Source organism: Marmota monax, unplaced genomic scaffold (genome assembly GCF_021218885.2).
Source record: "Marmota monax isolate L192 unplaced genomic scaffold, Marmota_monax_Labrador192_F-V1.1 WCK01_AAM20220418_F8-fsc00046, whole genome shotgun sequence".
Classification (NCBI taxonomy): domain Eukaryota; kingdom Metazoa; phylum Chordata; class Mammalia; order Rodentia; family Sciuridae; genus Marmota; species Marmota monax.
The window spans coordinates 4676715-4748803 of record NW_026692486.1 but is presented as its reverse complement, the minus strand read 5'-3'; positions in this window follow the sequence as shown (position 1 = coordinate 4748803).

Genomic DNA, 72089 nt, shown 5'->3' with positions numbered 1-72089 from the left:
CTTATAAACTAATCCTTAACTTCCTGCTTAATTTTTCACCATTAAGAGCTTTGCTCAAGTCCATCTGTCTGGTCACATTTTCATAGTTTACCACTCGGAAATTCAGTGTGTAAGTATTCAACTCTAACTTCTTTGGGTCTTCATGCTCTTGCAGGGACTCCCAGGTCCATATAAAGTTAAATAAAGTGCATACACTTTTTTATGTTCATCTGTCATATGTAAATTTAATATGTGGGCCCAGCTAGAGACTTATGAGGGTAAAGGATAAACTTTTCCTTCCCTTTACTTAAAACGAGAATTAAAATTTCTTATAATAGGCTAACCTCAGACTAGAATGAGTGATGTGCTAAAGAAATGAGATAACATGATTTTTAAAAACATAACTGGTTTAAATCCATGAAAAAATATGTTTTGTGAAAGAAAATTAGAAATATCATTTGTTGCTTTTGTCATAATTTAACTTGTAATTATGTAGTCATATTTTTCCCTTAGCCAACAGTGTTTTTATATGTTGAAATCAGGTGTTTTAATTTTAATTTTCAGTAATTATATAACACAATGTAATCATTGTCTTAATTACTTTTATAAACTTGAGGGAGTTTGGTTGTAGTTTCGTGATATTGTACAACTGAACCTTTTTCTTATTTGTGAGAACGAAAAAAATCATTGTAGACTATGATAGATGCTTATCTGCCTTTCTTATTTGCTGTTTGGAACTCCTCCTAATATTAGTTCAAGGATATGAATGAGACTCATCCCATTACCCAGCATCATAAATGGATACCATATTAAAGTATTAATATCTGATATATCACATTGAATTGTGCTCTGAGGAGGTACAATGTGAAATTTCCAGGACTCAAGCAGACAAAGGAAATTTGTCTGTTATTGGTTAGATTTCAAAGACAACAAAAGATAGCCTCTCTGGTGCTTCTAAAGAAAATTTGATTGATAAAGACTAACCCAGAGGAGAGTAAAACTAGGAACTGAAATATAAAAGATTCCCAGTGATGTCATTTGAGTCTTTGGAAACAAATGTTTCCTAGATGCTTTTTAATAAGTGCTCAATACATTCCCTGACCAACCTAATATCTACTTAATTTTTGTGACTTGCCAATGAGTTTTGAATGCTAAAATATACTAAGTTTAAATAATAGCATATGTAAGGAAGAATATTACAATATATTATATGTCTACAAAAAATAAAATTTAAAAACTGTTGAATAAATTAAACACAGAATTCATGATCAACCATGGTTTTAAATATGTCAAAAACTTTTAAAATGGTAAAGGTAAAATAGAAACAAATATACATGATAACACAAGCTTGGAGGAAATGAAGTTTTGCAAATTAAGTATCCTAAGATGTGAAATTATAGAGGTTGAGTCTACAGATGGCAAATCTCATGTTTTAAGGAGTCCATCTTTCTCATATGGTGAATTCTTAATTGTTAGGTACTGGGTGGGACTCAGACCATATATTTATTTAGAATAGAACTTTAGAATAAGGAACATAAGAAAATAAAAGGCTATTTAAATCAGTTGTATACTTCTTATGACCTTATATAATAAGAGATAGTCTGATTTGAGCAAAACACTGAAGAAAGAAAAACAGGCTTAGAAAATTTGTCTTTTCCTCTATGGTTAACAATCCAGAATACCTCATAATACATTTTAAAGTGTACATTTTAGAGCTGAAATATTCCCATTCTAAGCCCCAGAGTAAAGGAAGAAAGCTGAAAACAAAACAGGAGACAAGATAAGCTCCAAAAGGGAGCTATAGTTCAGCCATGGATACCTTCCAATCATCTTCTAATTTACATGAAATGACTATAACTGATAAAAACTAAGTTCACACTTGAAAGAGAAGAAAGTAATTTACTGAGACTCACTTTGGGGCAGAGGTATATTTATCTAATAGTTTTAGAGGTGAAGACTCAGATACCATTACAATACTGTCAAGGGACATGAGCATAGTATTTTCAATGGCTAAGAGCAAGAGACAAACATCTTGTCTGAGATACAGATACAAAGCCTTTTGGATCCTTGATTTTGCTAATTTTCTCATGGAATAAAGACAAATCCATGGGAAGTCAACACAGTTATAAGGGTTGTTATCTTTATAGCCTAACTCATATGAAACGAATCTCAAATGTGATTTTATAAGAAACTAAAAGCAGTGAAACCTTTCAAAATTGCTTAATCTGCAACAGACAGATGGACAAGGAGACTCTCCATTGAAAAGAAGGGGGTCCTTGCTATATCAACATAAAGGACATTGTCCCTGGCATGGAGAGTGAAGACTATACATTCTTTTTCCATCTGCATTGTCTAAATATATTTCCATTGAAGAAATTCTCCTTATTCACCATGCTTTGAGTGTGATAGGATAGACTTCCCCTGATGAATCACTTCTGACTCTGTACAAAAATATACGCTTCTTAGTTAACAGCTTTAAACTAGGAGTGAATGTACTAATTGCATGAAATATTAGGTTATAACATACTAGGGAGAGTTTGAAATATTTCTATAGCACTTTGTGGTAGAATTATGCCAGGCTAGGAAAAGATGTAAATGCTAGAAAGTCAGGCATTAGTGGATATCCTCAATTTTCTTTTCTTGTCTGTCCTGAATATCTGCAGGTAAACCCCAAAAGTAAGTATATGTTCTTCCTGACATACATAAAATATAGGGCTGAACACATGACCAAAGCCTAATAGGAAAACTCTACACCCTAAGAAAGCAATCCATGACTTCACCTAAGTCAACAAGTTATCTCTGTCATTTGTGGAAGGTATTTACAAAAGATGCTCTCTTGCAAATTATGTCCAACTGAAACTTCTAACTGTACTAATGATTTAGGCTAAATATTATTTAAACTCGGAGAAAAGTCAAAAAAGGAGACTAAAGAAAGGGAGGAAAAAATTCAGCGTCATAAACAACAACAGCCTATTTGAGTCTTTACATTCTCTGTGTCTTAGGACGACTTCTTCCCTGAACCTTTCAGAGAAAATAAACTTCATTTGTTTTGCTTAAACTTGTTTAATTTGATACATTTCATTTGTCACCCAGTTAGTGTAAATAGAATGTAGCAGTCAAGTATTTGAAAGGTACACATAAATAAAAAGGTTGAGAAACTAAAAAGGTTATAAAGCCATAGGGACTACTAGACTGTGTTTAACAATACAACATGTGACTGGCTACAGACAATGTCAGTACTCTATTATACTGGTTATAATAATACAGAGTACAATTTTACTTTTATTTATTTATTTTGTACCAGGGATTGAACCTAGACACACTTAACCACTGAGCCACATCTTGGCTTTTTTTTTTTTTTTTTTAATTTAGAGACAGGGTCTTGCTGAGTTGCTCAGAATCTTGCTAAGTTGCTGAGGCTGACTTTGGTGGTTTTTTTGGTTTTTTTTTGTTTGTTTGTTTTTGGTACTGGGGATTGAACTCAGGGGAACTTGGCCACTGAGCCACATCCCCGGTCCTATTTTGTATTTTATTTAGAGACAGGGTCTAAGTTGCTTAATACCTCACTTTTGCGGAGGCTGGCTTTGAACTCTCCATCCTCCTGCTTCAGCCTCCTGAGGCACTGGGATTACAGGGGTGTGCCACCATACCTGGCCAATTTTACTAATCTTTCTGATCTTTAGAGTAATATGTACATTTTAATACAAAGTCTTCTAAATTTGAAATTCTAGCACTAAGCATTATATATAGTCCATGAATTTTGGAAAGAATCACTTCAATGTGCAAATAACATTTCATATCTTTTCACATTAGAAAAACTGGAGGGCACATTTAAAAATTAGTTTTTACCCCAAATTGTTTGCCCCCAAACATCCATTTGGTGTCTGAGTTTTTAGTATTAGAAAAGTAAGATGTTCTGTCAATATTCTTAAACCCAATTCTGCTTATCTTTTAAATCAGTGAAAACAAGTTCCATGACTCTAGTGGCTAAGCATGTGATATGACAGAGCCAGGAGAAGGTAGTGGTTACTATGATGAATTACAGTTTATCCTGGCCCCCAAAGCAATTTATGTCATTAAGATAATAGAACAAGAAGCAAAACAAATTTGAGTGTACAGTTTGATTGCTAAACTACCAGTTTGAGACATTTGCCATTTATTTTCAAGAAGAAAAAAAGTGTATTTCACTTATCTATTTAAAACGCCTTCTAGCTTTCCAGAATATATTTTAGTATCCCACTAATTTAAAATTCAACAAGGTAAGATTACCTCTGTATGTAAATACATCTATCTTTAAGAGGTAGACAATGTGGATGAAACTGGAGACCATTTTGCTTTGTCAAATAAGAAAGACACAGAAAGATGATTACCACATGGTCTCACTCATTCATCAACTATTACAAAGTTTATCTTTTAGAAGTTGAGAATTGATTGGTTACTAGAGGATGGGGAGGACATAAGAAAGAGTGGGATGGAGAAAAATTGATAATGAGTATTGTTACAGTTAGGGAAGAGTGGATGGTTCTGGCATGATCTTGTATATTAGGGTGACTACAGGTAACAAAAAGGTATTGTATATTTCAAAAAAAAATAGAAGAATGGGTGTTAAAAGTTTTTACCACAAAGAAATGATAAATGTTTGAGGATTTTTGTTATGGCATCCCTAGAAGACTGACAGAATGGAAACCTCTCACTGTCTACCCCATCCAGTTTTAATGGATAAAAGATTCCCCCTTCTCCCTTTCCTTCCAACAGTTGAACAAGCATCTGTTGGGCCAGGGCTCATTCCTTTCTTTTCATAGCCATCAAGAGAAAGATGAAAGTAGTAAGATTGTGACTGCACCCTGGAGGAATTAGAAATTGATCATTTCTATAAGGATTGTTTTATGAGTTGATATGATTTTTATTGGGAATAATGATAAAAGGAATGATTTTAAAAATCCCAGAAAAAAATGAGAATAAACAAAAGGGGCATAGGGTTGCTGGAATTGAGAACAGAAGACAGAGTTCTAGTTAGGAATTGATAAATTAGATATTTCTTGAAATTACTATATGGGTTATATAGAATAACCCTAAATTAATAGGCAGTGAAGTAGCATTCCAGTGTGGAGAGAAAAATTATTTACCTTTAGTAGTAGAAAAGTAATGATGTGGTAACCAATACCACAACTACTAATAGGTATATATACTCTGTTTATCAACCTAAAATGATTATCTATACTCTGTAAAGAACTGATTGGGATTTAATTTGGTTTCACCTTTTTTGTATAATGAAATCTGTTGGACCACTATCCAGGTAAGATAAGGGATTGTTTCCTATTGTCATCTTATCAATGCCTGGTAGATAATATTGATGTACATATTCATGTGGTAACTATGTGAAGTAAGATTTATACTTTACATTCATATTTAGTACATTAAAAATAAATGATAATTCATTTATTTATGTCTAAATGGTTTTTCTCCAAAAAAAACTAAGTAAATAAATAATTATTTTTGAATTGCCTGAAGATAATTGGTAAGGAAAAACTGAACTCTAAATAGATAAATTAGCTATGAGAAAAAGAACAAGTGGAGTAGAAGAAGCACAGGTAAACTTGTCAAAATTCTTGACTTAGAAAAGAAAAACAAGAATTATAAAATTACAAAAAAATAGCAACATGCTTCTCTGTATTATGAAATGTACCTACTAAAAACTAAATGAAACAAATAAAATAAGAAGAACTAAAATGGGAAAACATTTCCCCAAATAGGACCTATCAAACTTTGATATGCTTTATTTTAAAGCTCATGAAAGTAAGTTAACATTGAAACTATGGGCAACTACTTGTAGCAAATTCACAAAAGCAAACACACTTGCTGAAAATCAATCGGCAAGTATTAAAAGTAATCTTATAGAGTTCATTTATGGACTCTTCCTACAATAGTGTTTTGTCCTAGTGTAAAGGATCATTCTCTGTGTGCATATCTATATATTCATTGACCCGGAAGTTAGCGTTTTAAACACTTTACAGTCACTTCAAAGACTGTGAACTCCTTTTAAATCTTAAAGATTTATCATGAAGAGGCAGGACCAGAGATTGGGTCAAGAGCAGGGTCAAGGCAGAACTTGCTAGGGCTCCCCTGGCAGCCCTAAGAGGGGAACAGGCTCCGCCTGGCCAGAGCCCAGGGGTAACGCAGCCTTGGGAGGTGACATGCTCCCCATGACCATGCAACAGAACCGTGTTCTTCACGTATACCAGTCAAGCACCATGTCCCACTGAGGCCTTGTCAGTCGCATTATCAAACAGCTGCCTAATCAGCAGTGGTCCTATAAAGAGGACCAGTTTGGGGATGATGGCAAGACCCTGTCCAGTGTGGTTTCACTAGTCTTACTCACAGGTCAGTAGGAAGGAAGACCACAGTGGAGGGGTGGGGGAAAGGGGGACTGGCTTTCCAGGCAGGTGATGCCTTTGTGGCTGCATTTCTTGATTTTCCAAATATGATGCATTTTTAGGGAGCAGCACCAATGTATAAACTATTCAGTGAGGGCCCCGGGTGCTACACAGAGACCCATTCCAGAGGAGAGATTTGGATAAAGAAGAAAAAAGAAGAGAGAAAAAAAGAAAGATAGAAAGAAAGAAAGAAAAAGGAGAAGGAGAAGAGGAAGAGGAAGAGGAATTATTATTATTATTATTATTATTTAGTATTCTGCACAATTCCTGTAACCTATTTATTGATCTTCCTTATTTTCCCAGATGGATGTCATATCTTTTTTTTTTTTAAGAGAGAGGGAGAGAGGAGAGAGAGAGAGAAAGAGAGAGAGAGAGAGAGAGAGAGAGAGAGAGAGAGAGAGAATTTTTTTTTAATATTTATTTTTCAGTTTTCGGTGGACACAACATCTTTTTTATTTTATGTGGTGCTGAGGATCGAACCCAGCGCTCCCTGCATGCCAAGCGAGCCATTACTGCTTGAGTCACAACCCCAGCCCTGTCATATCCTCTTAAATGAACTCTTGAAATAATTTATGAAAGAAAGGTCTTCCTTTCTTCTCTCTGCTGATTACTTGGTAAAACCTTCCCTGCCTCAATGTCCTGAGACCACATTGCCTATTCTGAAGACAAAGCAAGTCTCAGAAAGGGGCCTAAAATTTTGATGTCCTAATTATGGTCTGGATACCTCCAATTTTCTCTTTGCAATTCACTTTTTTTAAATAGTCAAACATTTTTGCATTCTGAATCTTAGTTTATTCCACCAAATATTAAGCTAGTTTAATTGCAATGGAGACAGAAGAGAATGCAAAGGAAATTTGTCATTTGGAGAAAAGAATTCACAGAGTAAATAATAGAAGGGCGAATTCTTTAATTCTCATCATTCCCATTAAGTTATATCTACTGTTAGTTGTACTTATTTTATTTATGAGATTATTAATGCTTCAGGAATTTTAATAATTCTCAGATTACAGAAATAATTATTCCTTGTCTACTCACAGTAAAAAGAGAATATGTACAAAGTTTCTCCCATATTTCTAAAAATAATAATCTTTCCACACATTATGAAGTATTAGGAGTCCTTTGTAGGCACCAGATGTTCTGATTGCAAGTTGAGCTAAGGAAAAGTACAAAGGCAGAAATTAGTATTATTATGTAATAAATTGATTTATTCATTAAAAGGCAAATATTTATTAAATTTTCCATTATTGCTAAATATTCTTAAGCTTATTAAGGTACTTCAATTATATCACAGACAGATAAGTTTGCACATAAAGAAGTAAATAGAATAAAATATATGTGCTTAAATCAAGGAGCAAGATATTTAGTTTTCAAAGGGCATAAAAGAAGAAATGGACAGTTTTACTTCATGGAATGGATCAAAATGGACTTCAAAGGAAAATAATTTTAAAGGTAAAATTTGATAAGGAATAAGTATTGTTGAACCAAAATAAACAGTCTCAATCAGCCTTTGTATGTGAATAAAGCTGGCATAATACATAGAGAACCTTAACCTAGCTTGATGTGTAAGCAAATTGTATCCTAAGCAACTGAGTCCAAAATTCCAACTATGGCCAAAAGATTGTTTCTGTATACCACTCCCTTTTCTATGGCAATCAGTGTAACCTTTAACCTGTGGTGGCTAGAGCATTTTCAACTGTCTTTGGTCATGAATCTCACTGTTTCTAGGACCTTTGTTTCCCCCTCTAGTAAGTTTGTAATTGTAAGTAGTCTCAATTTTTTTTAAACAGTGTTGTGCAAATAGATTAGGAAAGAAATGACATTTGGGGAAAGGGTGAAGTTTAAGAAAAGTGTCACAATGATGAAAAAGAATGAAATATTTAAAACTTCTAAGTCAATAACTGTGGCTACGGAAACTGAGCTGGTAAATCAGCTCTGGATCAGAGGAATTTTGGTTTACCAATTCTTGGATGGAAGGATAGTTGAAATATGTACAGTCCATTGTTGTTTTCATCAGGCATTGCAGAGGTGTATAGGGTCCTCAAGAAGTAAATAGTAAGTGGACTCTTCTGGGAATTCAGAGACATACTTGATATGAAGCTTTTTCTTTTAGAGTAGCTTATTTGGTACTATGATATCATCAGATGAAGCAGTGTGGCATTCAAATGAGTGTCAGGAACTTAATGATTACAGACACATATCAGATGTCATGGGAATGTTACTCTTTCCCACTATTTTGAGTAGGCTTCCTGCCCATTTTTCTTCTACCCATTGTGCAGAAAAAATACCTTTTAGATGATTTACCTTTGTGTTTCTTGATCTTTGCCCCACACTATCAGCCCACACACCATGCCTTGATCATTAGATAACATTCTTTTCCCCTTCTTTGAGATTATTTTAGGTTTGAATTAATGTGCAATTACATATACTTGGAAATAGTATTCACCCAGACTTCATTCAGTGTAAATGAAGTCATTGTAAAGCACTTGGGGGTAGAAAAATGGAATTTATTGAGGAATTTCTCACAAATTTGCATCTATCACATAAGGCAAAAAGCTTCATTCAGTTTGATCCTTGTCTGCAGCATATAGTGGTCTTTAGCCAACCTCTCAGTAGTGGCACTATCTGCTTGATTTTAATGTCCTTCGTGGCATCATCTTGTTTTCTGTTGACCTCAAGCTCCCAGATGCATCATCCTGAGTCTATCTGCCTTGAAATCACTCCATGAAAAAAATAGTTCATCTTGGGAATTTGCTAGTCTTTGCAAAAATGTATTGCCTTCAATTGGTGAGATATGGGAAAGCATCTAGTTCAGCACTCCTGTTTATGTGATTCTGTAATTCTTAAAACAGGAGGAGATAAGGGTGTTAAATATTCCTGTTCAGAAAATATTTGCATTTTCACCTAACATCGAAAGGTATCTCTAACTTAAAAGTAGAGAGAAAAGGTGGCTGACTCCTGCAGCAAGAGGGAAAGAGAGAGATAGAGGGAACCCAAACAGTGAAATAATTAGTATTAACTGGTTGATCCAGTCCCTCCAAATGAGTTCTTTTTAGAAAAGCTTTTTCATTTAAATTAATCTAACAGTGGAAAGTCTAAACATCAACAAAATTTGGTAGGATCAATAATTTGTGGCTTTACAAAAATTCACAAGAAGAGAATGTTATCTAAAGATCAATTTCATTTCATCACATTGCTCTTGAAACTAACTTGAATGATTCTGTGACTCATTTATTAATTTCATCTGCATCATGCACTGAGACTTACTAAGCATCTAATAGTATGCATGGATCAGAGTAGATAACCAATATGAGTATTGATGCATTATTTTAGATGCTGGAGATACAGTAATGGACAAGATTATTCCTGAAAAGAATAAAGACATACTCACTAAAAAACTACATCCCAGTGGACTAACAAGTAAGCAGGAAACAATAATAAGATGCAATTAACTCATAAAAGGAAAGTAAACCTGGGAAGAGCTGTAGGAACATGAAAGGGGGATGTTTCATGTTCAAGCCTTAGAGATCAGAAAAAGCACATTATTGTTGAGCCTTGTCCCTGTCATTTATCAGGAATACAAATTGGGACAAATCACTTACCTTCTCTTTGTGCCAATTTACTCATCTAAAAAGTGGGGAAAATAATGATGTCTACAGCTAAATTTAAGATTTAGGAAAAATAGTTAGAAGGGTTCTTGGCATATAGTCAGCTCTCAATAAATGTGAGGGGTTTTTTTTGTTGTTGTTTTTTTAAAAATACCAGGGATTGAGCCCAAGGGCACTTAATCACTGAGCCACATCTCCAGCCCTTTTGTAATATTTTATTTAAAGACAGAATTTTGCTGAATTGCTCAGTGCCTTGCTAAGTTGCTGAGGCTAGCTTTGAACTCATGATCGTCTTGCCTCAACCTCTTGAGCTACTAGGTTTACAAGCATGTGCCATTGTGCCTGGCAACGTGAGCTCTTTTTATGGTGTTCCTCTCCAACTACCTCAGAGAGAGAAGAGAAGTGTGTGTAAGCTGGATCCAGATTGCAAAGTCTTTATGTACCTTGCTTAGGAGTGTAAATTTTACTTTAAGACTATTAAAATGGAGAATTTTTTAAAAATGGTTTTATTAGGGAAGTAACATGATTCTCTCGTAAGGCATTATTTCTTGCCTAGCTACACATGATACCTCATGTGCTAGTATTCTTGATTTGAGGGCTGTCTATTTATTTATTTTTTGTACATTTGTATAAAAGCCAGTAAGAAACATGATTCTTGGGACAAAATTACATTTAACTCAATTGAAAAAATGACCCTTATTCTCAGTTTAGATTACTATAATATTGCAAACAAAGACATCATTTTGACAAACATAAAACATCATTTTGGAAAACATATATGACTCAATCATATTCTATGTCACTAAAAGAAAAAAAAAAAACTTGCAAAGGGACCCAATTCTTAGGTCCTGGCAAGCATGACCACAACACATGGTTCTTTTGTATCCTGTAATATATTTCAGGCTCTTTCTTTTTCTTGTGTGTATAGTGAATTTTAAGGAAAAATGTGGGATAGAAGCCTGAAAATCTGTTTCTCACCTCTCACATATCCATCCTGGTGGGAGCTTTGCATGTTCTCCTAATTTTGAAAACTCACAAACAGCTAACTGAACATAACCTAAGTACCAAATACAGCATCTGAGATTGTCTTCAAGTGTCAAAGTCACACTGCTTCTTCCATATATGCTCATTTTGTTCTGATCTCTCTTGCCAGCTTGTGACTTTCCTGTCTTTGGTCCAGCACTACCCCTCCTCCCTCCACATTTCTTCCTAACTCAGCCCTCCTGCTGTAGTTTTCCCTTGCATTTTGGAGTGCGTTATTTCTTTTGTGTCCGTTTATATAAAGTCGGTTGAAGGAACGTGAATGCATCCTGTAAGAGCCAGGCTCTAAATGTCTTTAATTTTTCTTTATTCCATTTTGTTATCAACATCAGTGCATTATGTACCTCTATGCTAAGATATAATTTTTCATCTTTGAAAAAAGAGGCTTATTTTATTTTTCAAGATAACTGGTGGCTTTTTTAAAATGAAAAAGACAGATTAAATGGAGGCAATCATACAGCTGGGTTTACAAGCAAGAGTTACATTCAGAAACTGCAAATCACCACAGAACTTTTTTCTTTCTATCTGATATTTTCCTTGACTCAATTCCAAATACATACCAAATAATGGATTAACTATTTCCAGGGTAAATGTGGATAAAAATAATTATATCACATATAGCAGTCATTTAGGGGTGATGGGAATGCAAAATGCCACCATTCTAAACACTGATTTTCAGTGTACCTTCCAAGGAGCACCTTCTGATACCTTTATATGTATTTAATACTTGTGAATTTTCATGAACTAAGGTTATGGTATTAATTAGAATTGCACTTAGGGACTAATGATATTTACATTTCAAAAAATATGTTCAGAAAATATTTGTTGTTGCTCACTCTGTGCTAAACATAGTTTTAAATTTTCCACTAGACAGTTGTTAGAAGAATTTTGTGGACAAAATGCTATGTGAAATAAAAGAATAGTGGCTTTCAGCAAACGAATTTCTCATTTCTCTTTATGCATAATTTACTTGATTTGTACACAGTTTTCTTTATATATTTATATTATGAATAAGGGAGTTTACAGTTTTCACTTAACTTTTCCATCTAAACAAACAAGCACTCACTCATACCACATTTAAAAACCATAATGCAGATGCTGTAATTTTCCAAAGTTAAATATGTTTTTGCTTTTAAAATTTCCAGCAAAAAGAAATTATGGTATAATATTCTATACCATCAATTAACAATTATTTATATATTTACCCATTTAGAATTTCTTTTTTGCATATTTATCAATGACACACATCTGAGATTTTCTTTCCCTAAAATGACACTTCTTTATTTTCATCTTTGGATAATATGTTTTTCTGAAGCATGGATTTCAGATATCACCATTAAATTTGACATTCCATTTTTTTTTTTTTTTTTTTAGCTTTCATGTTTCTATCAGTAAGTGAGCTTTCCATCCCACTGTTGATCTTTTGAAAGAACCGTCTTTTAAGATTTTCTCTTTGGAATAGTTTGACTATAAAGTACTTAATAAACTTTGCTTTTTTGTATTTTATTACAAACTATACATTTGTAGGTTCTCTAGTCTTTAATCTGTGGTTAAATATTTTTCATCAGTTTGAAATATTCTTAACTACTATCTCTTCAGATATTTCTTCTTTTTTCTCCTTCTCCTTCTTTCCGTTTGGGACTCCAACTAAACATATATTGTGTCTTTCTCCACCCTATTGTACATATCTCTTGTTTATCTGGCTATTTTCTCAATTACTTGTTCTGTTTATTCTTCAGTTTGAATATTTTAAAAATTCTTCTGCGTTCCAATTAATTAATGAATTTTTCTGGAGTGTTCAGTCTTCTCTTAAAGCCAAAATAATTTCTTTAATTTTTTCTAGTTCTAGAATTTCTATTTGATTTTTTTCATAGATTCTAATTCTCTTGTGAGTTGCCATATTTTCATCTGTAATTTTTCATTTTTTATAGGGTGTATTTCTTATAGTTATTTAAGCTCTATGCTTGAATATTTTATATGGGAAACTTTATAGTCTTTTCTAGCATGAGCAATTCTCCTTCTCTCTCTCTCTCTCTCTCTCTCTCTCTCTCTCTCCCCTTTCTTCCAATAAATGAATTATGGCCATTACATTAAAATCATTAAAAATCTAATTTTTTCTCATATATGTCTTTTAATTGATATAGCAATAGGAGGTGGAATATATTTTACAATTTTACTAATAGTTTATTACCTGCCTTTAGGGTGAATCAGTTGGGGATTTTAAAATAAGGATCTGAGCATTCACTATTTTTCTTTTATAGAATTTTGTAATTCTAATCATTATCACCTACTTGACTACTGCAAAGTTGCCACACATTTTGTTAAAATTTTCAAAAAATATCACTTTTTTATTTTAGCCTCCAATCCCCTTTGCTGTTTCTAATTTCAAACAATATGCTCAGAAAGAAACCAGCCCCATGACTGATGCTTCTCAAGTCTTGATGTCACTCTAGTCTTCTGATGCTAGCAAATACTCAGCTGGTTTCTCTGTTCCTAATAGTGATATTCTCATAAGAGCAATATTGTATCTTCAGAGTACTATTGTCTGCATTCAAAATCAACCATGGTTCCTTGTGAAAAACAGTCATGGAGAGTTAGCTCAGCCTATCTGCAGAACTGGGATTTCACTATTTCCTTGTGTTCCTGCCACTCTCGGCTGCCTTTTCCTACCCCATTGCCCACCCTAGTTCTTCATACCTAGAGCATTAGTATGTTACAAATTCCATGTGTCACAAAAATAGAATTATTATTCATTTTTAAATACAAGTTTTATGGAATAAAATTTGTGGTTTAGCCAACTACTTTCATTCTGTATTTTGACTGTAACATTTGATTGTATTATAGCTCCCTTTGTGCTGAAAAGTCAGCTTTAGTTTCACCTGTTTTGAGGTAATATATGTTGTTTTTCTTCTCTGGCATGTATTAAGACTTTTTTTTAATAGTATCACTAAATTTTACTTTACTACATATACATGTATTTTCTTTGTATTTATTATATATCACAATTTCCAAATGTATCTTGAATATGTAGTTTGGAATCTTTCATCAATTTTGGAAAATTACTTTTAATATTTTTTTCAGATTGCTTGTGCTCCATGTATGCATTCTTTTCTTTCTTTTTGATTTTCCACTTTATACCTGATCTCTCTTGTATTTTTATGTTTCTTATTCTTCATCTTTGTCCTACATTTTGAATATTTTCTTTCAATTTATATTTAACTTCACTAAAGGTACCTCAAGCTACATCTCTGTTTAGTTAGACCTAATCTTCTATTTCAAATGTCTATTAAGTTTTTAAAGATAATTTTAGATTCACTTGTAGTTAAAAGAAATTATACAAAGAGATCAGATATATCAAAACTGTAGTACAAATCCCAGCCAAGGTATTTACATTAAAACCAAAAAAAATATAGAATATTCAAATGGTCATGAGAATATCTCATGCTGGTATTTTATAACCACACCCACTTTTCCCCACCTTCCACTTTGCTTCAGTCTGGCTGCAGCAAAATAACCCGGGGGGGGGGGGCGAGGTGACGAACAACTTGTGTGCATTGATACAGCAGGATTGGGAGCCCTTTATTGTAGGACAGGAGGGGAATATATACATTACACACAGCTTATCTTAATTAACATAAACTAGATACAGCAGTCAACCAATAAGGAATCTCCACACTTAATGGCTCCCTGGAGTTACTTCACAAACCACTCCCTCTGCAAAATGCCAGGCGCCATCTTGACTTGTTTACAGACTCTAACACCACTTACTTCTTAACCCCTGATAACCAATACTCTGTTATCATCAGTAATCTATTTTCATTCTCTATAATTTTGTCATTTCTGAAAAGGAATCATACAGTATGGGTAATGACTTACTTCATCCAATATAAATCTCTTGAGAGTCATCCAGATTGTTAAAAAAATTGTTCCTTTTATCACAAAGTATTACATATGGTTATATATTAGTGTTTGTTTAACCTTTCACCAACTGAAGGACATCTGAATTCTTTCCAGTTTCGAGTAATTATAAATAGTAGTGCTATAGCCATTTATGTATAAGCTTGTGGGTGAATATAAGATTTCATCTTGCCAGGAATAACATTTGTTAGGTTGAATGATAGTTGCATTATTTTACTGAGCATATACATTTTTTTTCAGAGTAGCTGAACCATTTAACGTATAACTAGTGTCAATTATGAGTCAATTATTTCATCTGTACCCTCAGTAACAATTGATGTTGCACTCACAATTTTTAAATTTCAGCCATTTTGATACAGTGCATTTTGATAAATATATATCAATATATCATTGTTGATTAAACTTATTTCTACTTATTATCTAATGATGCTAAAGATCTTTTTGTGCACTTAATTTCCATTTGATACGCTCTTCAATGAAATGTTTCATCATGTCTTTATTCCTTTTCCTTAAAGAAAATTTTAACCTTGACTTGGAAAAGTTCTTTATATGTTCAGTACTACTTTTTTTTTGTCAGATGTGTGGTTTTCACATAGTTTCTCCCTATCTTCAACTAACATTTTATTATCTTAACAATGGCATTCATTTTTTAAAAACTTAAAGCCCAGTTTATCAATTTTTCTATTTACTGACTTTATTTTTGGTGTCAAGTCTAAGAATACACTGTCTAGTTTTATATTCCAGAGATTTCCCTCAAGTGTTTTACTAAAAGTTCTGTAGTTTTATGTTTCACATTTGATTTTGTGGTTTATTTGCTTACATTGTTTATGAAGATAGAGACATGTTGAAATTTATTTCTCCATCATCCGTCTATAGATTTCCAATCACTGAAGTATAATTGATTGAAATGATGTGTTTCCTCCACTAAGTTACCATGGCAAATTTCTCAACAATTAATTGGGAAAATTTTTATGGGTCTATTATTTGATTTGGTATTATAGCCCATTTAATTACTTTTTGTCTTTATGCATCTCTAAAACTACATATTTTTGACTATAGCTAGATAATTCTTAGTTTCAGGTAGACTGGCTTTCCAGCTTTATTATTTGTTTTCCAAATTTTACTAGCTGTTCAGTTTCTTTTCTTCTGTATACACACAAGACATATAGATGTTGGATGTTAAATATATTTACATATATATGTGTTAAATACATATAAATATTAAATGTTTCTTACATTACTTTACCAATAGTATTAAAATTGTATATGAATTTTGGAAAAATCATTCATTTTATGTTGAGGTCTCCCATCCATAAGCACAATAAATCACCCTTTATTCAGCTCTTCTTTATTTTATTAGTTTTCTAAGTTTTTTTAGTTTTTAGATTACACGTCCTGTACATGTTTTGTTATATTTCTAACTAAATATTTTCTTTCTTTTGTTATTTTTTCTCATTAAATGTTTCTTTATTTTCTTCTTTCTTTTTTTTCTTCCTCCCTTTCTTTTCTTTTTAAAAGTGATTGCAAAGGATACTGGATTTTGGTTTTCATATCTATATATTCATTGCTGTGATGCTTCTGAATTTATGTATGTATTACTACAAAAAGGATCTTTGTACTTTTCTTGCCATTTGCAATGTAAATATAATTTCCCCTGTAAAAGGAAACACTTCACTTCTTTCTTTCCAATTTGTGCATTTTTTATTTCCTTTTTCTTACCTTACTGTAATGGCAGTAAATTCCAGCATCCTATTCTGTTAAATAAGAATTATGAATAAATATATTATTTCCTAATTACAAATCATAGAGACAGATCATTCAAATTTCATAATTAAATGTTACTATTTTAATTTTTTGCACATTTTCTTTTGTCACAGTGAAGTTCCTGTCTATTCCTATTCTGAAATTTTGTAACTAATGTTTTTTCTGCAATTTATATAATTATTATTTTCTTATTTAGTTTAATATGATAGATTATACTAATGAATTGAATTCAGAATTTGAGCCAACCTTACATGCCTGTAATAAATTTGACTTAGTTATGATGTTTAATTCATTTTATGTATTACCGAACTCTATGGATATTTTATTAAGAATTTTTGTGTTTATATTTACACAGATATTTTTCTGTAATTTTTTTGTTGTATTTTTGTTGTCTTATTTTAACATCAGTGTAATAGTATTGTCAAGAAATTAATTGGAAAGTGTACCCTTTTTATTGTGTTGAAGAAATTTATAAAATTGGTGTCAATTCTTCAATTTTTTAGTAGAAACCATTTTAATAAAACTATTTTAGATGATGATTTATTTGGGGGGAATCAATTTTGGAAAATTTAATTTACTTAATATTTATAGAATTTTCAAGTTCTCTGCATTATATTTGGGAATTCTGGTAATTTTGCTTGCTTTAGTCAGCTTTTTCATCATTGTGAAGAAAATACCTAAAAAAATGTCATAGAGGAGGAAAAGGTGTCAGAGATCTCAGTCCATATTGACCAATTTCACTGCTCTCCTTACAATGTGAGGTAGAGCATCATGGGAAATGGCCCTGCAGAGGAAAACTGCTCAGCTCATAGTTGGGTCAGGAAGCAGAGGGGGGATGGAAGGGGCTTCTAGGACACACTTCCAGTGACCCACCTTCTAGAGCCATACCCCATCTGCTTACAGTTAACACCAATCATTTCATTCAAATGAGGATGGACTGGTTAGGTTACAACTCTCATAATAATTTTACCTCAATATTCTTACATTAATAAGAACTTTCTGGGGATACCACATATTCTAACCATAATAGTGCTGTTCAAGGAATTGGTCCATTTAATCTAGTTCTCAAAAATTTGTGTTTAGAATGAGACGCTCATAATATTTCTTTATTATGATATCTGTTGTACCTGTAGTGGTACCCTTCATTTCATTTCTGATATTGGCAATTTGTATTTTCTGTATTGTTAATCTTGGTAAAAGTTTATCAGATTTATTGATTTATCCCAAAGACAAACTTTTTGTTTTACTTAGTTGTCTGTTTTCAATTTCATTGCTGTCTGCTCTCATCTTTATTATTTATCTTCGGCTTTCAGTGGTTATTCTGTAGTATTTTTACTAAGTTTTCAGGATAGAAAGTAAAGTTATTGCTTTGAATCATGGCTGCTTTTTGAATATATGCATCTATGGCTATACTTTTTTTAAAATAGTGCTCTTTCCTTGTGTACTACAAATTTTGATGTTTCATTTTTAGTTACACTTTATATAATGTAATTTTTTTCTTTATTTCCTTGATAATTCCTATTTGACAAACAGGTTGTTTGTAGTAAGTATATTGTTTAATTCCTAGGTTTGGGGATTCGTCCCACTATCTTTCTCATTTTGATTTCCAAATTGATTCAATTGTTTCAGAGAGCAATCCATGTCATTTTAAGTAGTTTCCATTTATTGAGGAATTATTATGCCATTCCAAGGGTAGATATGGACACATGAGAAGAATGTGTAACCCTATAGTGTTGGATGTTGTGTTCTTTCAATGTCAGTTGGGTCCTTTTGGTTGGTAGTTGATGGTGTTGCTAAGTTTCTATATATTCTTCTGATTTTCTGTCCAGTTATTTTATTAATTTGGAGAAAGTTGAGTGTTCCCAACTATAATTGAGGGTTTGCATCTTTCTTCTTTTTTCACTTTTGTTTTTACATATTTTACAATTTTGTTGTTTGGTACATAAACATTTAAAATTTCTGTATAGCTGGGTATATTACCCTTTACTCCTTATATAATATACTTCATTCTGTGGTAATTTCACTGTGAGATTTACTTTATCAATATTAATATACATACTCTTCAAATGTATAAGTAATGGTTTCATGATATATCTTTTTCCCACTGATACCTACCTGACACAAAAAAAGATATATCACAGAGACACATTAAATCTAAGCTATTTTAAAATGTTGAATGAGAATTGTTTGACTAGATAACTTACAATTCATATAGTACTACTTATTCACTTATTTATTAAATTGGTTTATCATTTTGTGCGATATACTAAAACAGGCAAGCAAAGAGACAAATGGAAAGGTTCAAAATGTCACCTTACATTGTATATTAAAACATGTTTCCAAAATCATAACCAGTAACTAATATGAGATTATTTGATATTTTGTATAAATATAGTATTTTAAATTAAAAACACTTCTACAGCTTTTAGATTTGCTAATTGAAGTGATAAATTTCATCAATTCTCTTTTTATATAAATATGATTAAAATTCTGATAAGTTTTAGAATATAGAAAGAAAATTCTTACAAAGAATATAGAAAGGAAGTGATTCCTTATTGTTAATTAAAGCCATAAATAGTTCTGCAAATAGATCCTGTCTGATACAATGGAGTTGTTATTTTATAAATACGTAATTTTGTCTGTTAATTCTTCAAATTTTGCATATTTACTTTCTAGTTATCACTATAATAATATATTATCCTTCAACTAGTATTTGATTCAGTCTCTTTCCTGAGAAGATTTTATCTACTTGGTGAAAGTAAGAGTGAAGTATTATAACTTGCACACAAATTAATATTTTTCTTTATATTTTATCTCTGTAGATTTAACACCAATATTCACATTATAAGCAACAGCTAGAATGCTAACTAGTAAATAACAACTCCTTGTGCATGCATTAATGGACACACAAAGAAATATATTTTTGATTAGATGAATTGATATTTTAAGAAATTTAAATGAATCATTTTTGTTATAATAGAGGAATATATATAAGTGAAGTTACTGCCTTTGTTTTACAAAATTAATGTAAGCTTTCACAGATACTTAATGCATTATTCATTTAATAGCGTGATTATGTAATTAACATATTTATTTGATTATTTAGTATTGATGCTTAATGCTTTCTTGTTGTGTTTGGTTGTTTTTTTTTTAAAAAAAAAGAATTTGAATCAGCTTCAATACAGTCTGCAGCAATTCTGTTAAGCATTCCTTTCAGGGCCTGCCAAGAAGAAAAGCACTTTAAGGGAACAGAAGAATCACTATTATCAGGCACCTGTGATGAGTCAATCACTGCAGATAAACACTGAATTTATGTTTGTTCATCTTGGCAGCTAAGGCACAAAGGAAAAATGTGGTTCTCCCAAGGTTGCCTGCAGACGCAAACATTTTCTTGGCTCAAAACTGAATGGAGACTTTAACATGTGGTTTCTTATGTTAGCAACATCGAAGAACATAATGGATGATGTCTTCACACATTTTTATGAAAAATGGACATTGTTCACCTACAAAAGCTCCAAAAGCTACACTTTTAACAATAAAAGTAATTCAGTGAAGACTTTTCTTTGGGGCCCTGAGATAATGAATTCTGAGTATGTTGCTACCTGAAAATCTAACTTAAAAACACAGAGTGCTTAAAGAATCTGCAGGAAGAGATAATTAACCTGTCCATAGACAACCTCTCTCAAATATCAGATGCCTCAGATGAACCTTGTTGAAGAACTGTACTGTTGTCAATTTATAGATTCTAAATTTCTAATATTTGTCTTGTTAATTAAAGTTGGACTTCATTTTTTATGTTTTGATTTATGGCCAAAAAACTGTTAGAAATAATGTTGCACTATGAACAACAACAACAAATTTCATATAAACCAGAAAGATACAAATATAATGTTTTTAACATAATAAGTGTCTTACCAAATCAATTCCAAATAATAGCTGGATAACATAATAACATTGTAGTTACCTGTAAAGTCAGATTTAAAGATAGGTGGTTAGTGTAGTTAGGTAAATTTGCTCTAATATTGAATCTAATAAAAAAAAAAATGGAGTCCATCTGAGCTCGGGAAAACAGAACAGCACCTGGGAGACTGAAATGTTGTTTCCAAGGCCAGGCCCATCCCAAAGAATGCTGTTGCTGAGGCTGCCTTTGAACTTGCAATCCTCCTGTCTCAGCAGTTGAGAAAAAAAACTTAATGAAACAGCTCCCAACAAGACAGGGAGATGCTAATCAAATCACCCTAGGCCTTTCCACCCCATATCACTCCCCACCACCATCTCCCACTGCCCACCAGTCTTCCACCTTTTGGTGCTATACTTCAGCTTTCAGGGAAGCAAGGACTCCTCAGGGTAATAGGTGGTGTTGAGTGTGTGGGAGACTCCCAGCTGAAGTTAAGTTTCCATCTAGCAGGAACATCAAGTAATTCCTTACTCCTCCCCCTCCTCTCCAAAGGGCACCAAATTCAAAAGTTTTCCCCATCAGTCCTGGCGGGACACCCCACAGTGTCTGCTCAACATTCCTGAGTCACCCTGCCAATCAGCACTCTCCACATCTGCGCCTCCACAACCCTCCTTAAGCCAAAGCTTGCAAGCTCATGCTCTCTGCCCTCCTCCTCTCCTCTCTCTCCTCTCTGCCTCTCCTTTTCTTTCCCTTCAGGCAGCCCCCATTAAAATCTCTGGTTGAATCTCTGGGTGAGTCACTTGCCTTTCAAGTGGTATCACCTGTATAATTTTCTTATTTGTATTCTACCTCGTGTATTCATAAACTAAATTTCAATTTCTTGAAGAAAAAAGATTTTTTACTCTTTTGCCTCTTCTACAGCAATAGAGAAAAGTTATCATGATAGGATTCAATAAATGCCTTCTGGAGTTAAAGTTTTAACCTGAACAACTAGCCCTTGTCAGAATGGCACATCTACAGTTTCCTATTATAAAACCACCCTCATTGTACCCGATAAAACTAAAATCCCCTATGTAACCAACAACCATTTTCACATCCAGTAAATGAGACCCTACTTAGCCCATGAATGAATAAATGGCTTCTCTGAATCTGTTGAGGTCTGCATCGTCATGTTGTGCTTACACAAAGTGTAGCAGAAACATGTAATAATGTGATTTAAGCTATTTTAGAAGCTCAAAGGAAGTAGTGTTGTGTGTATTGTTGAGATTTGAAGAATAAGTAGTGGTTATCCAAGAAAGGAGATAATGAATTAGAATATTCTACGAAGGGCACAATACATGAAAAACATGTATACTCAAAGAACCATATAGTATATTTTAGTTAAGAGATTGAAAATAAATGATGCTTAGCAATTGAGGGACAAAATGAGTGTGACAAGTCCTCAGAGCAGGATCCCCAAGGGCCTCCAGGATAGGTTTAGGATTTCAGAACATGTTGGTAGCTGAAACACAGACTGTTAGTGTCTTAGTACCATTCCCCTCTATTCTTCTCTTTCAGGGGCGGAATTATCTTTCCCCCAAAATCTCTGCAGAAAGAATCTGTATCAGATCCACCAATGAGCAGCAATTATGTAAGTTTTGAAGGTAAAAGACAAATAGAAGCCATTATTATTTTTTCTTCTAGCACATATGGATGTTGTCAGAGATCAGAAATCATTATGACTCTGTGGAATTTATTTCTATCATCCATTTAGATTTGGGGGTTGGGTGGGTAACTATGATCATTACTGGCAATTTACAGCACTTCTTTTTCAGGGGAAGGGGGTACCAGCAATTGAACTCAGGGGCACTTGGCTTCTGAGCCACATCCCCAGCCCTATTTTGTATTTTATTTAGAGACAGGGTCTCACTGAGTTGCATAGCATCTTGCTGTTGCTGAGGCTGCCTTTGAATTTTCAATCCTCCTGTCTCAGCCTCCAGAGCTGCTGGGATTACAGGCGCGTGCCACTGCACCTGGCTAATTTATGGCACTTTTAAAACTCCTTGACACCTGCAATCTTAGTGGATTTTTAAATTATATATAGTCTTTCTGCCTCTAATTCTGTAGCATTGCTTAATTATGTAATTTCCTGGATTAAATTACTTTCTCTTTTACAAACCAAATCATGATTGATACAGGATTTGATTTAAATGGCTGGAAAGAAAGAGCAGAATGGTAGGTGAGTAAGACTCTCTGGTGATTGTCTCCCCATAGATATCTCAAATTGAACAGCTATTCATGCATCAAAGTACTTTCCCAAGAACTTTGGAAACCAGGTGAGAAACCACAGTGGTGGATTTAATTTAAGAAAAAGAAGAAACATTGAAAAAGGCAGAAAGCAAAGAGTTGCCTACACCACCCTTCCCCTAACTCCAAACAGTGGGTCATGGAGAGTGTCCTTTTGCAGAAAGGGGAGGAAATGAAGTCTAGGCTTTAGACTTGAAATCTAGTACCAGATCTAATGCAGGGAACTTAGTTGGCAAAAACCCATGTCCCTTTCTACTTTGCAAATAGCTGTGGGTTGTGTTGTTGAAACTGCATTATCCAGGTAGCCAAGAGATTTACTCTACTACATTTCTTTTAACCTTGGTATTCAGAATTGGGAGAAAGTAGAGCACAAATCTTGTACAAGAGTTTGTCTTGAAGTTAATTTCCAGTGAGACCCAGCACCAGCTAGAAGTCAAAGCCCCCCAGAAGCAGACAGAACTTTCAGATAGAGCCTCTTGACCTGATCTAGCATCAGGTGGAGACCTACATACCAGTGGGAAAGACTCAAATTTCAACCTACATCATTGCCAGCCTTGAAAATGGTCTAAGGGAACATTATCATCTGCCTGAAACTATAGAGGTCCCTTCAATTCTGAGCTCAGGGGCAATCCAACACTTTGTCAGTCTAGGTGGCCAAGAACTTTATCACCAGTCCCTCAAACACAAGCACTACAGCTATTCACAAGTCAAGTGTTCACAGATAGGACTCTAGAGCATCTCTAGCAACAAGAAAAGTCTTGTATTCCAGTGACATAGACTCATATTTTGGTCTGCATTACCATAATTTGTAGCATCAACCTCAGTGCCCCTTGAGACAGGTCCCTGGCATTATAAGGCCCAGATGTGATGCTGCTCAACATCTGCCTAAAAAGCCAAGAGTCTGCCTTTACCTACATGGCCCTCAACTTGTGCAGAATATTGTGGAGTTAAACATCAGCCACTGGTGGTAGAAATGCCTAGTTTTGCCCTAGTATTTAATGCTGGGCAAGTCAAACTTAACACTGGGAAGATTCTAATGTTCCTAATCCTTAGGCTTGGCTTTGAAATAGCCTCACACCCAGGTGAATATGCATGGTCTCTATATATGGCCTCAGTTCATCAGATTTATATTCTAAGCAGCATAACCTTTGGCTGGTTGCAGTGATTTTCAGCCACAAATCCATATTAGCAATAGATAGCCCATAGAATCATGAGCCATGGTTCTCCCAGTACTGTGCTTGTTTTAGTGAGCTTGGACTCAGTGTGATATGATGGCCACAGATGTAACATGGGAGTCTGAGGCTGGTCTATTCATGGTGATTCTGCTCTGAGCTAGGAAAAATTCTTCAGTGTTGGACCACAGGCCACTGAGTGTGAACAAGGTATCTGGGTCTTCCCTGAGCCATGGGAGAGGCCTTTGGGAAAGGTAATCCTTTTCAGGCATCCTCCTGATTCATTCATAAAAAACACACCAAAGGTGAATTTGAACAAACCTGGGCTACAGTCACTCTTTTGTGCTGAAATAATGAAAACACAAACTTTATACTCCAGTTAAACATGGACTTGGATGCCATTAGTGTTAAAAAAGTGGAAGTAACATCAGTCTCAGAAAAATGAGAAGTACACTTAGAATTTCAGAAGGATAAACACAAATGAAGCCAGATTAGGAAGATTGGAATGAATCTAGTGCCCTCATCATTTAAAGCCCTGTTGATATTGTACACTAACAAGCATCCAGAGTTTGCAAGAAACCATGACCTCACATAACTATCAAATTAAGGTGCCAGAAACTAATCAGATAGCAAATATTATGGGAGAGCTCTCAAATGGACCATCTAAAACATATATAGTAACAAAACTAAATGAGCTTAAATATAACAAAGAGAAAATTCAATACTCTAACAGAGATACTTAACAAAGAGATCAAAGAAATTGTTTAAAAATCAAGGAATTTCAAATTAGTGGATTTGAAAAATACTCTAAGTGAAATTTAAAAAAGAAATGATGAACACATCAATACTAGTATCAATCAAACAGAGGAGAATGAGTGAGCTTGAAGACCAGATATTTGGAAACACATAAAGAAGAAAAAAGAATGAAGAGACATGAAGAAAGTTTATAGGAACTTTGAACAGTATGAAAAGAGCAAATATTAAGGTTGTTGGAGTTCAAGAAGGTTTGGAAGATACCAAAGGTTTAGAAAGTTTATTTGAAAAAAAAAAAAAAAAAGACAATAACAGAATAATTCCCATATCTGGAGAAGGGTGAAAATATTCAGGTACAAGAAGATCAAAGTTCACTAGTCATATTTAACTCAATTAAATCTACCCCATGTTATATTATAATCAAACTCTCAAAGGAAAAATAGAGAGAAAATTCTCAAGGCAGTGAAAGAAAAGAAACAAATAACACATAAAGGCACCCCATTTTTACCTAAGGCCTTCTTAGCAAAAACCTTACAGATAAGGAAAGAGTGGCATGAGCTATTAATAGTACTCAGTGTAAATACAAACAAAAAATATATAATGTATAAATCAAAAACAAAAATGAAGAAACCATACACATTACTAGAGTAAATCACTTAATCACTAAGTCAGACTATAAGAGAGTAAGGAGAGGGAAAAAAGTACTGTAATAAAACTACAAAATAAGTTATAAAATGATTGTAGTAAGGACCTACCTATAATGATTACCTTGAATATAAATGGAGTAAATTCTCTAAAGACACATAGTGACTGAATGCATATAAAACATATGTCGTTATGTGTTGCATGTAAGAAACATCATCTATAAGAACACACATACAATGACTGGAAAAACATAGATTAATACATTTCATGTAATGGAATCCAAAAGAAAGCAGGATTAGTTAAACTTAGATAACAAAAGTAGACTTTATCAACAGCAGTGAAAAGAGACAATGAATATAATTTTATAATGATAAAGAGGTCAATGTTGCACGAGGACATCATAATTCTAACTATATAGGGGCCTAATACCAGAGTACACAAATAACATTAGTATACCTACAGGGAAAGGTAGACTCCAATACAAAAATAGAATTAGAATTTGATATGCATATTCAGCCATAGAAACATCATGCAGACAAAATTTCAACAAATAGTGGAATAAATTGGACTTCAGTCCAAATGAACTAAGTAGATATCTAGAGAATATTTCAGCTGACAGCTGCAAAATACGTATTATTCCTATAAGCACATGGAACATTCTCCAGCATATGTCACATGATAGGTCATAAAATAAGTCTCAACAAACCAAAAAAAAATTAAACAGAACATCTTTGACCACAGTGCAATAAAACTAGAAATCAATAACAGAAAACACTTTGGAAACTATACCAATATATGGGCATTAAACAACTCAACTTTGAACAAACAATGAATCAAAGAGGAAATCAAAAAGGATATAAAAAATTTTTGAAAAAAATAAAAATGAAGACCCAACATATCCCCTATGGTATATAGCAAAAGTAGCAAAAGCATAGAAATATCAAATAATCTGTCTATCACTGCAACTCAGGGAACTAGGAAAACAAGAGGAAACCAAATTCCAAATTAGTGGAAGGAAAAAAATAATAAATCAGACTAGAAGTAAATGAAATAGAGACTAAAAAATAGAGAAGATCAATGAAACAAAGAGATGACTGTTCAAAGAAATAGACAAAATTGATAAAATTGTTCACTAGACTATCTGAGGAAGAGATGTCTCAAATAAATAAAATCAGAGATAAAAAGGGAGACATTAAAACTGACACCACAAAAATATAAAGGATCATTCATTGCACATTATTCTGAACAACTATATGTCAATGTATTTGATAACCTATGAGAAATGGACAAATTATTGGACACATACATCTTACCGAGATTGAATTATGAAGTTATATAAAACCTGAATACACATACAGCAATTAATGAGATTGATACATGACAAAGTGTTTCAATAAAGAATGCCAAGGACCAGATAGCTTCATTGCTGAATTCTACCAAATGTTCCAAAAAAGAACTTATAGGGATTATCCTTGTTATATTAAAAAAAAAAGACAAATAGAAAAGGAAAGAATATTTCATATTCTACAAGACCAGTATTACTTCAATACCCAAATTATACAAGGACTCACACACATACTCACTGGAACCCAAACACAGACACACACAAACCCCCCACACACACACATACAAACACACACACACACACACAAAAAAAAAAAAAAAAACAACTAATGATTCATATCTTTGATGAACGAAGAGGCAAGCATTTCTCAAGAGGATACCTGTAAATTGACCCAAATATCACTCTGAAAATATTCTTTGTCATCAAATGGGATTCATACCAGAGATTCCTGGATAGTTCAATATATGCAGATCAATAAATATGACATATCATATCAACAGAATGAAGGACAAAAAACATATGGTTCTCTAAATTGACACAGAAAAGGCACGTGATAAAATTTAACATCTCTTCATGATAAAAATGTTAAACAAATTCAACATACAAGGCACATACCTCAACATAAAAATGGCATTTATAACAAAACAGTTTCTAGCATTATACTGAGTATGGAAATCTGAAAACAGTTTCTTTAACATCAGAAACAAGGTAAGGATGCTACCTTTTACTACCTATATTCAACATGCTAGAAGTCCTAGTCAGACTATTCAGGCAAAAGAATGAAAAAAAAGGCATCTAATTTGGAAAAAAGGAAATAAAAATACCAGTGCAGATGGCATAAGGCATGATCTTAAAAAACTCTAAATAATAAATGGATTTAGAAAAGTTGTCGAATATAAAAATCAACATTCAAAAATCAGTAGTTTGTTATATTCCTGTAGTAAATTATCTAAACTGGAAATTTAAAAAGGAATTGTATTTACACTAATGACAAAAAAACCTTTAATAATAAAGTTAATCAAAGAGGTCAAATTTTTCTACAAGGAAAAAATTGAAGAAGACACATACCTACAAAATTGAATGATATTCCATGTTCATGGTTTGTGAAAATGTCCATACAACCCAAAGCAATTCAATGCCACTTCAATCAGAATAATGACATTTTCCCCATTATTAGAAAAAAAAACCCTATAATTTATATGGAACCACAAAATATGCTGAAGAGTAAAAGTCTCCTTGAGCAAAAGGAACAAACAAGAGGAACAAGCACTACCTCATTTTGTACCACAGAATTATAGTCATCAAGACTATATTGTGTTGACAAGGAACATAGAACAAAAAAAGAGAATATTGGGTCTAGAAGCCAACCCAAATGTCTATAACCAATCAATTCTTGACAAAGATGCTAAGAACATATGTTGAACAAAAGACAGTTTGTATAATAAATATAATAAATGGCACTGGAAAAGCAAAATATCCACAAGTAGAACAATGAAACTAGAACCCTTTTTCTTTGAGTTCAAAAAATTAACTCAAAATATATTAAAGAATTGTGTAAGATGTGGAACTATGCAACTACTCAAAGAAAACTTAGAAGAAATAATTTTAGAAGTTGAAATGGATGAGGATTTTTTGGATAAAATCCCCAAAGCATAGGAAGTAAAAGAAAAAATAGATAGTTGAAATTGCATCAAATTAAAAAGCTTCCTTATAGTGAAGGAAACAATAATCAGAGTAAAAAATAAACTACATAACAGTAGATAATATTTGCCACTTATACATGAAGAGATTGATATCCAGAACATACAAGGAAATCCAAAAGCTGAATGCCAAACATAAATAAATAACCTAATTAAAAATTGGCCATAGACCTACATTAACATTTCTCAGAAGAAGACTTGTAAATGGAGACAGGTAAATGAAAAAATTCTCTGTATAAGTATTCATCAGGAAATTAAATATCCAAACCATAATGAGATAACACCTCACCCCAGTAAAAATGAATATTATTTTAAATATTAGAAATCATAACTTCTGTCAAGGATATGAATAAAAGGGATCCCTGGAACACAGTCATTATGTAAGAATGTATGGAGCTTCCTTAAAAAATTAAACATAGAACTACAATAATGATCTAGAAAACCCACTCCTGGCTAGATAGCCAAAGGAAATGAAATCAATATGTTAAAGAGACACTTCACTCCCATGTTAATGCAGCACTATTCATAATAGTCAAGAAATGGAAACAACCTAAGTGTCATTAACTGATGAATAAATAAAAAGGTATCACTTATACACAAAAACTAATCAGTCATAAAGAGAAAAAAATCCTGTCACTTGTAACAATGTGAAATATAACTCTTCAAGCACAGATAAGTAATACATGATCTCACTCATATGTTTAATTTAAAAATGCTGATCTTATAAAAGGAAAATGTACAATGGTGGTTATCAAAATCAGGAAAAGGAGGAATGGGTCAAGGTTGCAATGGGTACTAAAGTATAATTACATAGATGCAAGAATTTCTGATGTTATGTTGCAATGTAGTGTGGCTATAGATAATACTGAACTGTATATTTTGAGGAACTAGAAGAAAGTGTATTGAAAGTTTTACCATAAATAAATGATAAGTGTTGAAGAACATAGATATGCTTTATCTCATTTAAATATTACAAAATGTAAACAAGCACTGAAACATCACATGTGGACCCACTAATATTTACAAATGCTTTTTATCTGCCAGTTAAAATTTAATTTAAAAATTTAAAAAGAAGTGGCCAGGTGAGGGATGGTTAGTGTATGTTAAAAATAAAATCAAATTCAATATATTTAACATTGGAAATTTGGGTAAGACAATAAATTAAATATAACAGATAGAGGGATGGAGAATTCTATTTATAGAAAATATTTATTGGAAGAGCCACCTCCCATAACTCTTGTAGCAGCATCAAGTGCTTATCAATTTTATAGTTCTATCATAAGTAGTGAGAAGGAGTCAGAATTATAGTGTGTTTGGATTACTACCTGCTGCATTGACAAAAAATGTTCCAAAGAAAAGATGAACCCAGATAAGATTGAGATTTAAGGCATAAATGAAGGAGAATGTAGAAAATCATAAAATGGTGTGCCAAAATTTTATAAAAACTTATTTCAAAATCTTTATACTAATGGAAAAGATTAGAGAATTCTTCAGTAACAAAATTTTAATAAGACTTCTTGTTTAAAATAAATGAAAGACCAACCTAATAACATATATAGCGGTGAATGTTTTATCTTCACAGCAAAACCATTTGTTTCTGGTATCCTCCAAGTAGAGAGCAAGAATTTACCAGAAAGTGTCATGTGAGGATGGAAAGAAATACATGAATCCTTATGGATTATGCCTAAGAAATAATTCTAACAGAATTAATTCTACATAAGAAGATAAGTGGATTGATGCCAAGTTTTTTTTTTAGACTTTATTTTCAGAACAGTTTTATATTCACATAAAAGTTGAAAAAAGGAGCAGAGACACCCCACATGCCCCTTACACCCACCAAATGCATATTCTTCCTCTTATCAACATCCCACAAGGGTGATAAATCTGTTACAATTGTGAATTTACATTGACACATCATTAACACCCAAAGTCTATCTATAGTTGTTTACATTTAGTTTACTCTTAGGGTTTTTATTCAATGAGTTTGGTCATTATATATTTTAATGATATGGATCCACCATTAAAGAACATTTATAATAGATTCACTGCCTAAAATTCCGCTATGCTTTACCTATTCATTACTCCCTCCACCCCAACCCCTGAAAAACTTTGAAAAACTTTTTTTTTTTTACTATCTCCATAGCTTTGGCTTTCCCATATAGTCTGAATTAGATGGTAAGTAACCTTTTAAAATTGACTTACCTCACTATCATATATTTATATTTCCTCTAGGTCCAACTAAGTCTTAAGAAGAACTATATTTCCTTTAAAAAATGAGCCTGTATATAAACTTTTTGAAATTTTTAGTGACATTTACTCTCTTTTTTTACTAGTTCTTTTTAATTGTACACCACAGTAGAATATATTTTGATATAATTACAGAAGCATGAAATATATGTTATTCTAATTAGGACCCCATTCTTATGGATGTACACAATGTGAGATTCACTGTGGTAAATATATATATATATATATATATATATATATATATAAACATAAACACACACACAGACATAAAAAAATTATGTCAGATAAATTCCACTGTCTTTCCTTTTCCTATGCCTCCTCCCTTCCCTTCATTCCCCCTTTGTCTAGTTTACTGAATTTCTGTTCTTCCCTTTCATTCCACCCTAATTGTGGGTTAGCTTCCACATATCAGAGAAAAAAAAATCAACATTAGTTTTTGGGAGTTTATACTTATTATATCCTTAGACTATCATTTGAAGGTCTAAATTTTTACTATTCAGAAGCAATGCTCAGAGTTTCCTCTGCTTCAACAAAAGAATTTTCCAAGTAGCATGGATATTCTTCATATCCATGAAGAATAAAACACAAGAAATAATTTTCCAAATAATGAACCCAGTACAGAAAAAACAATAGAAAAATCTTTTCCAGACATAGGGATCATTATCTCCTCAAAATAGTTCCTCAGACTCAGGGCAAGGGACATTTTTTTGTGCCTAAGGATGTCTCCCATTCTTTCTATTTCACAGGGAAGTTATTGATATTACTGTGTTGCAGTTGTCATATGTAATAATGAGTTGGGGATGGGTGTAATTTGTTTTTGTACATAGGTTTCTATACCTGTAAGAGCCATAACTGAATCTGGTAGAATAGTTCATCATGTAGAAGATGGATTATTTGAACTCACAATATATATTATGATTGTTAATAGCTTATATTGATTAGGGGATAATATGTATTTTAATTGTGTAAGAATAATAAGAAGAAATGGCTATTTAAAAGTAATTTCGACTTTAGTGGAAACACTTTTGTGATAAAATCTTTATCATCTTTATCTAGTGCACATAATTTAAATTCCAAGATTTTTTTGTATGTAGGTATGGTGATGGATTCTCATCAATGTAATTAATTCCATCATTTGTGTGTGAGGGGATACATTTTCAGTGCTTTCAGGTCAGGCTCATTAAAATTTCCAATATGTGACCCTTTATTTTTATCCTTTATTTTTTTCTATTAATGCATTTCTCTATGCATTTATAGAGAATGATGGAGTCACAACAGGTAGGAATGCAGGTCTCTGAGTCATCACTTTGAAAGATAACCATGTCCACATATGGCCAGAATCACAGACACTGGGTTGTTATATTAGCATCGAAAGGAAGATTCTGGCTGTAAGATTTAAAAAGAGTGGAAAATAGACTATAACTAAGGCTACTTCAAACCCGTAGAGTAATAGAAGTTATGATAAAGGAGAATTGTCAGATATTATTAAGCATTGTGAAAAGTTGCTGAGACTTTGTACTAGTTTCTCCATTGACCCATTTCCTACCTATGGAATCCAAGAAGTGTGACAGCCTTCTTCCCATTTATTCTATCTCTATTCCTTCAATTAAATTTGGAGGGTTTCTGCTGAGATAATACAGTGATTCATGAATCACATGTTTAATTTCTCTATTTAATTTTGGATCAGTCATATACTTGGTGTTTCTCCAGAGAAAAAAATATCTTTTTATCCCAATAAAAATATGTTGATAAGAAATTTTAGTTTGGATTCATCCCATGTATTGATTCTTGATTTTATTTCTTGCACTATAAGAGTCTTCTTAAGGAAGTCAGGGCCTAATCTGACATGATGAATATTTGAGCCTATTATTTCTTCTATTATGTGCAAGGTCTCTAGTCTAATTCTTGGGTCCTTGATCCACTTTGAGTTGAGTTTTGTGTATGGTAAGAGATATGGGCTTAATTTCATTTTGCTGTATATGGATTTCCAGTTTTCCCAGTACCATTTGTTGAAAAGGCTATCTTTTCTTCAATATATGTTTTTGGTGCCTTTATCTAGTATTTATGTGGGCTTGTCTCTGTGTCCTCTCTTCTGTACCATTTATCTACAAGTTTATTTTGGTGCCAATACCATGCCATTTTTGATACTATTGCTCTGTAGTATAGATTAAGGTCTGGTATATCGATGCTACCTACTTCTTCTTGCTAAGGATTGCATTGGCTATTCTGAATCTCTTATTTTTTCCAGATTTATTTCATGATTCCTTTTTGTATTTCTATGAGGAATGTCATTGGGATTGTGATTGGAATTGCATTAAAGCTGTATAGTGCTTTTGGTTGTATGGTCATTTTGACAATATTAATTCTGTCTATCCAAGAACAAGGGAGATCTTTCCATCTTCTAATGTCTTCTTTAATTTTTTTCTTTAGAGTTTTGTAGTTTTCATTGTACAGGTCTTTCACCTCTTTCATTAAGTTGATTTCCAAGTTGTTTTTTTTTTTGAGGCTATTGTAAATGGGGTAGTAGTTTTCTTAGTTTCTCTTTAAGAGGATTTGTCACTGATATATGGAAATGGATTTGAATTATTGGTGTTGATTTTATATCCTGCTACTTTGCTAATTTCAGCAAAAGAAATAATCAGAGATGTGAAGAGACAGCCTACATAATGGGAACAAATTTTTACAGCACACACATCAGACAAAGCTCTAATCTCCAGATACATAAAGAACTCAAAAAACTTAACACCAGAAAAAACAAATAACCCAATGAATAAATGGGCCAAGGATCTGAATAGACACTTCTCAGAAGAGGATAAATAATTAATCAGCAAATACATGAAAAAATGTTCAACATCTCTAGCAATTAGAGAAATGCAAATCAAAACTACTCTAAGATTTCATCTCACCCTAGTCAGAATGGCAATTATTAAGACTACAAGCAACAATAAGTGTTGGTGAGGATGTGGGGGAAAAGGCACACTCACATATTGCTGGTGGGACTGCAAATTGCTGCAACCAATATGGAAAGCAGTATGGAGATTCCTTAGAAAACCTTAATGGAACCACCATTTGATCCAGCTATCCCACTCCTCAGCTTATACCCAAGGACTTAACATTAGCATACTACAGTGACAGAGCTACATCAATGTTCAGAGCAGCACAATTCACAATAGCTAAATTGTGGAACCAACCTGGATGCCCTTCAATTGATGAATGGATGAATGGAAAAAGAAAATGTGGTATGTATGTGTGTGTATATATATATATATATATATATATATATATATATATATATATATATATATATACACACACATACATACATATATATACAATTGAATATTATTCAACATTAAGAGATAATAAAATCATGGCATTTTCAGGTAAATGGATGGAGTTGGAGAATATCATGTTTAGTGAAGTAAGCCAATGCCAAAAAACCAAAGGCCGAATGTCTTCTCTGATAATTGTATCCTGATCCATAAGGGGAGTTAGGGGGAGCATGGTAGTAATGGAGGAACTTTGGATAGGGCAAAGGGGAGGGAGGAGAGGGAAGGGGGAATGGGGTAGGAAAGATGGTGGAATGAGATGGACATAATTCCCTAGGTACATGTATGAAGACATGAATGGTGTGACTCTACTTTGTGTACAGAGAAATAAAAAATTGTGCTCCATATGTGTACTATGAATTGAAATACATTCAGATGTTGTATACAACAAATTAGAACAAAAAAATTAATAATTAATTTTTAAAATAAAGATCGACAATTATTCAAATGTTTACGTTCTAGTTTGCATTTGTCTAATAGTTTCTTTTTAATTTCTTTCTTTTTTTCTTCATTTTTTACTATAAACCACAAGGATAAACCAGCTACATCTACACTTAATTAGAAATTTCCTAAGCTACATATGTTATTATTTAGATATGAGTTGTCCCCCCAAAGCTCAGGTGTAAGCCAATGAAGAAGGTTCACAGGTGAAATAATTAGACAATGAGAGTTGTAGCCCAATTCGCAGATTAATTAATTAACTTAGTGATAACTGAAGGCAGGTAGGGTGTGACTTGAGGAGGTAGGTCACTGGGAGCATGATTTTGTGGCTTATATTTTGTTACTGGTGAGCAAAGCCCTCTCTGCTTCCTGATTGCCATGTCCTTAACTGCTTTCCTCCTCCACAGTCTTTCTCCAGGATGTTCTGCCCCTCCATGGGCCCAAAGCAAATGGAGTCAGCTGTCTGCAGACTGAGCCCTCTAGAACTATAAATGCCAAGTAAACTTTCCTTGAGAGTGGCAACTGAACTATGAGTTTCAAATTGTCCTGTGACAGATGATGCCCCTCTAGAGAACTCTTGGTGTGAAAGTACCAAAGAATTAGCCCAGTTGCTATGCTGAGGCCCTGTTCAGTAGGGGATTCTATGCTGGCCACAGAGCTATTCACCTTTTAACCTTGAGTTTCACACACCAGCTGCTAGGGGGTAGAAAGTTAAGGGTGCAAGCTAATAATCATAATTGGGCTGCTTATACTCATGACCTTGGCTCTACTTGCTCTGAAGAAACTTTCCCATGATAACCCTTTTAATGATAAAACCCTTTTAATGATAAACATACTGAGATTTCTGGTGGTCAGTCTGTCTTCATAAGTGATTGGCTGAACCACAAAGTCCAGGCTTTTTCTCTACTCATGTGTCTATCTTTTCTCCCATTTCTCAACATTAACAGCTCTCTCTTTAAGAAACCAGAGGCATGTTTTAGTAACAAATTTTAAAAACTGTGACAACTGTACCTTCCTTGATTTAAGCGTAGTTTTAAGCAAAGCAACATAGGGATTCTTTTTACTCTGGATCCTAACTATCCCATGTTTTTTACACCAAGTTATATAAAAACTTGCTCTTCTCTTTCCTTTAAAAAACATGCATGGTAAGTTTCCAGTGTCCATCTTTGGGGGCCAAATTTTGTGACCTGCACAACAATTATTCAGGGGTAACCAAATTGGTCAATGAGGTGATGGAGAAAAGACAAACAGGCACACAAATAGAGAAAAAGCCAGGACTTGGTGGTTCAGCCAAACTCTGATGGAGGAAGACTGACCACCAGGAAGCTCAGAATGTTTATTATGTAAGTTTTATCATTAAAAGGGCTATCATGGGAAATTTTGTTCAGAGCAAGTGGAGTCAAGGTCATGAGTATGAACAACCTAATTATGATTACCAGCTTGTGCCCTTAACTTTCTACCCCCAAGCAGCCAGTGTCTGAAACTCAAGGTTAAAAACTGAATAGCTCTGTGGCTAGCACAGAACCCCCTAATAGAACAGGGCATCACCATAGCAACTGGGCTATCTCTTTGGCACCTTCACACTGAGAGTTCTTCAGAGGGGCATTGCCTCTGTCACAGGACAGTTCAAAAACCAGAGTTTAGTCGCTCCTCCTGACAAACTCTTTCTCCTCTAAAATTGTTCTTATCTGGTGTTTTGATCACAGTGATGAAAAGCTGACTAAAACAGAAATTGGTACCAAAAAGTGGTTTTTTTCTGTGACTAACCTTATCATGTGTTTCAGAAGACTTTGAAACTGGTGTGGGAGAGGTGGGGCGGGGAGAGAAGTTTTGAAAAGTTTAAAGATACAGGCTGGAAAATTTTTTAGAATGTTGTAAGTAGAGCTTAATGGGTGATTCTAATGGGAGCTAAGAAGAACAGAATACTGATAAGACTGTGGACAGCAAAGACAGGGCTCATGAGGTTTCCGAGGAGCAGGACTCTATTAAAATTTGGACTCTTGGTCATAAAATGTTCTGTTCTGACCAAAAAAAAAAAAAAAAGTCTACATTTTGCCTGTGTCCTGAGACTTTTTGTGAGGCTGAATTTAATGATAGACTAATTAACCTGGCAGAATAAAATTCAAGACACCACACAATTCAGGCAGTGGCATGGATATTGCTGGCCCCAGATTTTATTCAGCTTTACTTTGATAATCAGAAGCAAAAAGCAGAGCAGAAAGATTTCAAAAACTTGTAGTTTGGCCAGAAAAAGTGTCAGTAAAAGGGCTAAGCAAAACCACCAAAGAAATGCTAAGTACTTTGCACAGAGACAAGAAGAAAGATAACTTGAGGGTATCTCAGAAATTGTAAAAATCACAGCCATTTCAGGCTCAAGTTATAAAAGTATAAATTCCTTTGAGAAGAGACCATGGGGACACCCTGTGTGCATGGGATGAGCAGGGATTTTTCACCATGCTTAGCTGCTCAGGCACTCAGAGGCTGCTGCAGTCAGGGCCCCTGACCCCATTTTCTGCATTCATATTTCTGTTAACAATATCTTCAAGGAAATATAATTTTTCTCCTGTAAGGTTTGTGAAAAATCCTTCCAGTATCTACTCATATTCTACCCCCAAACCACCTCTACAATTTTAGGTATTTGTCACAGTGCCACCTCATTTCCCATGACTAGAACCTATATTTGTATAATGTGGTTGTCCATAATGAATTAAACTGAATGTCTTAAAACAACATAAATTTACTGTCTTAAAATTTTGGTGGTGACAAGTCCAAAATCAAAGGATGGACAGGGATATGATCATGCTAAAGGCTCTAAGGAAAATTATTTTCCATGTGTTCTTCTAGCTCTCACTGTTTACCTACAATTTTATTGTTTCTTAAATTGTGGAAATATCACTCCCATCTCTGTCTCCATCATCAAGTGGCATTCTGTGTGTGTGGCTGAGTCTCTTTTCCACTTTTATTTTATTTTCAATCCTGGGGATTGAACACAGAGGAGCTTTACCACTGAGTCACATCTTCAGACTTTTTTTTTTTTTTTTTCATTTTGAGACAGGGTCTCACTAAGTTGCAGAGCACCTTGCTGAGTTGCTAATGCACTGAGGCTGGCCTTGAACTTGCAATGCTCTTGCCCCAGCTTCCCAAGTCACTGAGATTATAGGTATGTGCCACTCCATATGGCTATCTTTTCCACTTCTAGTACCGCCAGTCATATTGGGTTAGGTCATACCTTAAGTCAGTATAACTTCATCTCAATTTGAATGTATTTTCAAAACCATATTTCCAAACATAGTACCTAGTACCAGGATAAGAACTTCATAATCAAGGTGCTAAGAAAGAATATAAGACAGGAAAATAACTAAATATTTTTACTGTGTGCTGAGGATTGATCCCAGTGCCTCAAATGTGCAAGGCAAGCGCTGAGCCACTGAGTCACAACTCCAGCTCCTCATTGTGATTTTAATTTGAATTTTCCTACTGGCTGATGATGATGTGCTTATTTGCCATTCCTAGGAGATCCCTCTTATTCAGTTTCCTTTCCATAATTTTAGTTACTAGGTCAGCTACAATGCTAAGTTGTTGCATGGAAAATTCCAGAAATAAAGAATTCATAAGTTTTAAATATGTGCTAAAAAAAAAAAAGAACTTCATATCTTTTGGGAAACACAATTTGACCCATAGAAGTTAAACAAAAAAGGTTTAACTGATTCCATAGGTTTTAATAACATGAAAATTATAAGAGACCTTAGCAAAATATATAAATACTATGCTGTAAAGGATTTAACAGTATTACAGGTATATTATTATAATTGTATTACACAAGGAAAAGATAGAATCACGTGTTCTTCTTTCCAGGTCAATGTATACCTATCTCTGAATTTTATTCTAGAATAACAATTTTAAAGGATCTAGGAGAATAACTAGGATAGTCGTGTCTCAAAATAGTGATATACATTAAAATGATATGTTTAGAATGAAAAGGACACAATTTATAAAACTTTGATAGCAATTTTTGATAGTTGTCTCTGATACCTGATGAGCTAGCATTCAGTTGAGAGATTAGGCTTATCCTGAATAACTTCAGAAGATTGAATTAAATTGAATGTAAGCAAAGAATATTTCATCTCAATATGAGAAAGAATTTAATCATTACAGTTGCCTGCAAATTAAATGTGCTTATTTAAATGATAACAACCTCTATGTGAGTGGAGAAATTCTAACTGTGGTTAAATGATTGAAACCAGAGTTGTTACAAAGTGAATTATATATCATGTTTAAAAAGTAAATTATATTATCTTCAAGTTCTTCTAAACTCTCTATAATCTTATTCTTTTTAAATTTCAAAAATTCAGATGACTCCTAAGTCTATTTGTAGCCCTAATAAATAACAGAGTATGTGCTTTAATATGATAGCTATTTGTCTCAGTAATATAAAGATGATTTAATATTAGAACATTATATTAATATAATTTCTCAGATTATATATATTCTAGTGTATTGAATATGAAAAATTGTATTTATTAAAATAATAATCTGATATAGCTATAATATAACACTAAATTCAACACATATTTAAGGCAAATGCTCAGCAAATGAAGAAGAGAGGCTATCATCCTTTAACCTATGAACCAGAACTGATTCTAACCCAGCTCCAGATATAGTACTGGAGATACTGAGAATTTTTTTTTATTACCTATAGTGATTTTCATTTTGTTTTACTCTCATTTTAATCAACAAGCAATGTACAAAAAAGACATGGATAAATAAGACATAAAATATTCATACCTATGTTCTCAGAAGTAATTAAATATTGACCTAGATATGCAGCTAAATATTCACATTACAAAAAAAAAATAAAAACTTAAAAAGCAATTGACAAATGTTGCAGTGTTTTTGCTAGTGTATCTGTGAAATTTTAAAACAAAGAAAGTAATAATTACATGTATGCTCCATTAATTTCAGAAACTTAGTTGCCTCTGACAAGAATGTGACAGAAGTAGGATTTAAAGTATTTTGTTATAACTGTTATTTTTATAATTTAAAATGAATATTGGAGGCAAATATATTATTGTAATTTATTAACACTAGGTATATTACTCCTTATGATTGTGTGTGTCCATGTGGTTTTGTGTATGTTTGTGTATTTGCACATCAGTGGGTCTATATGCATTTAAATATAATTGTATATTTAAATGGGAGCATTGAATGCTTACGGTGAGGACTGGATCCAAAGTGTTCTCTGTCCTACTGAGTAGAGAAGCATCTCCACCACCACACCAAAGTCTCAGTTATGCAGATGTCCTGTCCCATAATGCACCCTACCAAGACTCTCCATGGCCTATGTGAATGTACATAGGAGTGTACATTCAGTGTTTGATCTTCCCTAGTTGTTTTTTAATGAACTTGTACACTTTAGCAGTGTCCAGAAGATATATGTCTCTTGAAAGATCCTCAGTCAACTCTCCTTTCTAGTTTGCACCCTTTTAAGATGCCTGTAATCAGGAGTTTCAGATCATGTCCCATCTCTCTCAGAAGTACTCATAAATTGTTCTTTAGTAAATTTTCAGAGAAATAATGTGTACTAATTAGTGATTTTTCAAATCTAATTTTATTTTTAGATATATTAAATCAAAAATCTTAGCTTTTTATATTTATACATTAGAACTGGAAAATTTAGACAATTGTCATAAGTTGATAATATGGAGGGAACTGAGAGTTACTAAGTAAAAAAAATATTAACTCATTTTATGAAAGATCAAAAATTTCAACTAAAAGACAAATATAGTAGTGTACCTGTTATCCCAGTAACTCAGGAGGCTGAGACAGGAAGATCATAAGTTCCCAGCCAGTTTTGGCAATTTTCCTGAGACCCTAACCCAAAATAAAAATAAAGAAGGGCTAGGAAGTGTAGCTCGGTAATAGAGCACCCCTGATTCAATCCCAGTACCAAAAATAAAAGTTAGATAAAACATGACACTGTAATGTATGGTGGAATAGAAAATTAGATAAAGATTTCAAAAAGGCTGATAAAATCCTTGTACCTATGGCATCAGGAAAAAAAAAAGTATAGAAATGTGTATAATCTGGTATCCCCTAACAACAGAGAAATGTTCTGAAAAATGCATCATTGGGCAATTTCCTCCCTTTGGAACATGAAAGAGTGTAATAAAAAAATGTTGACATCAGTGGATGTCTATTTTGTGAGACCACCATAGTATATGTGTTCTCTCATTAGCTAAAATACTGTTGTGTGATGCCTAACTGTATCAAGGTCAGACTTTTGGATTCCATCTGGCTTAATGTTTGTTTACTATCTGCTCCTTTTGTTTGTTTTGGCTAGACATTGAATGTACAAAAATAAGACACTAAGAGCTTGAAAAGCCCACAGTTTTTTTCTATTTACATTTTAGAAAAAAAAATGTTGAGGTACCTTTTTCTTTGAAAAATGGGCTTTCTACAGTTGGTGGCATGAACTAGCTAAGCAAAGTTTCTCTTATTGAATAAAATGGTAGATTTTTAAATGACATCCAAGCAGTGATTTACAACTATACTTCCAAGCTTTATTTAAACACTAAACTACATTCTTTCCTTCATAATCTTCTAGGTATTGATAATCAATTTAAATTTCTCATTCAAAACTATTTTACTCCCATTTATAATATCCCATTCCTTAAGTTTCTTTACTGGTTTCTTTTTAATAATGATTAAGCCTTTTAAGCATTAATTCTGAATGAAAATTAAGTTAACATTAACTTTTCATTCTAAGAATAAGTAACAAAGTTTTTTTAAATGCTCTCCATTGTTATTCTTTATTTTCATGATTTAATTAATATTTTTTGAATATAACATTCTGACATTCATAACCTTTATTTTAATGTATTTATAGTTATGTTTCCTATTATTGCTCAACTATCAGGAAAATTCATAGTATTTATTTTATTCTTTAAATATTTCCTCCATGCCCTTACTGATGTTACATTTTGTGAAACCTACTTGTGTTTTTTTCCTAAGCAATCATAATGCTCTAGAACAAAATTAATGCTGCACAGATTTTCTTATGCTTTCTCTTCTCCCTAAAGAGAAATCTCACTTTGCCCAAGTGTCCTCTTCCCCTCACATTGAAAATAAAATTCTGTCATTTTTTTTATGTGCTCTTTGGGTTTTTATTATACAGAGATAGGAGAACATTTTTTTGTGTACCTCTGACAAGTAACCTGAATGAGAGGCAACTCCTTGTAGATGGCCTACCTCCATGTCTACAATGGTCAGACAGTAAATATGAATCTGAATCCAGGTAAACCATTTTCTGCTCCTAAAATACATTTGAGAAATATTTTTGACTTATTAGGGGAAATAATACAGGACAACATCACCAGACCATGGTCCCTGCCTTATTAAGGAAGCCTGACTGAGACAGCAGAACCATCATGTGGTGAGAATCAGCTGTTGAGCAAAGAGGGAGAGCTCTTCTTCCTTGCTTTGCTTGTCTCTGTGTTTCTCTGAGATATGTGAGCAGATACGTCTTCTGTTGCCTCATGTTCTTGTTTTATCTTTGTCCTTACATTAAGGATTTGATGACTTTCCTGCATCAAATTTATCTTTCTATCTACAGTTTAACATTTTCTTTATTTCAGGAGACATTTTTAAATATATGATTCATCATTTGTTTTAGTACCTCCCTTAAATATACAGCCAATCTGAATGGTGACCCCACAGTCTCTGTTCACCGTGTATAAGTTTCCACATGGATCCTACAAAATTCAGTTGTCTTGGTCTTTCTGTCAATATTCTGAAAGGAAATCTCAAGTCTGTTCTGTTGATTACTGACTCCATTTCTGACAATGTCATTGGCGCTCATTCTTAAACCCAATGCTTTTAAAATTTTTCAAAATTCATATTAATCCATTTGTTTTTGGAGTTTTGTTCATTTTCTCCTCAAAATTATTCTATAAACTCTAGTTACATACATTTTATCCTGCTATTCTTTTAAATGTCTGAGTCTGTCTAATTATCTCTTATTTGCAAGAATTTTATTGTGATGTCACAACCTGTTAGGAAATTATAGCTCTAAATATAAATTACATAAGTTCTTCTAAGATATTTTAAAATTCGAATGCTAAATCATTTTTCATATTGCAGAAATGCATATAGATGCTTCTTCCTCTAGCTTCCTCTTATATATGAAGTCATATTCAATATTAGCATTTGCATTATCAATGTGATTGTTATCTGCTGCTTTTATCACTCTTAAAGTATTAAGCTTGAAAATCCAGAACTTAGTCAAATAGCTCTAGACTTCAGCTAAATTTCTGTGTGAACATTTATGTGTATACTTTCCTTCTTCGGGAATAATGAGTTAGTTTGCTACATGAAAAAAAAAATAGTTTGAATTATCTGACACCATCTCCTATATTTCTTATTTTCTACTGAATGAAAATTCAGCACCAAAACATACCACTTTCATTGCTTTTTCAAGATCATTGTTTTTCCTATTTGTTAACACTGGAAATAAAAAAATCTATAATCTGGTTCCCAGGAATAAGTTGTATCTTTGGAAACTGAAGAGCTAATGACTCTGGATAGAAGTATTAGAAAACTGGTTGATCACAACAGTTTATTTATTTATTTATTTTTAGAAAGAGAGAGAGAGAGAGAGATAATTTTTTAATATTTATTTTTCAGTTTTTGGTGGACACAACATCTTTATTTTATTTATTTTTTATGTGGTGCTGAGGATCGAACCCAGTGCCCCACGCATGCCAGGCGAGCACGTTACCTTGAGCCACATCCCCAGCCCTCACAATTGTTTATGATAAAATTTTTATATATTCTAAGGGAAAAGGGGTAGGCTATATCACAACTGTGGTAATTGGGAATTAAAATATCACACAACAAAATATTCCTGATATTTTCTTCATGGAAATATTCCTGATATTTTCTTCATATTTATTCATGCTTCTCATAGTAGACATTATAAGTTATCTCACTTTGCATTTTTGTAACTATGCCAGTGAATATATAGAAAAATGGATGTCACTAGATTTCCATTAACAAATATAGGAGAAACAAAATAGGAACATATTTTATTATTCTTCTCTACCCTATATATTATCCAAAAGCCAGATCATTAGTTTTTATAAACAAATATTACACCTTGAAGACTATAAGACTGGGTATTAGCAGATACCCAGCATCACCAAAACTATTTTTGTAAAGTGCAACATCTGACATATTTACAAAATGGGTATTTATACACATGTATTTCTCTGAAATCTATATAATGGTTCTTTGTAATATATATGTATAGGCATGTAAGATAATATATTACTTTTAAATAGAGGAAACTAAAATTTCCAAGAAATACTTCAGCCAAAATCACACAGATAGAAAATAAACATGCTTTTTTACATAGCTCTTTGATACAAGTACTATGTGGAGGAAAAATGCTCAACTTAGGGCAGTCAATAAATAGAGTCAGAAAGGAAGGGACAAGAGTTAAAATACCCTCTTCTAAGGCATTTCTCCAAATGGCCTAACTTCTTTTCACTATGTCCTTCCTTTTGAAGTTCCACAATTTACCAATAGCACCAGAGGCTAACAAGCAAGGCTTTAATGCATGGGATTTGGAGGGACACCACTTCTAAACCACTACAGTGGCTAAATAACTAAATAATTTTATCTTCTTAAAAAGGCAGTGACTTAATTCCTCTAGGACACAGATGTTTTATACATCACTATGACAAAGTATTAAGTAAATTTTTTTTTCAGTATGTAGATTTACTTCCTTTGCTCAGTGGTTGATTCTATGGTATAGAGCACACAGTAACTTTATAAGTCCTTAGCATCAATTAATATTTTCATATGAATAAATAATTCTATGTTAATGAATGTTATTTTATATTTTTAAAGACTGTTTTCTTAATAAGACACCTTATAACAAATTTCTACTATTTTTGGAGGCAACTAATTGATATCTTCTTAGCCCTCCACTTATTATTCATTTGCTTTTGTACTATAAACTTTACTGAAGATGGAATGATTTGAACCTAGGTAAACAAACCAACAAATTATTTGTTCTTTAAAATTAACAAATATCTCATTCTTTCAGTTAATATTTTCAAACAAGTTATAGCACAAATGATCCATGTAGAAAAGTGTCACAGTTTCAAAATCTGGGCTTACCCAGAGAATATCTCTCTTTATTTCTTCTCTCATCAATTTGTTACCCAGATATTCAATAAATATTTATTGAAAATGTTTTGTTTCCCTTCTTGGTCTATTCCCTAAAGACCTAAAAAGAGCATGCTACAGGGACACTGCTACATCGAGGTTCATAGCAGCACAATTCACAATAGCAAGACTGTGGAACCAACCTAGATGCCCTTCAATAGACAAATGGATAAAAAAAAATGTGGCATTTATACACAATGGAGTATTACTCTGCATTAAAAAATGACAAAATCATAGAATTTGCAGGGAAATGGATGGCATTAGAGCAGATTATGCTAAGTGAAGCTAGCCAATCCCTCTTTGATATAAGGAGAGTAACTAAGATCAGAGTAGGGACGAAGAGCAGGAGAAGAAGATTAACATTTAACAGGGATGAGAGGTGGGAGGGAAAGGGAGAGAGAAGGGAAATTGCATGGAAATGGAAGGAGACCCTCAGGGTTATACAGTGGAGGGGGTAGAGAGAGAGGAGGGGAGGGGAGGGGAGAGGTGGGGAGGGGGGAGGGTGGAGGATGGGAAAGGCAGCGGAGCACAACAGACACTAGTATGGCAATATGTAAATCAATGGATGTGTAACTGATGTGATTCTGCAATCTGTGTATGGGGTGAAGGTGGGAGTTCATAATCCACTTGAATCAAAGTGTGGAATATGATATGTCAAGAAATTTGTAATGTTTTGAACAACCAACAATAAAAAATTTAAAAAAAATTTAAAAAAAAAGAAAATGTTTTGTTTCCTGCAATATTTTAGGCACTGAGTTATAGTGACAGTAAAATCTTGACACATATTATTTTCTCCTGGAACTTAGAATTAACTGCCAGAAATGAAATTTATTCAAATATACACAGAAATTAATGTAACATTGAAAGTCTGTACAGTATTAAAAAGGAAATGTATGTGGCAATGTGAGAACACATATAAAAGAAACTGAGCATACTTAAGGATAAGGGGGTTGGAAGAATTTAAATGCAAAACGAAAAATTAAATTAATAAAATGATCCCACTAAGGAAATGATCCCATTTAAAACAGAAAAAAAAGAACACAATATCTAAAAAAAAAAAAAAAAAAATTAATGAAGAATGTGAAAGATCCATATACCGAAAACCATAAAACGTGAATGAAAGGAATTGAAGAAGACACAAATGAAAAGAAAACCAACGTTCATGAATCAAAATTATCAGTATTGTCAAAATGTCCAAACTACCCAAAGTGATATACCAAGTCAATGGAATCCCTAACAAGATTTTAGTGGCAAAGTAATTTTTAATAAAAATCTTATAGGAGCTACAAAAGATCCTGAATAGACGAAGCAATCTTGGGCTAGAAAATGCTGGAAGCATCACAATTCCTAATTTCCAGATTCTTTTCAAAAGCATTTTAATCAAAACAGCATTGTATTGTCATAAAAAAATCAACAGAATAAAAATGCAGAAAAGAACCTATGCATATATAGTCAATTAATTTTTTATAAAGACAGATGCCAACAATATACAAAGAAGAAAGCACAGTTTCTTCAACAAATACTGTTGGGAAAATTGTGTACTCATCTGTAATAAAATGTAGTTGAACTTGGGCATGGTGGTTCACATCTGTAACCTCAGCAGCAGAGTTCAAAGCCAGTCTTGTCAACTTACTGAAGCCTTAAGCAACTCAACCCTGAATCAAAATAAAAAATAAAAAATAAAAAAGTCTGGGGACAGGGTGCGGTGGCAAAGTATTTCTAGGTCCAATCTCTGGTACCAAAAAAAAAAAAAAAAGTAGTTGAATCCTTATCTTACAGCATTCACCCATTATTTTATAAATTATATCTCAGTAATGGTAAATATATATATATATATATATATATATATATATATATATAGAAAGGAAACTAACATATGCTACAATGTGGGTGAACCTTGAAAATGAGAAATACTAAAAAATTTACAAAAAATATCATAAAATAAAAATACTCCATCAATCACCACCCCAAAGGACAAATATTTTTGAATGCTCAGATGGATAAAACAATATTTTAGAATGATTAATATAAGCCATTTGTTTTGTTATTTTCTTTAACTTGAGTTCCCCCATTTTATTCTCTTACAATTATAAAAATTGCAAACTCCCTATTGCATTAATAGAGAATTTGAGTATTGTGTAACTTAATAGCTTATCAAGTTTCTTCAGTTAGTAAATGTCAGTGGCAAAATTTGGACTTCATTGTATTTGACTCAAAATTCCATACTTAAAACAGCATTGTTTTTAACTGTATAATTCATTGGAAATGCTGTTGTTAGAACTAAAAATAATATGAGAAGAACAGGAAGATAAGTTCCAGGAAATGAAGTTTTTCTCTTTGAGCCTTCTTTCTTTCCCCATAAAAGAAATAGTTACTCCAACACAGCTCCGTATCTTAAGAATGTTCCTTGTTGAGTGACTTTCTATGTCTTTTAACCTAGACATAACTCACCTAATTCCATATGACTGTATACAAAACCTAATGGATTCTTTTGTGTGGCTGACCCTAGGCTTGACCAGATTTTGTGTAACTGGAATAAAGAAAAGGAATCATTTTCTGCACTAGTATCTTCACATTTGATTCAGAAAAGGAGATGGGAACTTGCCTGTATCTTCCTCTATAGCCAAGTAGATATTTTATTAAATAGCATTTTTCTAAATGATCTAAAAATTGCTGTACCACTGTATTACAATTTTTTGTTGTTGTTGTTGTTCCTTCTTGGCATAATTCTTCTCCCCTAAGTAAGTTAAATTCTTATACCAACATTTAAGCTTTTATTGTGTTGTTGATGGTAGTTTTTCTTTGGCTTTCATATTTGTAAAGGTGCCAGTACTTCCCTTTCAGCATGTGAGCCAGACCTGGACAGTCTCTACAAACATGGCAAGGCGCTCATGGATTCTAATACTGAGGCTGACTTGGCAGAAAGAAATCATTGCTTTCCCCAAACATGAAGAAGCACACAAAGTCCGCACCAACATCCAGGCTGCCCATGTGTTTGGCCTCTTTTGTATCTTCTAAACTATAGATTCTGATTTTTAAAATATTCATTTTCTTATTTTCTTGAGCCAGTTCACTTTTTGACATTCTTGTTTCTAAACAAAACACAGAGTTTATTTTGGAGATTGGAGATTTTTTTTAAACCACCTTTAATTTTCATTCTATGCATTATATAGTATGCAATTACTTTTTTCTCTCTTTGGGAAGTAATATTCTCTTCCCCAGGGAAAGCTTGCAGACAAACTATAATAATGATCATAATTGACAGTGGTAAACCAATAAAGTAAACTTTATGTAATGTTTTAAAATGAGGTGAGTTTTCCACTATCCCACCAGTGATTCATGTTATATCTTTTTGACCATTCATCATCTTAAATTAAAACCACATTAGTGTCAGAAACATTGAGAGGGAAAGGAGACAGTAAGAGGAGGAGGTGAGCATAGAGCAAGGGGAAAAATTTACTGCACAGTGTTACTGAAAATCAGTCTTCCTACAGTCTTGCCTTAGAGAGTTTCCTCTCCATATGGACCTCCTTCATCTATAAAATGTTATTATTTCATTAGTATATGAAATGATCTTGTTTCCTTAAGTGGTCCTACAAGTAAAAAGTAAAATATTGGTTGCAGACAACTCTAACACCCATCATCATGGGATAACAGCCCTCCCAGAACAAAGGGATCTCCTAAAATAATGGACAAAGTAATGTAGCTTGTTCAGTGTCTATGGTATCCATGTGTAACTCTGTTACAACTCTGCTGCAACTTTGTTGTGTCTCTGTTGCAATTTTGTTGCAGCTCTGAAACTCTGCAACACAGATTACTGTACATTTACAAAGAAAACTACCAAAAGGCAAATAACCCAATGCCCTGCTGAGCTCTGGGCTCAGCCTTGGATGCAAAGACTTGAACCAGTGCTTGCACTAATAAATACTGCTTCCTGCTGAAAGTCTTGGTGTCCTGTCCCTCTGTGAGATAGTTCTGCAACAATCAGAAAGATTTCAGTTATTGAATAATAAAAATTTAGACATTTAATATGAGATTCTATACTTTTAAAAACTATTAAAATATTTGAATCTAAGTAAGAGTTTATAATCTCTTCAGGTAAAGAAATATGATGTCAAAAAAAAAAAAAAGCATGAGGAATCCAATTACAGAAAAATGAGGTTGTCCTGAATGACTGTGAAAATATGGGCAGCCTGAGCAATCAAAGTCACTATGCTGGAGAAGCCCCAACATCAGACTTTATAGTGTTACACAGGAGAGTCATTTAACTTCACCTCTAGGCAAAGCCTGCAGGCCCTAACAGAGACAGTCATGTCTTCTCATTTCTACCATGTTTCAGAATTTTCTAGCAATATGAACAACATCCATTCACTTGGCCTTAGCAAAATTCATTTTTTTTTCACATTATATATAAAATATTTTATTTGTTTTAATTTTATGAGGTATTGACAAGAATTTATTTTTGGTAATTGGCCAAGTAGAACTATTTAAATGTTAGAAATATTCATCATTTCTTTGACATTTTTCATTCAAGATGGAATGGAAAATGATTCTGAACGTGGAGTCCAAAAATTTACTAACAGATTTTTTAAACAGTGGTCAAGGTGTTTTCTAACATCTCTTTCAAATAACTCCATATTGTGATGTTGCTCTTAAAGGGAAAGAGAAATATAAAAGTATGTTTGGCAAGAGAAATTAAGAACAGAAAAACTACAAGGATGAAAAGATTATAAAAGATCTAGCTATAGTTTAATCTATAGGGTGAGATGAATGAATAGCTGCAGAACATGAAATTATGTATTTTGATTTTTTAAAATTTAACATAAAAGTTTATATAAAAGTCATTTCATATATTATATTTATATAAGTTAATGAAAAAATATATCATGCACATAATATCACTACCCCATTTCTCAGGATAATTTATATTAATTGTCATTTTTCAGTACAGTAACTCTGCTCCCATGCCCATTTTTATTTTCAAGTCAAGTTCATATTCCAGGCATCTAATGTCTCAAAGAAGCACTTGTACAGCAGAACCGGTAAACATATCTGGATGGTATGAAACAATCGAAGGGCATTGATGAAAAGAAAGAGTTCCAGGATTAGAGAAGTAGAGGAAACATGCTATTAGTAAGAAGGAAGCTTAAAGGAAGGACACTCAGAAGGACCCCCATGCTTTTCCCTTTATCTCCAGGTTGAGTCATCTTGGAGCAAGATGAAAATGAGAGCATAGAAAAAATAAGCTTGCAAGGATCTGAAATCAAAAAGGAACTGCACAGTTTTTCCTAAGGTTATGGCAAGCCTCATGATTACCCATCACCCAGCCTTGTAATGTTCTCTGAATGGGGTGACAGGAACTGTAAAAAAAAAAAAATGGGTAGAATACTAGACAGCAAGGACCATGATAGTCTTTATAATTTCATCAGGCTCTCTGTTACTTGGAGAGTAGTCAAATATTTCTTGTATACTCAAGAAAGGAACGGAAGTAGCTAGAATAATCAGAATTAGAATATCCTTCCAAATAAAAAAAAATTGCAGTAGAATTCCATAGGGATTGGCATGCAACGTCAAACTGATCTAAATGTAAAGGACATCATGATGATTTTTGAGTTTTAAATGGCTTGGCATGGGTAGCATTTACATGATAAAAAAGAAAAGAAAGCAAACAAATAGAAATTTAGAGAAAATTGTGTTTTGAAAGCCAAGAGAAAAATTCAAGAGAAAAGGGAATATAGATGTCAGGACAGCTGAGTATTGAAAATTTCCCTATGAATTAGCATCACAGCAGTCACTGGTCATCTAAATGAAAGTTGAAAATAGTCCTGGTGGGTGCAGAGAACAAATTGCAAGTTTTTGGAAATGAGGAAAGAGTAATTTAAGTGAAAATAGTCAAAATAACATCCTAAATGTATCTCCACAGAAATTGACTGTGAGGAAGAAGAAAAAGCTGTAATTGAATTGAAGGGAGGTGTTGTTGGGGTTTTGAATAGTCAATGTGATATGATTATTCTCATGTAATTATTGATAGGAAGCAGATAGAGCCAGAATGTTTTAAATGCATCCATGAGAGAGGGCATAGCTAGTGTAATAAGTTAGGAGTGTGTATACTACAAGATTCAGAAGAAAGTTGAGTCTTAGAAAACGTGGCTGGTAGACAGTTTTTTGAATCATATTTCCCCTGATACACCCAAGAGAATGGAAGGTGGAATGAAATACCTTTATATGAAAATGTCTTTTTGATTATGTTTTTATTATTATTTTTATTTAGTTTGTAGTTTGTTTTTAGTTTTTTGGTTTTTGTGGGGTTTTTTGTTTGGTTGGTTTGGGGTTTTTTTTGGATTTTTGTTTGTTTGTTTGTTTTGGTACTGGGGATTGAGCCCAGGGTCACTTAACCACTGAGCCACATCCCTAGCTCTTTACATATTTTATTTAGAGACAGGGTCTTCCTGAGTTGCTCGGGGCCTTGCTAAATTGCTGAGTTGGCTTTGAATTCACAATCCTCCTGTCTCAGTCTCAGGAGGCGCTGGAATTACAAGCATGTGTCAGGCTTATTTAGTTCATTTTATAAATTCGTTTTGATTCATCATGTATTCTTTTCTGTTGTTGCTGTTTTAATATTCTTGCTCTCTAAATATTTGAGATTTCTGTTCCCCTTCTCTGCTTCTCGTTTTCATTTGCCTTATCTGAATTTCCTCAGACCTTCTGTTTACACTTGATGGCAATCCATGGTTTCGAAAAATGCCAAATTATGCTCAAGGTGCATGTACGTCTGAAAATAGTTAGGACATGACTTCAAAGATTTGATAAACAAATACCACTATGGAGAAACACCCCCATTTGCTAGAATTCTGAGCAGTTGTTTGGACTTTCAAATGCATCTCCAAAGTTATATAAGACTCACAACATTGGAACTTATGCTTGCTAACAAAGTTATCTTAGTCAGCCTTGTTTCAACTACATTGAAACAGCTATACAAAAGTGTGATAGTTTGCAGGACTTTTTCCTGACTAAAGGGCATGTATTCTGTAGCCATGGATGCTTAGAGACTTAAAATTTATTAAAAGACCTCATTTAACATTGGTATAGTCCATAACCATTCATGGATTAGTTCCAGGAAACTAGATAAGTTATTTGAATGGATGTTCAGTAGTTTTGATTTAATGACAAGGTCAAAAGATCAAATACCAAAGTGACAAAATCATTTTTTATCATTCTAAATAGAGATAATACTGAAGCTTCATTCTAATCATTAGAAGATGACCAGGGGGAAATAAGTATTTACAAGGGAATTTTGTTAATATTACTCAATTAAAGCTATGCAAAGTTTAAAAATGTGATGAAAGTATAAGTCAAACTTAAACAAAGAGCTCAAATAGGCATACCATTTGGCAAAGGCAACAAAAACCCTATTCAAGCTAAGGACAAATTACTTCATTTATATGCCAAGTATAAAAAGCAGCTTAAGTTAAGGGGCAAGTTTTCTTGATTTACATTCTTTCTATTAGAACTTTCTTTACCAACAGAAGTACATCTAAATCTATGAATTAGAGAAAAATTTTAAAAAATTTCAGAACAATATTAATTGATCCTTTCCTTTCACCCAGTTGTATTTTCATCAGTACTAATTGATGGTCCTTTCCTTGTATTCATTTCTATGAAAATGCATTTATATGAAAACTTCTTTCTGACTACTTTTCATGTAGTTCATTCTAACAAGTAAGAGTTTGTGGGATAATCTGCAAATTTCCATTAAATGCACATCAGAGATTTGGTTAAATAAATTAAAGATTTGGTTGAACACATGTCACTCTTTAAGGAGATCTTTAAAGTATCAGAAAAAAATCAAGTCAAAATTTAATCTGTACAATAGATTGTTTTGCTAGAAATGGCATGCCAACAAGAAAATTGTGAGAATTTAAGTAAAAACAACTGCATTCAAAAATGTTCTTCTTTACAGATTTTTCCTTATGTATTTTAAAGTAAATGACATAATTGGTGTAGTGAATGATCTTAAATACACACACATGAGTGCTGAACTACCCTCTATTTTAGGTTCCTGATCATAGAGTATGAATGGCTCTCTGAGATTAAGCTAACATTCCTATGAATGTAAAAATATTTTTTTTTATTTTCTAAAATTTATAGCATGTAAAAATTGTTCAAACTCCTATGTAAATTCTGAAACAGATAATAATAGAAAGAATAAAGGCTTGAAACAGATAATGAAAGAAAAATGGGCAGAGGCTGACAGGGATTAGAAGAGAGAAACATTTTATTATTATTATTATTATTATTATTATTATTATTATTATTATTATTATTATTATTATTTTGATTCATTGTACCGGGGATTGAACTCAGGGGCACTCAACCACTGAGCCACATCCCCAATCCTGTTTTGTATTTTATTATGGACAGGGTCTCACTGAATTGCTTAGGGACTTACTTTTGCTAAGAGTGGCTTTGAACTTGCGATCCTCCTGCCTCTACCTCCTGAGCTGCTTGGATTACAGTCATATGCCACCACACTCAGCTATTTTATTAATATTAAATAATCAATTTACCTTAAGGAAACAGCATCCAATAACCACAAAATAGAAGCATTAAAAAATTAAGAAATTGTGAAACTACATGAAATTGTGATTGTACATCAGAACAAAGACATGTAAAAATATTTTAATTGAAGAGCCATTTTTAGGGACTCTAATAATTTGCATAGCAATTTTTCTTTATTTTTATTGTGATAAACATATTTTTGAAGATTCACTGAGCAAGAATTATAATTATGACTTACATTTAATAGTCATATAGGCACCATTCCAAATGTTAAAGAATCAGGTGAAACTAGTTTTATTTTTTTTTTCTTTCTTAGTCTTCTCTTCCTCCCACATGTTTCCATCCCCTCTTTCCTCTCCTCACCCTTTCTTCCCTCCTTCTTCTTTTCTTCTTCCTTTTTTCTCTCCCTTTCATTTTTCCTTCTTTCTTTTTTAAAAATCTAAGGTATACTTATGATTCTAAATTTTAGTTGTATTTTCTCTTTACCACATTTGCTTTGAAAAATACCCTTATACTCTGCTATAACATAAACACTAATATATCTTTTGAATAGCCTATTGATTCTAATTTTGACAAAAGTGTTTTACTTGTTTCATGATTATATACTTTTATTATGAAATTAACTTTTAAAATTTTTACTTATTTTTAGCCAGGCACTGTGAGACATACTTGCAATCCCAGCAGCTCAGGAGGCTGAGGCAGGAGGATCAGGAGTTCAAAACCAGCCTCAGCAAATATGAGGCACTGAGCAACTCAGTGAGACCTTGTCTCTAAATAAAATACAAAATAAGTCTGGGGATGTGGCTCAGTGGTTGAGTACCCCCGAGTTGAATTCCCAGTACCTCCCCTCATTTTTTTTTTGCTTATTTTCATTATGAGAAATATCTTAGGCACAAAATATCATCTGTGATAAGTGCATAAAAGTTTAAAGGTTATCAATATTTGTGTAACTTATATGATTCTACTAAACATGTGTTTTCCCAGTCTTTCTGTCTCTGTAGAGAAACACTATTTTTTTTTAGATTATCCTTGTTCTGCTCTTCTTTATGGTTTCTAACAACTATACATGTGTCCTATGTTTTGAGCATTATATAAGTGTAATCATTCTGTGTCATTATTTAGCTTCTTTAACATAGTATCTCTGAGATTCATCAAAGTTAATACATGTTAGATTCATTCATTATTACTATTTCATTGTTTGATCATGAAATAAATACTAAACTATTTTACTGCTGATTTAACCTTAGAACATTCCCTGTGTTTTGCTATTATGAGCAATGTTATTTCTGGGAGTCCTAAAAGAATCTGGAACTAGCTGTTGGGTTATTGCTTATGTGATGCTGAAAAGAAGAGGAGACAGAGAGAAAGAAGCAAAGCCTCTATTTCCTCCTTCCTTCCTGTGAGCCATTCCTTGTCCTCCCCTGGGCAAAATGTAGCAGAACACTAGATGCTAAATGATTATCTGATTTTCAGTGTCCCCAAAGTTACCAAGTTGTAGAAAAATGAGTTTGTAGTTGAGAAAATAGTTAAGTTACTGGCAAAGTATAGCTGAAATAATTAATGCCAAAATTCCAAGTGTCCAGAGAAGAAACAAGAATTAATGATGGAGATCATAAATTATAAAAATTGATTAAAAATACGAGATAAAGGGCAGCTAATAGGATGAGAACAATACTGATAAAGAAAATACTTGAAGTTTCAGAGTAATTTGAATTTGGGTCTACTCGAGTTCAGAGACTCTGTCTTTTCATTTCTGTCTTCCTTTTTGGAGGAACCTGACCTTTTTGGTAAAACTTCCTTACCTAGACAAGTACGAGATACAGTTCTGAAATAACAAGAAAAGAAAACTTGTACCAAAGCACCAAAAATATATTGCTTCTCACAGATTTTCAGATGGAATTTTGTTTAAAATAGTATGATTTTCTGTAAGGAAATGAAAATGACAAAAATAAAGACCTTATTTGTTAGGAGGTAATAAAATTATAGTTCATATAACTAATTGAAAAGCATAAGATGGATGTGAAAGATATACCAAAGAAAAAAAATGAAACATCTATTTTCCACAACTGAAGAAATGGGAAATAAGTAGCTGGTGGCTGGCAAAGCTTCGATTATTCTAATTGGACTTAATAAAAAAGAAAGGAATAAAAATGAAAGGGAGAAAGAGAAGGAAGAAGAAAAGATAAAGGAAGGAGGAAATGGTGAGGAGAGGAAAGAGGGGATGGAAAGATGTGAGAGGGAGAGAAGAGTAAGAGAGAAGAAAAAACTAAAATTAGTTCTACCTGACTCTTTAATAATTTCATTATTAGAAAATTGATGCTATGCCATAGTTTTTATATTTTGAGTTTCTTCTTTGAAAAATGAAACAAACATTTTTATCTGTCATTTTTTTATAAAGCTAATTATATGTACCTCTTATCCATAATTTTTATAGTGTTCCTGATTGATTTTTTGTGCTTCCTTGGGGTTCATATTTATCCTTTCTAAAATCCATTGTGTGGGATTTTAAATGATATGTAATCTGTAAACTCAATTTTTGTTTTCCAACACATTTTATGTTCCAACTTAGACTTATGTTAGTAGGTTTAAATTCTAATTTAAACTTGTCTTTCTTACACTTGATCACTTATTTCTTTATCTTTCAGTTTCAGTTTTTTGTCATTGAGTCACCTAGTATATATCATAATCTTACAGGAAAATTATTTTTTTTTCTCTTCTTTCCTTAGACTTTATCTAATTATTCACTTATTTTATGCATGTGTTATTTATTTTTGGCATATCTTGGGGGTGAAACTAGGGCCTTGTGCATGCTATGCAAATGCTTTACCACTGAGATACATTCCCAACATCTAATTTAATACTTAATCAGCTTTTTTATATATTGTTATAATTTATGTTTAATTTTGATATATTTTAGCATTTTCATGATACTACCCAGAGTGGATTTCCTGGAATTTATCTTGATTATGGTTCATTGGTTCTCTTCTGATCATAAAATCTCTAACAGATCCAAACTTTTCTCTGTTAATACATCTTTATAAAGCATTTTTTATTCATTTTTTTATATTCTCATTTCCTGGGACTCCATTTATATAGAAATGTTAGACTTTCTATTATGACTCTTCAGCTCTCATATTTTTCTTTGTCTTGTGCTTCATTAGAAAAAAATTTCAGGTAATTTTTTTAGTAACTATATTCATTGTACCTAGCTTATTGTTTTATCAGATCACATGTTTATAGTAATAATTATTTTTTCTATTTAGATCAATTATTAATTTATTAGTACATGGTCTTTACTATTAATATTATTTATTAATAGTGCTTATTTTTCTATTTATAGCCTTTACATATCTGGCTGTCTAAAAGATATTTTGTTCCTATTATCTCCCACATTTTCTTTTCTTAACATAAATATGCTTAATGTATAATCTTTATTTGTAATCCTAGTATCTTCATTAGCTGGATTCCAAATCTCGTTGTTTGTTCTTAAATCTTGAGTATAATAAATTGTTTTGTTCTTGGGCTGTGGCTGTGGCTCAGCAGTAGAGCACACCCTAGCATGTGTGATGCCCTGGGTTGGATCCTCAGCACCACATATAAATAAATAAAATAAAGGTATTGTGTCCACATAAAACTAAAAAAATAATAATAATAAGATTTAAGAAAACATAAAATAAATTGTTTTGTTCTAGGTTTTGTAACTTGGGATTTTAAGATTTTTAAGTTTTCTGTTCTGACTTTATATGTAAGAACTTTATAGAGACTTAGTTTTGGAGAGGCTTAATTTTTCTTTATTTTTTTAGGGGGTGGTGCTGGGAATTGAACCCAGGCCTTGTACATGCTAGTCAAACACTCTACTACTGAGCTACATCCCCAGCATTTTAAATATTTTATTTTATTGTATTATTGCTGTGGGTATATACATGACTGCATAACCAATGTAATTCTGAAACCTGTACACTCAGAAAAATGAGAAATTATATCCCTCTGATTCAAATGTATGATATGTCAAGATCATTGTACTGTCATGTGTAACTAATTGAAACAAATAAAAGAAAATATTTCAGACAGTGTCTTGCTAATTTTCCCAGGCTGATCTTAAAATTGCTATCCTCCTGCCTCAACATTTCTAGTAGTTAGAATTATGGAACTGACCTATCAAAGACAACCCAGCTTTTTTGTTGGTTAATGCTAATATTGAACCATGACCCCATGTGATAGCAGTAGGTCAGGGCTGTAGTTATGAATTCTCACAAAAAATATTTTCCTTTTCATCTCGATTCAGTCCCAGGCAGAAAAACGTCCTTGGTCTGTGTTCCTGTTCTTTATAAAATATAATACACATTTCATCTGGGTGAAATTTGACCTATGCATAGAAATCAAAATTTGGATACTAAATAGAAAAATACATTTATTTGACTTATTGATAAAGAGATTTTAACCAATACAAAACAATTTTGATAATAATTTAGATATTTTCATTTATTTAGATTTTTTTGGATTTTTTTCCCTTTTATGTTTCTTAGTATATCAAGACTTTGAAATTTTATAATGTCAAATATGATCTTTAAAGAAATTGACTACAATAGATACTTTATTCTTGACTTACCCAAACATATGTATCAAAAAACTTAATGAAATGTGATATTTATAAGAATATTTTGAGAAAATCTGTTTGATGCTCAGTTAGGAAACTTAACTGTGATATAAAATGAAAGATCTTAGCACCATAACGATATACAGCTTTATATATTGAGAGCTCAGGATCCCTTAAAACACTGAAATTTAATAAACTACAAAAATGTTTTTCAATTTTTTCAAAAGACCAAAAAGTTGTGCTACAGTAATTTGCTTTGGTTTACACATCATTAGAATTATTTGTCTATGCTTACTCTTTGTAGAGAAATCTGACTTTACATATCATGACAAATTTACTTCTTTGAATAGTCTGTGAAGAAATAGTTTTGGAAGTTAACAGAACTTATATAATTCTAAAGAAATAAAAGAAAATTGATAAAGTACAAGAAAGGTGTTTGTATTATATCAAAGGCACTTGATGATGTGCATTTTATCAGATAAATAAAAATTATACAATTAGGAAATATGAATTTATCAAGGGACTATACTGTTTTCATCAGGTAGTGTTATAAGACTGATGGGTTTTTTTATTATTATTGTTGTTTGTTTGCTTTAACCTACAGGTGCTGCTTCACTTTGATTTCAAGTCCTAATTTATGGTCCTGCAGTGATTTATGAAAGCAGATGCCTAAAAAAATACAACTATAAAAATATCTAAACACAACTACTCTACAACATATGTAAAACTCATGTAAAAAAACATATGTAAAACTCATACCAAAAGTAGATGAAAAAAATTACTACATTTTTACAATTAGAGTACCATTTGACAGCTTTGATCACTTTATCTCCTCAACACTATTAAATATCAAAATTGTCTCTATAAGTGTTCAATTTCATTGAAAATGCAATTCCCAAAACCTGTACTCCTACTTCAAAATATGATAGACAAGTTATTTTGAAAGAAATGTATGTTTACAAAACCAAATGAGGAGAATACTATTTTTTTTCCTTCGAATTAAGGTAATGTGTGACACTTTCATTTTCTGATAAAATATGTTAGATTCCTTAGTTATAATCTTAGGCAATGAAGCCAAAACAACATGACTGTGAACTCTCTTCTTTCCACTTTTTAGCTTTTTGACCTTGAACATGTGATAGTACTTCTGTCTTCATGTATTTATTTTAAATGGAACATTGTTTCTCTGGAGATATTTGTAATTTTGTAAGATAATACTTGTTTGGGCTCTGTCATTAATAATAAACTCATGATAATGGTCATTAAACAATTATTTGTCAAATTGATAACAGCATCAAATTTTTGCTTTAAGTTACTGTGTAAGAAACTTAATGGAAATAACTCTCCAGTTATTCCCAGGTGGGAGCAACCTCCATATCCTGGATCAATTCCTAAACGTAGAGTTTGGGGGAAAATGTGCCATTTACATATTCCATTCCTGTATTCTAAGTGTCCTCAATTATTGAAACCTTGGCTAACATAAAACAAGTTTATCCCATCCAGACCACAGTGGTTATTCAATTATTGTTTTCCCTTCTGTGAGGTCCCTTTTGCTTCACTGCATATAATAAATGCTCAGACCACCTGTGATTTGTACCTTTGTCAGGTTTCAAAAAAGAAGCTGTACTATTGTATTTGCTTTCTTAATGGATTCCTTATATTTAATTTATGTAAATAAGACATTTAGTTTCACTTACCTTTTTTCCCCTTCTTTGATACGGAGGATTAAACCCAGGGGTATTTCACCACTGAGTTACATCACCAGTACTAAAATTTTTAGTTTTCATTTTTAGACAGGATCTAACTAAGTTGCAGAGGCTGGTCTTGAACTTGAGATCATTTTGCCTCAGCCTCCCAAGCCACTGGGGTGCTAGGCATGAGTCTTTGTACCTGGCAGTTCCATTCACTTTGAATCATTGTTTGTAAGAAATTGCACCTTGAAATTTTTCAATAAAACATGTAACTGTGTTTACTTTTGAATATTATAACATCACTCAATAGATACTGATACAAATATCATCAAAATTTGATTAAATTCTCAGGCTATGAATATGAAACTATAGGTATGAATAATAATTTTGAAAAAAAGGGAAACTCTATAAAGAAATTGAGAAGGAAAAGCTGGTGGAAATTTTTATAGAATCTGATCTATAATTTATCCAAAGATAGACAGTACAATATTTTATTTTATAAGCCTCAATATTTGCAAAATAAACCTCAATATTTTATTAATAAAAATAACTTATACAACTTAAAAATGTTCCCCTTTTCAAATGCATGTCTCAATATCATAGTAATACATTATTTAACTGTCAACATATTTACAAAAATAGCTTCAACATGTAGCTAGTAAATATTCCGTGAATACTTACTGTGTACTGCCCATTACACTCTGTATTGAAGGTATGATTAACAGTGTAGCTCCTGACCAAGGAGTTTTCAGATTGAAGAAGACAGATGGGAGAACAGATGGAAATAAATAGAAAGGTAAAATAATGAGCTATGCTTAGATTAGCTAGGATAACACACAAGGGCACTTAAATCACTTCAAGCATAGGAAAACAAGACTGGATAAGAATGTTCCAGATTAAAGGAACAACATACACAAAGAACAAAAGGGGACAGGATTAGAGTATTGAGATCTGAAAATTGAGAAGTGGAAAGACCTCAGTGTTAAGAAGTATCCAGAGCTTGGATCAGAATAGAGGGGAGAGGTCAACAAAATCTAGACTATGAAAGACATCATAGAATGTTTATCAACTTGGACTTTATTATAAGAGATAAAGAAAAATATCAGAGATTATTAAGAAGAGGGATGGCCTGTCCAGACTACATTTGAGAAAGATCAATCTGGCAGAGGTTTAGAAAACAGACTTGTAGAAAACCATGTTATAGAGAAAGGGACACAGTGGATACAAGAGAGTGGCGAGGGCTGAGAGTGGACTATGGTAGCAGTGAGAATAGAGAGCAGCAGCTAGTGTGAAAATTGCATAGATAATTTGGACTTGGGTTCAGTCTCCTTATGTCACTTTTGAGTCTCCTCTACTTGAAGTTGAGGTTATACATGGTTGGGTGAGTTAAGAGGAACCTTTGGTGCAAGGCTTTGCTGTTAATATGCCACTTCTGATCAAAAACACAAACACAGGCCACAGGTGAACCAGCCTGCCCTGCCTAGCTGCACATAGTGTAGATAAAAGTCAAATGACCCAACAATAATGTCGTGGTTGGAAAAATGATCATCCCTTTGGAAAAGAATTTATTGAAGAGGGAGGAAAAAAACCCTGAAATATCTGAAAGTCAAATATTTCACTTACATATGAAATGACAGTTCTATGCTTTCAGTGTTATTATGTACAAATTGTCATTAAACTGATACCATCTCTAAGTAGTAAATTCAGAATTAATTACCCTAATAATTATTACTAATGTTTGTAAGGATTTTACCTTTTACAAAATATTTCCTGATTCAAAATATCAACATAACAAACTTTTATTATGAGATAATGTATTTCACATGATATTAGCAGTATAATTTATATGGTTATGATGGCTCAGATATTCTACTTATGAGGTAGTAGAGCCATGCTCTTTTCCAAGCATACTGTGGACTGAATGTAGCCAGTCACATCCTTATGGGTCGTCATCTGTTTGAACATATTACCCTTTATTTGAAAATCTCTTCATTGGCTTCCCATAAAAATCTGTATTGATTTTAAAATTTTGTTACTCACTTATAAGGCACTTAATGGCCATAGACCAGTAAGTGTGCCAAATCTATTGTCTCTAGATGTCTCTTGGTGCCGATTGAGGTCACAATGAGCAGACTATTTAGCTTTTTCAAAGCATAAACCCAAATCCCTTGAAGCTGAGGCTTTTAGAAAATATGTTCCCTGATTGTGGAATGTAGTTGCAATTTTGATTCATATATTCCATCTGTCTGTGTGCAAAAAGAAGCAGTGGTGTTTAGTTACATCTAAAAACATTATTTTTAGTTGTCTTATCTCTATTTCTTAGTCAGTAGATATTTATTTTTAAAAAAATATGCTGACACTTTATGTTTTAACCAATTTGTTGAAATTAAAACTAATAATTTTCTAGGTCCACCTAGGGATATAAAACGTCTTCCTACCATGATTTCTTTTGGAAGAAATCAGAAAGTTGTCCTGGCCTTATTTTTCTATTAGACTTTTTATGAAAACAACAATTAAAAAAAACAGGCAATATACACTGTTTCTTTTATTCCCAAATAGTCATTCAGGTTCTCAAGAAAAGCATTGTGGATGCGCCAGTTAGAAAACTAGAATCATGTAATGCAATTTAAATTATATACAATAGTGCTATTGTTGCATCTTCCTTTACAAAATAAAATGGAACAAGTCTTTCTTACAGAAAATTTACAAATAATTTACACAGACAATCCTCTTTCCAGAAGGCGGAATTTGATTCTCTTCTTGCCTGTGGTTTGAAAGAATTAACTCACTTCAAAGAAATACACGTAGAAAGAGAAAGGTACTTTATGGAAAGTACCAAGCAGATATTAGCTTTATCAAGGTTAGCATCACTAGGGATATGTTTTGTTCATTCATGCAATATCTGCTATGATAAATGAGAAGGCCATTTCATCTCTCTGTTGTTCTTCCCCAAAACCCATAACTCCAATGTAAGCATAAGAAAAACATCAGAAAAATCAAAATTCAGGGATACCCTTCATCATACTTGACTACTTCCTTTCAAAGCTGTCAAGATTATTTAACAACAATGCACAGGAATTGTCAAAGACCCAGAGAGACAAGGAGTCATCAGAACCAAGATGGCATTCTTTAGCAGAAAAACAGTATTCATGGAAAAACTAATGAAATCAACAGTTACAATAACTTACTAAAAATAATTATTTTTTGTTTTGACAAATGTACCATGGTTATACATGAGGTTAATTTTAGGGAAAAACTGGATAATTAACATATAGAAATTGTCTGTATTCTCTTTGAAACTATTCTGTTAAATATAATATTTGTCACTAAAAATGTTTAATCTAAAAATAAAATAAGTATTAAAAATGTTTGAAAAGACAGCAATATTTCGAGGAACAAAGTATTCTTCAAATTTGCTTAATTTAATCACTATACTTTGTTATAGGAAATATAGTGAAAATATTGAATGATATCTAAATTTTCTAGAAGCTAGATTATATCTGAGTTTCAAAAAAAAATTATTTATTACAAAAACACTTTTGAAGTACCTGCTTTTCTTAAAAGGTTGCTAAATATGGCTGTACATAGCAATATTTAAAATAAATCTCATTTCAACATTCATTTTAATTTGTAATTTACATTAATGTTTACCCTAAATTTGAAGAAACAAAAAGGTAAAGATAAAAATTGTTCATTAGCTAAGTACCCCTTAATTTTATGGATCTTTCAAGAAATGTGTTATAGTACCTACCTATTTGATAAGTAATTTAAACCACAGAAATTAAAATCTTTTTATTGAAAGTTAAAATTGAGGACTGTTTTAACTTTATTCATTGCTTTAGCTTCTTTATGCTTTACATTTGATCTTATGATATTTTGGAATTTTTACCTACAAATTATTGAAATCAAAATTTAAAAGTAAGATTCAATGTACTATTCTATTAAAAACTTAAGTCTGAAGTTACTCAAGGTCCCTTCAACACTAATTGTCCTTGAGGAATTTTGACCATTCTGAGCTGTGTTATATTTTTTGAAAAATGAGAAAAAGATGATTTGTTTGAGAGCCTCTTAAACCCTACATTTTAGGATTCCTGATAATACCATGATGAAAGAAATTGTTTGCAAATAATAGTCTTAAAAAAATTCTACCCTTTCAATTTCATATTTTCAAGGAAAGATTTGGCCAGATAATATATTATTAAAAGCACTGCCATATATAAAAAATAATAAGTGTGGCTAATTTTTTGTGTGTATCTTCTCAGTACTCATTATGTTAATATGGTTAATTGATAATTAGTTTGACGCATATGGATGGTTGAGGACTATGGATGATGACCAACCTACTATAAAATGTTGGATATTTCTGTTTCACCCTTACATAACAAAATCTGTCTTCTTTCTGGCAATATCACCTTATAAAGTACTTCTCCATCTACTCCTCCATTCTCAAACTGAGTAACAGTGGAGAATGGTCAGTCTCTAATTCAAGTGTTTCTCCCCAGAACATGTGAAATTTCAATTCACTGTCAAGTGAATCGAATTTAGTAAGATGAACTTTCTTGCATGATCTTCAGTATTTGTGTTTCATTTGTATCATAAGTATCACATGACTTTGTGTCCTTCTTGGTTTGTAATTCTGTTTTTTGACATAAAGTGCTAATAGGATTAAGGAAACAGAAATAGATGAAGAAAATAAAAGTGGGGAAACAAGGGGTTGATGTAGGAAAAGATGTTCCCTGAAAAATAGAGGGCAGCATTAAATGATATGTTTCATCTCAAAGCTAATTACTTTCACCAATCAGAACACAGGATGTGAAAAAGTACAATGGATCACGGAAACCTACACTTGTGGCCTGCCCAGACCTCTAGACCTTGGGCCATAAGGATATAGCAAGTCACTCAGTTCCTTTTCCTTTTCAGAGAATCTTTCTCAGCAAGAGGCAGCTAGTTTTTTGGCACAGCAAGTAAGGCTCAGCATGTGAAGCTTTGAACAATGCTGCACTGCAGGAAATGTTTTGCAGAAACTGCATGACAAGATTGCCAAAAGGATTACCTCCTGATTTCCTTTGTCCTTGGGTTTATTTCATTTAATAATGGGGCAAAGACATGCCTTCTACAATGAAGAGAGAATTTATTCATGAGTCATAGGCAGTAAAATTGTTTTAAAATCTTTACTGCTCATAATTTTCTAAGAAAACAAAACTCCTCACTGAAAATAAGATGTATTTTTTCTTTTAAAAATGTTTGTCATCATACTATAAATTGAAAGCACAAGATAATTTAGTCTTGCAACAGTTTAAAGCTGGAATCCTAAAAAGAAGCATTTCTTCTCTTTCTTAAATAAAAGGTGTGAACAATCAAAAAGAACACAACATAGGGTCAAGTTGAATAAAAAAAAAACCAAAAAACAGGCCATTTGACTACAAAAATAATTCTGTAAATGACATAATACTATCAATTTCAAGAGACTTTTGTGTTATTTGAGATCTGACAAAAATATATATGCTTAGATATGAATTGTGTTTATATCAACAAACATCACAATTCCAGCCTAAAAATATTGGTACTTTCAATACCACTTTTGTCACTCAGCATGGGGCGATCTGAATCTCAATTTCATCACCTGTGTAATGGGAATGCTGATGTTTAGCTTGTCTCATTGTAATTTTGAGAGTATAATAACAGAAGGTATACATTGTTTCTCTAGAACTGTAAGGATGCAGGACATGGGATTTATGTCAGAAGCTGGTGCACAGGAAAACTTTTCATTGTAGCCAGTCAGTTTTAGTCTACCACAATCATTCTCATTCATCCAGATAGTCATACAAATAGGAAGATATAAAAATATGCAGGAGTATACTTTATATTCTTCATAAAGAGTATATATTATATCCTTTGTAAGATAACATTAGAGCTTAAGATCTGAAAGATGCATAAGAGGTAACAACGACAAGATCAAGAATAAAGACAGATTCCAAGTGGGTGCATCAGCAAGGACAAAGGATGGAGTTAGTACAGGAAGCTCCTGGAGTTAAGGTAGAAAGAAGGTATAGAAGAACACTGTGACTCAATTCTGGAGAGACCAAGAAGCTTCACTTCACCTTAGTCTATTACACACAGGTCTTTACCTGAGGAATGATAACAAATCATTGAAGGATTATTTGAAGCATGGTCAACCTACTCCCACAGAGATTTCTTAGGAAGTTGTTTCTCCCATGATTCAATTCAGTGTTCTCTTGCCCAGGGACTTGGAGACAATTGCAGCTATGGTTCCATGAGGCCAGGCTGTGCTGGGACTGACTGCAGATCATGGCATTGTCTATGTTAACTTTGGCATTGTCCTCCTGTTAATTAGGGAGGTAAGACAATTAGATTATGAGAAACATGACCTAATTGATGAACTGATCCATTTGATGGATTAACAATTTGAATGGATTATTGGGTGGTGATTATAGGCACTGGGGCATGGCCAGAAGAGATGGGTCACTGGGGGTATGTCTTGGGGATTATACATTTTGTCTCTAATTCCTCCTGTTCTTTCTGTTTTCTGGCTACTATGGTGTAAGCAGACTTCCTCTGCCATGATGTTCTGCCCAACCCCAGGCCCACAGCAAGGGAGCCAGTCAACCAGGAAGTAAACATCTGAAACCATAAGCCCAAGTAAACATTTCCTTCTCCACTTTGTTCCTGTTAGTTATTTTGGTTATAGTGTTAAAAATGCTGACTAATACATTCACTTTCTTTTTTTTAAAATTTAAATGTTAATTAATTAAAATTAAATAACATTATGAATGCCACTCTTCAGTTGTACTAGCCACAGTTCAAGCACATGATACCCACATTGTGAATGATGATCATTGTATTGTAGAGCATAGTGATAGAAAAATTACTTCAATGTAGAAACATTCTATTGGAGAACCCTGGTTCACATTGCCATCTTGGAGACTGATGTAGTGTTCCAGGGAAAGAATCATTGTAAATGATTCAGTTATGATGCTAACGGAACTTCAAAAAGGTTACAAAAATCATCTAACAGGTGATGCCCAGATGACAGAGAGAGAGAGAAGATGTTATTTTGGGATTAAGATTTTAGTGAAGTGATAGCAACTAAAATTCATAAGGAGAAATATATCAGGATGTGAAAACTGGAAAAGATGTAGCTATAAGAAAGGAGATTCACATGAGCAACCTGGGAGAAGAGGGGATGGATGCAAATGCATCTCATGAAGAGAAGATATAATATGCAGACTCACAGAAGCCTAAGAGAAAGCATAGTCATTTTGAAAACTGGATGTGGTTTTGGAAGGCTGCCAGGGTGATGAATGGGGTTCCCACGTAGGTGATCACACTTCATCTTAGAATCTTTTTTTTTTTTAATTTATTTATTTTTTTTATTTTTTATTGTTGGCTGTTCAAAACATTACATAGTTCTTGATATATCATATTTCACAATTTGATTCAAGTGGGTTATGAGCTCCCATTTTTACCCCATATACAGATTGCAGAATCACACCAGTTACACATCCATTGATTTACATATTGCCATACTAGTGTCTGTTGTATTCTGCTGCCTTTCCTATCCTCTACTATCCCCCCTCCCCTCCCCTCCCCTCCACTCCCCTCCCCTCTTCTCTCTCTGCTCCCTCTACTGACATTCGTTTGTCCCCCTTATATTATTTTTCCCCTTCCCCTCACTTCCTCTTGTATGTACTTTTGTATAACTCTGAGGGTCTCCTTCCATTTCCATGCATTTTCCCTTCTCTCTCCCTTTCCCTCCCACCTCTCATCCCTGTTTAATGTTAATCTTCTTCTCATGCTCTTCGACCCTACTCTGTTCTTAGTTACTCTCCTTATATCAAAGAAGACATTTGGCATTTGTTTTTTAGGGATTGGCTAGCTTCACTTAGCATAATCTGCTCTAATGCCATCCATTTCCCTGTAAATTCTATGATTTTGTCATTTTTTAATGCAGAGTAATACTCCATTGTGTATAAATGCCACATTTTTTTTATCCATTCATCCATTGAAGGGCATCTAGGTTGGTTCCACAGTCTAGCTATTGTGAATTGTGCTGCTATGAACATCGATGTAGCAGTGTCCCTGTAGCATGCTCTTTTTAGGTCTTTAGGGAATAGACCGAGAAGGGGAATAGCTGGGTCAAATGGTGGCTCCATTCCCAGCTTTCCAAGAAATCTCCATACTGCTTTCCATATTGGCTGCACCAATTTGCAGTCCCACCAGCAATGTACAAGTGTACCCTTTTCCCCACATCCTCGCCAGCACTTGTTGTTTGACTTCATAATGGCTGCCAACCTAACTGGAGTGAGATGGTATCTTAGGGTGGTTTTGATTTGCATTTCTCTGACTGCTAGAGATGGTGAGCATTTTTTCATGTACTTGTTGATTGATTGTATGTCCTCCTCTGAGAAGTGTCTTTTCAGGTCCTTGGCTCATTTGTTGATTGGGTTATTTGTTATCTTATTGATTAATTTTTTGAGTTCTTTGTATACTCTGGATATTAGGGCTCTATCTGAAGTGTGAGGAGTAAAGATTTGTTCCCAGGATGTAGGCTCTCTATTTACCTCTCTTATTGTATCTTTTGCTGAGAAAAAACTTTTTAGTTTGAGTAAGTCCCATTTGTTGATTCTAGTTATTAACTTTTGTGCTATGGGTGTCCTATTGAGGAATTTGGAGCCCGACCCCACAGTATGTAGATCGTAGCCACCTTTTTCTTCTATCAGACGGCGTGTCTCTGATTTGATATCAAGCTCCTTGATCCATTTTGAATTCACTTTTGTGCATGGCGAGAGAAAGGGATTCAGTTTCATTTTGTTGCATATGGATTTCCAGTTTTCCCAGCACCATTTGTTGAAGATGCTATCCTTCCTCCATTGCATGCTTTTAGCCCCTTTATCAAATATAAGGTAGTTGTAGTTTTGTGGATTGGTTTCTGTGTCCTCTATTCTGTACCATTGGTCCACCCGCCTGTTTTGGTACCAGTACCATGCTGTTTTTGTTACTATTGCTCTGTAGTATAGTTTGAAGTCTGGTATCGCTATACCGCCTGATTCACACTTCCTGCTTAGCATTGTTTTTGCTATTCTGGGTCTTTTGTTTTTCCATATGAATTTCATGATTGCTTCTCTATTTCTACAAGAAATGCCGTTGGGATTTTGATTGGCATTGCATTAAACCTATAGAGAACTTTTGGTAATATCGCCATTTTGATGATGTTAGTTCTGCCTATCCATGAACAGGGTATATTTTTCCATCTTCTAAGATCTTCTTCTATTTCTCTCTTTAGGGTTCTGTAGTTTTCATTGTATAAGTCTTTCACCTCTTTTGTTAGGTTGATTCCTATGGGACACATTGAAAGCAGTTCTAAGAGGAAAATTCATTGCTTGGAGTTCATTCCTTAAAAAAAAGAAAAAACCAACAAATAAATGATCACATACTTCATCTCAAAATCCTAGAAAAAGAAGAGCAAAACAACAGCAAAAGAAGTAGAAGGCAAGAAATAATTAAAATCAGAGCTGAAATTAATGAAATTGAAACAAAAGAAACAATTGAAAAAATTGACAAAACTAAAAGTTGGTTCTTTGAAAAAATAAACAAAATCGACAGACCCTTAGCCATGCTAGCGAAGAGAAGAAGAGAGAGTACTCAAATTACTAACATACGGGATGAAAGAGGCAATATCACAACAGACACTTCAGAAATACAGAAGATAATCCAAAATTATTTTGAATCCTTATACTCCAATAAATTAGAAGATAGTGAAGGCATAGATAAATTTCTTAAGTCATATGATCTGCCCAGATTGAGTCAGGAGGATATAGACAACCTAAACAGACCAATATCAATTGAGGAAATAGAAGAAACCATCAAAAGACTACCCACTAAGAAAAGCCCAGGACCGGATGGGTATACAGCAGAGTTTTACAAAACCTTTAAAGAGGAACTAATACCAATACTTTTCAAGCTACTTCGGGAAATAGAAAAAGAGGGAGAACTTCCAAATTCATTCTATGAGGCCAACATCACCCTGATACCTAAACCAGACAAAGACACTTCAAAGAAAGAAAACTACAGACCAATATCTCTAATGAACCTAGATGCAAAAATCCTCAATAAAATTCTGGCCACTCGGATACAAAAACTTATCAAAAAAATTGTGCATCATCTTAGAATCTTTAATGTAGCAAAGTCTGCTCCTGGCCTGCATGAAGAAGGTTTCAAGGACTCTTGCTAGTATCATGATACTTAGTTCCCAGTTCTTTCAGTAGTTTACCATCAAACCACACAGCCTTACATACAAACAACTCACTGCTGTGTCACCAGCTTCTCATCAGTCTGCTTGCAAAAACAACATCACCATTCTCCAAACCCACCAAATGATTACTTGAAGTACACAGTGCAATGTATTTAATGATGATTATATGACTCACTAATAATATGCTGAAAAGGAACATCATTGGGATTGTCAAATCCAATCAAGATAAAATTCTTCAAAGTGGTAAAAATTTATGTGTGTGTATATGTATATGTGTATATATATAAACTTATATATATAAGTGTGTGTGTATATGTATATGTGTATATATATAAACTCATATGCACATATGTGTGTAGAATATAATATGTACACATGCACATATATGCATGTATATGATATTTATATGCATACAAAAATATACTTGTGAACACACAAAGAGGAAATGCATGTATTTTCATATAGCATTAGTAATAAATTCATATTTTGGAAAGAAACAGGTAACAGAATATCATTCGTTAAAGATATGATGTAAAAAAAAAAACATTTTGAACAAAAATGATAATAGGAAAAAATAATTGGCCAAGTGTAAGGGATTTTTCTTCTGTATTTTTCCTCACATAAAACCAAGTGAAAATGAAGCAATTATGAAGATAATACAAGAAAAGAAAAAAATCTTGCTTAAATTATCTGAATAGTTAATGAAAAACTTGAGCTCGAGGCCTCAATTATCCAAGTAAATGAATCCATTTTCCAGTATATTTTGCATGTAAATTAAATGAATAAATTTATCCTGAAGACCTGGTAGCTAGTTTGCCTAAGGTGGTAAAGAAGCTTTTATTTTTCCCCCTCAAGGAACAATTTAGTCCCTTTAGATTAGGTTCAATATAATTCAACATATAACATATTACTGTTATTCATAGGAAGGGTACCCTAAATGTTATCCAAACATAGTAAAGATGCCTACACATAGACAACATTTCCACTTAAAAGTGTAACTTGGTCCAACTCTCAGCTTGTCTTGCCTAAAGGAATATATATGAATATTGCTTATTTGACAATTAATGAATCTTGTGGTTTTAAAGTATTAACGTTATAACTCCAGACCACATTTAACTAACATGATTAAAGAAATCACAATCTATACAATTTAGGCTTTTTTTTAAAAAAATATTTTTTAGTTGTAGGTGATCACAATATCTTTATTTCATTTTTATGTGGTACTAGAGATCAAATCCAGTGCCTCACACATGCTAGGTGAGCACTCTACGACTGAGCCACAATCCCAGCCCCTCAATTTAGGCTTTTCTTTTAGACGTTTTTTCACAATTAGGTAAAATATAGATGCTCCTCAACTTATGATGATGATGTTGCAGCTAATAAACTTAGTAAGTTGGAATGCAACTACTCCACTAAACAACAGATCTCAGTCTAACTTACTGCAAATGTGTTCAGAACATTAGCATTAGCTGAGAGTCAGGCATAATCAACTTACACTTAGACTACTTTATTATAAAGTGTTGAATATCTACTGTATTAAATATCTGTATCCAAACAAACAAACAACAACAAAACATTGGCCACATGGTCCACTGTAGTGTATCCATCGTTTACCATTATTATCATGTGGCTGGCTCAGCTGCTGCTGGCTCTGCCACCCAGCATTGCAAGAGGGGATCCTACCACATACCTGGCCTGGGCAGAGATATATATCCAAAACCAATATATGGTTTCTATTAACTGTGTATCACTTTCATACCATTGTAAAGTCAAAAAAAAAATTCCAAAGCAAACCATTGTTGAATCAGGGAACTGTACAAAAATGTTGTTTCTTCCTTGATATTTAAAGTTAGCCTTACTTCAAATTTCAGAGCTATGAACTGGTGAGGTGTAATCAAGGCATCAGATTTACAATACAGAAATGAGAATACCTTGAATATGTTAAAGTAATGCACTCCTAAACTCATAGTATACCCTCGATAAAAACATTCAATTTAATTGATTTAAATGAATTATTTAAAGAGACTGGGTGGAGCCGCATTTCCAAAGAGAGTGATTTTTTTTAATTTTAGAAATAGCATTATTATCCATGGTCTGTTACCAACTAAAAACAATAAGACCATAGGGTATGTCTACAGGGATTTTGGCAAGGAGAGCAGATGTTCTGGGCTAAGTCCACTGC